Genomic DNA, 72,089 nt, shown 5'->3' with positions numbered 1-72,089 from the left:
AGGAGGCAAAACCCGCTGCATGGCAGAGCTATTCACTCACTGCCCCTCTCCTAACCAGGTTCTATATTCAGCTATATTCTATATCAGGGAGCAGCAACCTTTGGCACGCAGCTTGCCAAAGGTGATAAGCACCCTGGCGGGCAGGGCCAATTTGTTTAACCTGCAGCGTCCGCAGGTTCGGCCAATCACGGTTCGCCACTCCAGGCCAATGGGGGCTATGGGAAGTGGTGCGGGATGAGGGATATGCTGACCGCCACTTCCCACAGCCCCCATTGGCCTGGAGCGGTGAACCGCGGCCAGTGGGAGCTGCGATCGGCCGAACCTGCAGTTGTGGCAGGTAAACAAACCAGCCCGGCCCGCCAGGGTGCTTACCCTGGCGAGCCGTGTGCCAAAGGTTGCCGATCACTGTTCTATATTCAACTTTAACAGAGGGCCAGATTCTGTCTAGAGCCTGCACAGATGTGTAAGGAACTTCCACTCCCACCTCCTTTGTATTGTTGCACAGAGTCTGACCAGAATCCTGATGGGGAACACAGTCTCTGCTTTGCAAGACCTAGAAAGTAGAAATAAGGGCAGAGCCAGCACTTTGCCTGTGCCTTCTACACACCAGCCAGCAATGTTGGCCAGGTGGAGAGAGAGACATATGTTGTAATCTCTTCAATAGCAATAGAGCAGATGGGCCAACATGTGCTACCTGGAAGATCACAGAAGATAATTCAGTTATTTAAGCCAAAATGCCTGTTGGGGGCTCTGGATGCTGTGCTTCCCCTTAGCGCTCCTTCTAATACACAGGATGGTGCCTAAAGGATAAATATAACCCAGAGTTTGTGCCTGTACCTTCTATTTCTCCTCAGGTTACTGGAAATTATTCCTTCACAAATCATCTGGTGGCAGAATTTCAGGAGAGTTTGGAGCTAATTCTCCTTTTGCTTTTATTAGTGTATATCAGGAGGAACTCTACTGAATTCAACAGAAGTTATCCGTTTAAAAGCAGTGTAAGTGAAAGGAGATTCGGGCCTCTTATCTGTACGCAGCCAGCAGATTTGATTGCACAGTTTTACTATACATATGCTCAGATACAGCTTGCAGTATCTATTATTGTTCCAGCACTTTCATCCACTACCAAGCCAAGAAACTATGTTAATCATTAACATGGGCATTCCACTATACATGGGGTAAGAGACACTGGGAGAAAATCAATTGTAGAAGGAGCATATGTGGGACCAAGTACAGTAAACAAATAGTGCAGTTTTGGTCTAGATGCATTTTAGTTTATTTTAATATGGGCTGCAAAAATCCACATCAAGTAGAAAAAAGTGTCATTTCCAAAACTTGTATCGGTCTCAAAAGAAAGGGCTGTGTGCTGTTTACTGTTGACAAGCAACATTTGCACTCAACAACCTTTCCCCAGTGAACTGGGATATTTTCCCAAGTAAAACTGATATACAACCGCTTTTAGAGGAGAATTTGTACCTTTATAAAATTCAAATGTAAAATTACAGAGTGTGACACAGTCCCCAGGAGAGAGACACACTAATTTGTATGCAGATTATCTGATGATCACACAGTCATGTACCCACAGGATAGTTGCCATTTGGAGATTTCTTGTCACAGTGAGCTGTTCCTATATGATAACACCTGCAAAAATCACACAGTGTATAAATAGGTTTGGAAGTATTCGATTTTTATCCATAAATGTCAATTTCATGTACATAGAGACCAATGAAAAATATTTCTATTGCTAATCATAATTTATATATAGGCAAAGTAAGAAAAATATGATGGAGAAATTATTAGGAAGGCTACGATTTAGTCATGGGTATTTTTAATAAAAGTCATGGACAGGTCATGGGCAATAAACAAAAATTCATGGACTGTGACCTGTCCATGACTTGTAATATAAATACCCCTGATTAAATCTTAGCTGGGGCGGGGCGCTGCATGGGAGGCCCCCAGAGGGAACCGCTGCTGCTGGGGGGGAGTGCTGCGGGGGTGGGGGGACTGGAGGAGCCAATGCTGGGGAGCCTGGGAGGCCTTTGCTCAGGCAGGGCCTGGGGCCAACAGCACAAGCTGCCAGGGGTCGTTGAGCAGCGGCTGCTCCAGCCACCCCTAGGACCATTGCTGGCGGCTGCCAAGCTGTGGCTGCACCGGCCACCCCTAAGACCACTGCTCAGGCGATCCTCGGGGCCAGCCGCTCCCGCGGCTGTTCAGTCGGTCCCTGGGACCAGTTGCCCGGGGTCGCCTGAGCAGTAGCCAGAGTGGCTGTTCCCAGGGCAGCTCCAGCAGCGGCCGGTGCAGCTGGGTGCAGTGCCACCCAAGCGGCTGGCTGCGAAGCCACTCCAGCAGCTGCCAGTGTGGCTGGCCCTGGGGCCGCCTGAGCAGCTAACTCTGGGGCCAATGGCTTGGATGGCCCTGGGGTCACCACACTGGCCACTGCAGAAGTCCCGGAGGTTGCAGAAAGTCACGGAATCCCTGACTTCCACGACCTCCATGACAGACATGGAGCCCTAGTTATTAGAGTTTGATTTAAGGATATTTTCTTTGTATATTTTGCCATGTGATGTTAACAATGTGTGTCTTAACAGTTATAAGGCTTTAAATTTTTTAATCTTAATGTGTGCTGCCATGGAATAAATATTGTCCGGCCCCCTCCAATAATAATCCACAACTGACAAAATGTAAATTGATAAAAATTGAAAAATGCTTACAGATAAACATTGAAACTATCCATTGAAAAGATAAAATAAATATGCCATTTTGCCAAGCCTATGTATAAAGAAACAGTACTGTCTTTTGGATGAGATAGAGCATAACATGCCTGGGGCTTGTCTACATGGTGCATTATTCCCCACAAGAGGGGTGTACATTTTAGTCTGCTCCAGTGTTTTGTGCACTAACTAGCCCAGTGGATCCTGCTGGTGTGCACTAAAAGTTCCCCCGTGTACATTAATGTAGTCCTGTTTCAAATGTAGTCCCTAATGAGCAGTAGGGAACTTTTAGTGCATGGCAAGAGGCTCCCCATGGGCCAGTTACTGTGTGGCAGACTAAAATTTATACCCCTCTTGGTGTAGACTAATGTACTGTGTGGACACGCCCCTGGTCACTAATGGTCCCACACCACTTTCTACATTACAACACAGAAAATTGGAATCTGCCTCATAACTCCCCTCGTGGGTGCCATTGGAGAAATTATACTTCACTGCTCTCCTAAAACTTCCTTGAAAATGATTAGGTCAAATAAACTCAGTGCTGATTGACACTTTGTACAATTACACCTGAAAGGGATTGTGCAGAATGTTAGTGCTGGATTTCTCCAAAGTCTGCAAAAAGAGGCCAACAGATCAAATTCTTCTACTCTGACTTCCACTGATAGAATCCCAAGGAAGTTAACTGAGTGGAACTGAGAGAAGGATTTGGCCTTAGGAGTGTATTGTTCAGGAAGAGAAGTGGATCTATTATTATTAGCCACACAATGTTAAATATTGAACTGTAAGATTACAAAGCATGGATGTTTTATTTTAGCCAGGAATGTTTTTGAAATACCAAGAGCAGCAACCCTAATCCATTTTATACACACAAAAATGATGTTCTTCAAAGTTTATCAGTTGGCAAGATAATTCCTCTTAAAAGCAGAAGTTCAGCATGAATGTGACAGTGCAACAAGCTATGCAGCAATAACAGTCAACCCAAATATTTGTTACTGTGTACGCTGCTGTGAAATAGGGCTATATACACTGGAAGTAGTACTAACATTATCAAACCAGCCTCAACCAGTCAAAGGCCTAATGAAGTGCAGGGTCTGAATGATGTAGAGTGAATGAACTAAATGAAAATACATTAATAACTGTGGAACTGCAGTTATTATCTGGGATTTTTCCCCCTTGCAATATTGAATCTGAATTTCACAAAGCAACATTTCTTAAACCAGCAGGGTGAAATAATATGAGATTTGTTTGGAATAAAAGGTACAGCTTATGTGAATTGAACGTATGGAATAAAATAAAACACAGACCACATTTGACCTTCAGGCAAAACAAAAGGGATGAATGTAAATAGGGGAAGAATTTCAATTAAGATGGGATCATTACCTGCAATTTTATGTAGCTGAACCTCTTCTGAGACAAACACGTGCCACATGTCACTTAAGAGGTGGTTTCAAATGGATCCATATTTCTAGCCCCCCTCAGAGTTGTGTTTGGCAGTGTGTCAGTTTGTATTTTATACAAAATATGTGGTACTGCATTGAGTATAGTGTATGGGCAATTACGATAGTAATATCAGCAGTGTTTGTACTATAAGAGACATAGACAGAATTTATACTGGACTAAAAATTATCTCTTGGCACAAATCTGTAAACTATTTTGGTAGCTGAGCTCTCTTTTAAAGGGGTGGGAGGAATATTCTAATCTTCCTCTGGGATCAGGGGCCTCTTTTACTGTCCTCACACACTAAAATGTTGCTAGGTTTCAGTGGTAGCTGTGTTAGTCTGTATCAGCAAAAAAAACGAGGAGTCCTTGTGGCACCTTTGAGCTTAACAAATTTACTTGGGCATAAGCTTTCATGGTCTAGAACCCACTTCAGATGTATGAAGTAAAATAATACAGGAGCAGGTATAAATACATGAAAGGATGGGGGTGTCTTACCAAGTGTTAGGTCAGTCTAATGAGATAAATTAATTTAACAGCAGGAAACCAAGAGAGGAAAAATAACTTTTGAAATGGAAAGAGAGTGGCTCATTACAGACAGTTGACAAGAAGGTGTGAGTAACAGTAGGGAGAAATTAGTATTGGGGAAATTAAGTTTAGGTTTTGTAATGACCCAACCACTCCCAGTCTGTTATTGAGTGACCAGAGAGATTGAAGTGTTCTCCTACTGGTTTTTGAATGTTATGATTCCTGATGTCAGATTTGTGTCCATTTATTCTTTTGCATAGAGACTGTCTAGTTTGGCCAATGTACCTGGCAGAGGGGCATTGCTGGCACATGATGGCATATATCACATTGGTAGATGTGCAGGTGAACGAGCCCTGGATGGTGCGGCTGATGTGGTTAGGTCCTATGGTGTCATCCCTTGTGAAGGTATTCCCCCTTTCCCTCCTGACAGGCATCACAATACTGGGCTCCAGCTCCCATTCTTTTCCTCAGCAGCAAGGATTGTCTTGGTGAGGGAGTCATTTGGGAGAATTCTCTTTTCTCACTCTTCATCCCTTCCCTACTGTCATCCAGTGTGTTTGGATTTTTTAATTTTATTCAGCCATGGCTCCTTCCCACACCATTCCTGGCCTGTCCTCCTTTCTCCTCCCTCCCTGTTGCTGCCCACTATCACTATCCTACATCCCACTTGCTCCCTCTCAACCCCTGCTCTCCCTATCCTTCATCTTGCTCATGCTCTCACACCATTTGTTCAGCCCAAAGCTTTTTTATTATTATTTCTATTGATTTACAGAGGCCATCTCAGGTCACCACCTCCTATGTTCATCCACAAGTTTCCCCTCCCCCCTGCTCCATTTGAGTGCAGGTCTCCACAAGTCCCACAAGGCCCTCCTGAGTGAAGGGAGGCAGCCAGAAATCCAGACTCTTATAAGCGAGCCCAGAAATATTTGCCCTTGCAAGTTCAAATCTCTGGAGAATACCTCGTTGAACTTCTGAAGTTTAGTTTTGCATGGAATTTGTAATAACAGGAAAGAGAAATATACAGCCTTTCAGTGCTTGGAATGGCAAAGTGTCATGTGGTTAGGAAAGGTATGTCTGGGATTATCGTATAGCTGTTACTCAACCTAGACACAGAGGAGCTTTGTGCGGTGAGTTGAGGCATCTTTAGCAACGCAGACCAAAATACAGACATACGGCTGAGGCTGAACTGGTTTAGACTGACACAGACAAGTTACAATCCTGAGCACAAGACATTAACATTTTTTCTGTTAGAAAAATAAAATCCCAGTGTTGGCCGTCTTCAGACTAAACTTTTAGCACAGGGCAGAGCTTCTATTCCTCAGGACCTCAATTTGGAGAGTCAAGGAGGAAATCTGTGGATCATCACCACTAGGCAGAGGTCAGTTGCTCTTTGTAGAGCTAGAAAGAAGGAAAGGCTGCTTGTTTTTCCTATAAAGTTTCCATCCCAAGCTATTACATTATTATCTGAAGTTTTATTCATTTTCTAGCCATAAAATAAAGAAAGCAGAGAGGGGACCTTAAAAACCAGATATTCTGCTCATGTTTCCAAACACTGGCATTGAGACAGAATTATTGTGAACAGTATAGAAAGATGTTCTTATACAGAAAGTAGAGTAGGGCTTTCTATTCCTGGGTACCTACTTCCCATTAACTTAATGATATCAGAGAGAGAAAGTGAGTCATAGAAACCTGACTGGAGTAGGAAAAAAATCCCTAATATAATAAGAACAACGAAAAGAAGTTTTCTGCAGAGATGTGCCTGTGTAATAAAATTTGTGCAATACTTGTAGTGAAAAGAAGGGTTGGAAAAATCCCTATTGTAATTTAGGAATTTAAACAAGGTTTTTTAAAAAGCTATCCTGAAACCTTCTAAGCATTTTCAAAGCCAGCTTGGAGATGAAGGTCCAGATTTTTAAAGGTATATAGGTACTGCTGTTCTCAGCATTGCAAAAGTGTCCAAATCACTTTTCAACATGAGAATTAGGCTCTTAAATCCATTAGGCTTTGCCACACTGATCGCAGGACTACCTCAATACCTTTAAAAATCTGGACCATATTGCTTATTTGGTGAAAATTATGCTGGCAGAAAATGGCACTCAAAAAGAAAAGAAACTGGCCAATTTCTTATTTCCATATGGTACAGAACTGACGCACACTTCTGCCCCCAGGATGCATTTGGCTTATATTTTATGCAAAACCTTTCTCAACTGGAACCCTTAATACCAGACCTTCGAGGATTAGTTTATAAGGAGCGTGTAAATCATATTATTGTCAATAGGCAAAACACCATTGTACATAAATTTTATGTAGGCCAAAGAGTTCAGGCAAGAGATTTCCATGGAGACCATTAAAGCACACTAGGAAATGTTCAGTTTGTGCCAGCAGGGTCTACACAGACCAGTTAGTTATGTCCTGTGTCATACACAGGGAAGGTCAAAGATGATCAAATCTAGCACAGACACAGATCAGTTGCATATGGCAGAGCCATCACCAAATTCTTGCCAACTTGTGACAGAGACTTCATTATTACCATCAGCAGCACCAGTAACTGTATTACACCAGAGAACTCTAGTATTTCTACAGATTCACATATATGTGAGGAAGTAGAGGAACTAACTACAATTATCTACAGATACCACATTTCAGCAGGTTCAAGAAAGTGACCATGGGAAACCAAGAAAAAGATAATCAAGGGACTTTTTCACACCAGTCCTACTCAACTAGAGACAGACATTTACTTACCTATCCTAACAATTCCTTGTTAGTTAACTAAACTTGACTGTATTTTTAGTGCAATTTATTCTGTACAACAATAAATTTTCATGTCTGTGAAGTAATATATTGGTTCCTAAAACAACAATTGGAATTTATCTCTCCGCTCCTAATAATTATTCTTCCTTGTTTTCTTCACAGACTGATGAAAGTTCTAATCACCCGTTCCACCTGTTCAGAGGCCTTCATCTAGTCACAGGCTCCATTACACCACCACCATAAACTGCAGTTACTCTTCCCCCTCTCCTTTTGCTTCCGACAACAAAGTAGAAACAGGACAACCCCTTTCCATCATCATGTTCTTCAAGGTGGCTTAGCTGCCAAATTGTAATGGCCAGTGCTCCACGTCTGGGCTCTGGTAAATTGAGAAATATGTAAAATATTGAAAACTACATGCACTGTTAATTTGCTAGGAAACCTCTTCCCCCCCCCCCCTCAATGTTTAAAAGAATGTTTTATGAAACTAAAGGGCCAATTAATTGAGCCCTAGTGTAAGCAGAGGAAACAACTGTGTAAAAGTCAAAGGTTCTGATGTCAAAATTCACACACACAGTATTCTGTACAATTAGCCCCAAATATTACAACAGGTTACAGTTTTGAGAAGGTTACTACTGGCTTCTAAAGTATTGTGTATTTCTAAGGGCAGAGGAAGCAATTTCTCCATGAGACTCGATTAAATGTTACTTTAATAACACAGAAGTAGAGTTCTCCACTGACAGATGATATGGAATATTTTCTTAAGAGCATTTGCAAACTACCCATTCAGTAGTTTCTCTGGAGAAATTGGCCTATAAAAGACAATCATAACAGACAACATCTTAGAAATGTGGGGCCAGAGCCTCAGTTCATGTAAATAGCCATAACTCTGCTGAAGTCATTAGAACGACACTAATTTACACTGAGGATCTGTCTTGTATTCTTTTTATAAAAAAAATGGGGGGTATGGGGTGGGGACTTTTAAAGGGGGATGCGGGGCCCATAAAAGATAGCTAACTGACAACCCTAGAAGCTGAAGTCCTTTAGTTACCCACACACAAGGCACAGCACAGGCAGTGCCAGCTTCCACCACACTTCTTGCCAGTGTGCCTCAACCCTGAACTTGGGAAATCACCTCTAGAGTAAGGGATTAGGTCAGATTCCTTTCTTGTTCAGTCCTTGGCCTCTGCGGAGACTGCCAACAACACTGCCAATTAGTGTCAGTTATGCTGATGGCTTTCTGAGTGGTCCAACGGAAACTGGACTGAGGTCACCAGCTAATTTTATGTTGGCCACTGAACAGCCATGACATACAACAAATTTTGAACACAAGGGCTTTGAACTGGTATCTAAGAAGTAAAAAGCACAGTATTGGGTTTATATGTTTTAAAGTGTGTTTTTAGCTGAGCTTGATGGATCAATTGTATTGCCTATGAAACCCTGCTCTTTATCTTTATTATTGATGTTTCCATATGTTCTTTAATTATTCTATTGACTCCTTCCGTTTTCAAATTTATAGAAGAAACTCAACATAATATTTAAATCACACAAACACATTCCTAGAGATTTTATCTCTAAGTTATTATAAACATTTTCAGCAAAGTAGCTTAGTCATAGAGGAAGAAACGTTATAACACATTAAAAGAGAAACCCATAAAAATCTCTGTAGTTTAATTCCTGTGAAAAAAAATGTTCTTATAATTATTGCAGTTTACTGCAACTCTACAGCTCCATCTAATGAGTGTTCAGTCTATAGAATGGCAATATACAAAAACCTGTAGGAGAACACTTCAACCTCCCTGGACACACAATAGCAAATTTAAAGGTAGCCATTCTGCAGCAAAAAAACTTCAGGACCAGATTTCAAAGAGAAACTGCTGAGCTACAGTTCATCTGCAAATTTGACACCACCAGCTCAGGATTAAACAAAGACTGTGAATGGCTAGCCAACTACAAAAGCAGTTTCTCCTCCCTTGGTGTTCACACCTCAACTGCTAGAAGAGGGCCTCATCCCCCCTGATTGAGCTAACCTTGTTATCTCTAGCCTTACTCACTCTTGCTTGCATATTTATACCTGCCCCTGGAAATTTCCACTACATGCATCCGAAGAAGTGGGTATTCACCCACGAAAGCTCATGCTCCTATACGTCTGTTAGTCTATAAGGTGCCACAGGACTCTTTGCTGCTTTTACAGTCTATAGAAAGTCATAATTGTCCTTGTCCTGACTGCCTTTGGGCTCATGTGATGATTCTAATTCATAATGTGGTGGTATCATTTTTTTAAGTATAAAAGTATATATATTTTTGCAACAAGGTACACTGATAAAACTTTTAGCCCACAACAGACTTCTACACCTGTTCAATGGTGAAAATTCATTTTTTCTATCTCAAGTCTGAGTAACTGGGCTTTATGCAAGTGAACTGGAGAGGAGCAGGCACTGGGGAGCTGAAAAACAATATCTAACTCAGGGCCAAGGAGGATACAAGTTATAAAAGTGTTGGGGGGGGGGGGGGAAACTGTCTGCTTAAATTCCAGCAACATTTTTGTGATTCTCTTCACTTACTGTGTCAGCCACGGCACAACCAAACAAGGAGAAGTCACTAAGAGTTCATCTTGCAGGAGCTGAAGGCCTGCAGACACAGCAGATGCAAGTTTCGTTGTCTGAAACAAGTTTTCTGGGAGACCCTATTTCTCATAAGCCACACAGTAGCAGTGAGGGGAGCTGGGGAAGCTCTTGCTGTCACCTCCCAGGGCTGAACTCTCCGGAACCACTGGCAGGACACCTTCAGCTGGGGGTCCTGTTCTCTAGGATCTGCTTCCCTGGTGGTCCAACACAGAGTCCATCAAGCTCCAGGATACAATTAGTTTACTGGGTTTATTACCTGTTTTGTTTCATTTTATTGTTTGTTGATTTTGATCATGTTGCTCCTCAGAATGATAGAGTTAACATTATTAGGAGCAGCAGTAGTTCTTTAATGCTATCTATCCCTGGTAGTTATGTAAGATATATATTTTTAGTTGCACAATAAGCGCTAGTGGCAAAGGCTATACTCACTCGGTAAAATTAGAAAAATTAAAAATGATTTAATTGAAGAAGACAGTGCTAATGCTGGAATACTGAGTGGCAAGAATAGGAGATGCTGGAAGGACATTAGTGTCAATGGGACGAGTAAAAGCTACAGTGTGTGCAGCAGACAGTGTGCAGGAGGAAGTTGTTTGTGAGGCAAAATTAACTATTGTTCAGGGCCACGACAAAAGTAACTCCTGCTATGCCCTCTCCAGCTTTGTGAATACCACTCTGACTGATAAAATCACAGCTCTTGTAAGTCAGTCGTTTTTAAATTGTTGAAAACATTGTGTCAGACTCAGCCATGTTGCAAGCAGGTGCTATGCCATGTTAGTTGATGGAGCGGTGCCAGTTTACATAGGGTTACCATATTTAGCAAAGAAAAAAAAGAGGACCCTCCACGGGCTCTGGCCCCGCCCATTTCCCCACCCCCAACCCCAACCCCACCCCAACTCCGCCCCTTCCTGCCCCAACCCCGCCCCAACTCCGCCCCCTCCTCCCTCCCACTCCCAGCCACGCGAAAAGGGCTGCCCGAGCGCTGCCGGCTTCACGGTTTGCCGGGCAGCCCCCAGACCCTGCGCCCCCGGCCGGCGCTTCCCCAGCGCAGCTGGAGCCCGGGAGGGGAAGCGCCCAGCCGGGGTCGCAGGGTCTGGAGGCTGCCCGGCAAACGGTGAAGCCAGTAGCGCTTGGGCTTCTGGCAGCCCCCATGCCTCCGGACCCTGCGCCCCCAGCCAGGCACTTCCCCTCCCGGGCTCCGGCGGCGCAGGATCCGGAGGCATGGGGGCTGCCCGAAGCCCGTAGCGCTCGGCTCTTAAACAGAGCCGAAGAGTCAGGGGAGGAGCAGAGCCACCACGGCCGGAGGCTCTGCTCCTCCCCTGACTCTTCGGCTCTGTTTAAGAGCCAAGCTGCCCGAGCGCTACCAGCTTCGGGCAGCCCCCATGCCTCCGGACCCTGCGCCGGCAGAGCAGAGCAGCTGGAGCCTGGGAGGGGAAGTGCCCGGCCGGCAGCTGGGGTCCGGAGGCAAGGGGGCTGCCTGAAGCCCATAGCGCTCAGGCAGCTCGGCTCTTAAACAGAGCCGAAGAGTCCAGGGAGGAGCAGAGCCGCCACGGGAGGGGAAGTGCCCGGCCAGCATTTTCCCGGATATGTTCGGCTTTTTGGCAATTCCCCCCGGACGGGGGTTTGATTGCCGAAAAGACGGACATGTCTGGGAAAAAACGGACGTATGGTAACCCTAGTTTACATGCTGGTTAAATTTAATCCATGGGCCTAAAAGGCCACTGGGACAATTGAACCTCAAAGACGGCATTTTCCCCCTCTCTCCCTTTTTTCAGTCTGCTTGTTATCGTGCACAGAGAATCATTTCCACTAGCATACCTCCAACTAGTCAGGCTGAGATCAGAGAAAGGCACTTTCTTAGTTCGCTATGTGGAGCTTCTGTCTACCAATTACAATCTTGAATTTCACATCAGATAATATGCATGATATATGCACAAAGCAAATCCACTACCTGAGAGAAACTCAGCTAATTTGTTAAGGCAAATCAAATGTCTGGCCACCAGTCACCAGGTAAAACATTGTCACTTTAGAAATTAACCACAGAAAGGTACAGAAATGCTGCCATGTCTCCTTGGACCAGTGCAGCAAATTGTTATGATGTGATTAGGTCTTATGTACGGCACCAAGAGATTGATCCAAAGTCCACTAAGTCAATAGAAAGAGTGCCTTTGGCTTTGAATAAGGTCTTTAAACTGCAGGTAGAATTACTGAAAGTGCACACACACAACCAGCTGAATGTATAATGTGATAATACAGAGGTAACTAGGCAAAATTTAATGGCCTGTGACCCACAGGTCAAAGGAGATGATCTAATGGCCCCCTCTGGCCCGAAACTTTATGAATCTATTAACTGGTCCTTTGCTCGTTGAATTAATGCAATTGCATTGTCAGTTATGGGAAATGTGTGAGCAAATTAGATGCACAAATAACCATGCAATTTACATGAACATTGTAGCAAATGGGCCACTGTGATATTATTACCTTTATTTTTGTCTGGCTATCCTGGAAAAAGGACAGGAGACACTGGATATAGTTTAATTAGGCCACAATGTTATTCTTCAATGTCCAGGAGTACCTAGCAGATAAAAGTGTACAATGCAATTCCATAAATCATTTCAATATATACCCAGAGTGCTTCCATCAGTCCTCCCCCTTACCCATCATGCTGGGACTTCACCATTCCCCCTCTTGAATAAGGGTTAAGTAGGGGGGCTCCCTGTGATACCAGTCATAGGCAACCCAAGCCCTCCATTTCTGAGCCTTTAAAGAATACCTCCTTTAAATCCTTGACCAATCAATTTTATCTGATCACCGTATCCCTTCCCTACAGAGTACCTGCACTGGACATCTGCCCCATGTTGACATAAGGAGTTGTGATGTCATACCTTAAGTCCCATTTCATATTCACCCCAACTAAGCCTCCCATCCCCCACTTTGCCTTGGCCAATCTGGCAGTCCCCCCCCCAAAAAAAAAATCCACTGTGGGGAAGGCAAAAAAACCCAAAATATTTTGCCCTGGCTAATCTGAGGGCAAGGGAAAAATTCCTTTCCAGCTCCCCAAGAAAGGAGCGATTAGCACAGTGCCCACAGCAGATCCTGACAAAACCTGGTATTTCAGCATGTCCACATGTAGGTGCTGCTTTGCCTGGTCCAGGTAAAAGAGGACTTTCCTTGCTCTGGCATGGACCTATATAGTCCCCTTTCTCTTCCAGTGACCTTGGGAGGGATGGATCAGTGTTCCCACACTGACCTGGTCTACAGCAAAAAGTAACTCCCTGGCTCCCTGGCTCTCCATCCCTTAAAGGTGCACATACCTTTTCCAACAAGCCAGACAACAGCCCCCAGTGCTTAATGTGCAGTGAGGTCATTTTAAAGTGCTTAGTGGGATAGCCTCTAGAGGATTATTTCTGAGATGTTTCCAAGGAATGCATCTGTCATCAAATCCATTTGATGATAAATATATTTAATGACATATCTGAAACAGAACCAGAGCATAGCTCTGAAAAACGTTTACATTTACAATGCTCAGTATCAATAAGATGTATTATAACATGTACAACAGTGTAGTCAAAACTGTACATATATCTAGAATATATTTTACAAAGTTCTCCAATAAAACTTCTCTGAATGGCCAAAAACATGAAGATTTTTTTATTATAAAAAACACCCCGCAATCTGAATTTCAAAAATAATTCTATGAGACAGTTACAGTGTCATTCTAGTGTACAGTGATGTTAGCACTCCTGGAAGTGTCCGCTTAACCCAGGTAACCCCAACCATAGATTGAGATGGGCATGGCCAGTGACTTTGTAGCCATACGTTTGGTCTTGACTCAGGACCGGTGCTTAGTGGTCAGTTTGCAGTGTTTGCAGCAGAGATACCTAGAAACCTAACCCACTGTCTCCACCATGGGGGTGAAGGGAGTGTACAGTAGCCTTGTAAAATGGAAGTGGACATTAGGGAAATAGTTCAATTCCAGGAACTCCAGGAGCCTAGATACCATTTGCAGGCAACTACTCCACTAAATTGGTCTCCAATCTGGAGCCTTGTCCTCAATTCATGTGGCACATAGCCACTTGGAGTAATTATTGGTGTCTCCTTGGACCCAGGAACTCTCTGGATGGAGGAATTTCAAGCCCTGGAACTCAGGAGTGGAGGGGAAAAAAAGGAGTGAAACTGAACCAAGCTGAGTAGTGGAGAGGGGGCACTTCCGAATCTGGCTTCCTCCTGTCTCTCCCTGAATGCATGGATCTGTATGGTATGCCGTCCCATGAGTCTCCCTGTAACACACAAGTGGGTAATAATCCAGACCCAACACAATGTGACACAACTTGCCAGTAGGACTATAGTGGGGACCACAGTTGCCAACTTTCATGCAGTAAATAAGCACCCCGACTTTCACAATAATCCAAAAATCAAGCTAATCCCATTTCAAAACAAGACCAAAACAAGTCAATTCCTAAAAACCCCAGCACTATGTGACCAGATCCCCCTGGCGTGCAGTCAGGGACTGTGGTGGGTCCGCTATGCACCCCTGACTCTCTCCCTCCCTTGCCCCTGCTTGCCCCCTGTCAGGGTTCCCTCTCCACTCTGAGGTACAGATGTGGGGACCTGCATGAAAGACCCCCTAAGCTTATTTCTACCAGTTTAGGTTAAAAACTTCACCAAGGCACAAATCCTTTCCTTGTTCTTGGATGGTATTGCTGCCACCACCAAGTGATTTAAACAAAGATTCAGGAAAAAGGACCACTTGGAGTTCCTATTTCCCCAAAATATCCCCCCAAGCCCATTCACCCACTTTCCTGGGGAGGCTTGAGAATAATATACCAACCAATTGCCTTTAATAAAAGTACAGACCAGACCCTATATCTTTAGGATGCTAAAAATCAATCAGGTTCTTAAAAGAAGAACTTTATTATAAAGAAAAAAGTAAAAGAATCTCCTCTGTAAAATCAGGATGGAAGGTAATTTTACAGGGTAATGAAATGATTTAAAACACAGAGGATTCCCCTCTAGGCTCAACTTCAAAGTTACAAAAACAGGAATAAACCTCCCTCTTAGCATAGGGAAAATTCACAAGCTAAAACAAAAGATACTCTAATGTATTTCCTTGCCTTTACTTACAATTTCTGTAATTTTAGATGTATTATTTCAGGTATCTTTGTAGGAGTTGGTTTACCTACTTGGTCTCTCTCTTTGTCCCGAGAGGGAACCAACAAAGAGAGCACAAACAAAACCTTCCCCCTTCCACCACCCCAGATTTGAAAGCATCTTCTTTCCTCATTGGTCCTTCTGGTCAGGTGCCAGCTAGGTTAATTGAACTGATTAACCCCTTACAGGTAAGGTGATTCTGTACCTCTGGCCAAGAGGGATTTTATGTTACTGTATATATAAAAGTTGTTACCCTTTCCTTTATATTTATGACACACACCCCTTGCCTGTGCTTGCCAGGAGCTGATCAAAAAAAGAAGCAACAAGCTACAACAAGCAACAAGTCAAAAATTAGCCAACAAGTAACTCACAAGCCAATTAAGCCAAAAACAAGCCCAATTTCTGCGATTTTTGTGGGTTTGGCATGTCTGGTGGGGACCAATTTGAAAATCATCCCAATCTAAAGCTGCACACACTAGGGAACATATAAAAAAATACATTTAGATTAAATAGATTACCACCATCTTTGTTTAATTTTATACACCTCTACCCCGAAATAACGTTCTCCTCGGGAGCCAAAAAATCTTACCGCGTTATAGGTGAAACCGCATTATATATATACCGGAGTGGGCAGCCCCCCCCCCCTCCCCCGGAGCACTGCCTTACCGCGTTATATCCAAATTCGTGTTATATTGGGTTGCGTTATATCAGGGTAGAAGTGTATTTACAATTTTTTTAGATATAACGTTTTAAAAATGCATATACATAAGCTCAGCACCCTGACAATATTAAATAATGGTAACAAAACCACCTAGCAGCATAAATGCTAATATGCAAATAAATTAACCTGTCAAAATTCTCAGAGAAAATTCTTCTTCTCATGCCCTATTTTAGTATTCCACTTTGCAAAGAAATTGGTTACTCCAATCAGAAGTTGGAGGGAGATAGAAGATAGGAGGTAAAATAGAAATCAAGACTCAACTTCCATTAGATAGACATAGCCTCAACAATAAAATAGCTAATAACTAGGGAGGGGACCTGGTGGGAGTTAACACAGCTCCAAGCTATATTAACCCCCAACTGGAATTTGGAATCAGCAAGAGATAATGCCAGGGAAAACAGCTAGGTCCTTAAAGAAAAGTGCCACAGAAGTTAAGAGAGAGTGATAATCTTTCTGGAGGTTTCTTCTTAATCATCCTATAGAATTTAATAGAAAACTAGATCCCTGACGTGATTCTATAGGATGGTTTATTAAAAAAAACCTATATAACTAAGATCATTCTCTATTAAATTCTATAGCTTTTTAGAGCAATTTTAGAGAATCCTATTGTGTTTCTTTAGAGCCTCATTGGTTTTATTCCTAACCAATTCATGGCACTTCTCTATGAGGATTCCCTCACTCTGCTACTTCCCAACAACAATGCATTTCCCAGCCACTCCACAAAGATCAACCACATGAAGGGCTGATCTAGCCTCTGAGTAATGACTTCAAGATTTGACTAATTGTTGTTTTAAAGTTATATTATTTTGTGTTACACACAAGCCTTCCTCTTGTCATTAACTTTGGCTTGGGCACTTTAAAATTGATGCTTAGAATACTTACAGTATAATTTACTGGCCAAAAAATAGATTTTAGTAAAAAATAATTGCCCAGTTTGGAGGCTTTTATTATGAAAAAGTGAGCAATAAAAATGAACAGTAAACATAACTAAAGCAACTAAATATAACTAAACTAATGCAAGGTCCACCCAAGGAAAGATTAACCCTCTCTCCGAACAGAGCAGTGTATTATAAAGCATTGAGGTATAAGGAATTACACTACAGGTTAACTATGGCTGTATAATGACCACATAGATTATTCTATAGTAGTGGTAACTTTTTATTACATCATATTTCATTCCCTTTTTTGCTGGCCATTTACCTTCATGTCTCCTAGAATCCTTTAAATAATATTGCTTGCAAAGCCAGCCAAAAAGCTACTCTTGATTCCAAGAATTTATAAGCTATTTACCTTCCTATCCCTGGAACCACTGACAGTGGAAGTAAAATCTAGACATTTGCAACTCAACACGAGGTATGGCAGGCTAATTTCATCAGTAATGTCAAGGTTTGAGCCAGTGACCTCAGAAGCAAGACATCTGACAGATGCCATACCACAATTGCGAACGCCATTTCACTGTATTATGAAAAGTTCTTTCAGAGTTTTGTTTTCATATGTGTTGCCACCCTGGCATACAGCTCAAAGAGAGCCATGCACATTCATAGTCCAGACTGAAATTCTTTCTCCCCACCAAGACTCTGGCAGGCATAAATTTAGACTAGTGCTGGGCAACCATCAAAAGAGTCAGAGGTTTGCTTCAGACAATCTGAATTCAAAAGTTTCTATATTGATCTGAACCTTTTATCTGCAAAACTCATCTGAATATCTCCACATGAGATTTCTGGAACTTTGATCCATTCACTCTGAAACTCATGTGGAAATTATTTGTCATGAGTATTTCGATCTGGAAGTGGAAGTACTGAGGCAGGAAATGCAGAGGCACAGTAAAATGAAAAAATAATTTCAATCAATAGTCCTCCAAATATTTTTAAACCCGGTGAAGGTTAAGGTCAATTTGATCCCACTTGGTTTGCCTACTCCTTGTTCAGCTGCTGCACATGATTTATATTTTACTAGCTAAAATGCATGGATTCCAAGCAGAACATGAATGGTTTTTCAACATCATTGTTAATATCACTGTCAGGTCTCTGGCCTATGAGCTGTCAATGCTACTGCTTCCTATATCTGATAGAGCAAAAAGAGAAAAGATCAGCATAATCCTTGCAGAAATAGAGCAATAGATCCTTCTCACCAGAGCACAGCATGGGAGAGATATTTTTGGTCAAAAGACTAATGGATTTATGAGATGAAATTCTGGCACCACTGGCAAACCTCCCATTGACTTTGATAGGGCCAAGATTTCATTTATGGTGAACACAGAACTATAGGCTTATTACAGGGAGTCAGGCAGGCTTTTAGGTTGACCAGCAGCTTTTAAGGCTGACCCCATGCCCTAATGATTCTGGACCCAAGTTGTTTATTGAAAGAAATTCAGGACCGGCTCCAGGGTTTTCGCCACCCCAAGCGGCTGGGGGCGGGAGCAAGCCGCGATTGCAATTGCGATCGGCGACACTCCAGCAGCAGCTCCACCGCACTGCTTTCTTCTTCAGCGGGAATTTGGCGGCAGGTGCTTCCCTCCAAGAGGGACCTGCTGCCAATTTGCCGCCGAACACCCCGAAGTGCCGCCCCTTCCCCTTGGCCGCCCCAAGCACCTGCTTGCTGGGCTGGTGCCTGGAGCCAGCCCTGAAGAAATGTAACTCAGTATCAGCTGAGCCCACAAAGAAAGCTGATCTTACGGTTTACTTGGAAAGCAGTAAAGATTCATACCAAGGGACATGATTTTGATGCACAGAGAAACAATTTGGCCGATCATTTAGTAAAAGAAGGAGCCCCTGCTGGGATTCCATGGCAGTGGAAGTATCCAGAGAAAACACAATTATCTGAGGTCCATGTAATTATTAGGCAGAAAGCATACCAGGAATGATCAGAACCAGAGATGCAAACTTAGTTTATACCTGTGCGTGTCTTGGAAAAATAAGCAACCAGCTTTAGACTAGTAGCAGCTCAAGCCAGAGATGATGCTCTTCAGAAAAGGGTTCAAAAGGATGCAGAAGCACATCCCATTAGCACTGAATACTCAAATTCCAATAAACAGTTGAGAGCTAAGAGTAACCAAAAGACAAGGTTCAAGTTGACTAAGGGTCCGTTGTTTTATGTTCATGACAGAGATCAGACACTCGGATTGGTGGTCCCTCTTGAGTATTGAGGGATCATGTTTCAGCATGTTCACAATGAGCATGGGCTGGACAGTGCAAAGATAAGGCTAATTATCAGACTCTTTAAGAAATAGGATATTGGCTTTATATGTATCAAGATTACACTTACAGTGGTCTGGCCTGTGGTATGTTCTGTCCATTACAGCCTAACCAGCAGGCACCCATGCAGAAGACAATTAATTTTTACCTTGGAAGCATCTTCAGATGGATTAGATAAACTTACTAGGGAAATCTAGAAAAGAAATACTTCCTCTCTATAACCTGTTTGTTTACCAGAGGGTTACAGTGTCTCCCAGCATCTGATGAAAGTGCAGGAACAGTTGCCCTTTTTTGCTGTAAAAGTTCCCTCAGTGCCTATGTTTCTGCCCCAGCCATGCTCATTGCTGCCTCAGGCAGGAGCTCGGATGTCTGTCTCCCACCTAAGCTCCAGAATGAGCCTGAAGCCAGATGGCATTGTCCCCAGCTAACTTGCCTGTGGGGCCCAATCCAGAGCTCAGAGCACCTCTAATTCCACACAAAATGTCGGGGGGGGGAGGGGGAGATGGAGATAGCCTCTCTTATAACCTTTAGCCCAGTGGTTGGGGTACACACCCAGGATGTGGGAGAGCCTTTCAATTCCCCCCCGCCTGATTTGAACAGGGATCTCCCATCTCTCAGGTGACTTCCCCAACCCCATGGACTAAATGTTATAAGGGAGACCTCCTCCTCCTGCCTCCAGCCACCTCATGTGGAGTTCAGCAGGGCCTAAGCCACTCTCTCAAGAAATGGCTTAGGCACATAAGGCATCTGACTGTAGGAGAGGGGTTCCCAGCTGTGGTTAACAAGCAGAAACAGGCACCTCTCTGAAGTCCAGAATTAGGTGCGGCACTCCATGAGAGGGCAGGGCTTAGGACATACCCCTCAGCAGCATCTCCTATTGGCTAGCTTAGGCAGCTAAGCCAAGCATGCTGGCTTTTATGGATCACTTCTTAGGTGCCTCTCTATCCCCATTCATTGTACGGAGAGCCATGGTATCTAACTTGGGCTCCATGGATTCATGATTTTCAAGGCACGTAAAAGTTAGGCATTGCACTAGATTGTTAGCCCAAATTGCAATGGATTTTTTTAACTGATGTTGGATAAACTGAGCAGCTCACAGGATGGAAATGTAACACTAGATCTTATTCCACCAAGAAAATTATAACTTAGGGCATTGATCTGGCAAACACTTAAGCACATGAATAACTTCTGTGAGAATCAAAAATGAATTGGAAAGAGCAGATTAACTGGTTATTATCTACCCAGGTCCTTAAAGCAGAGATTCATGGACCACCAGTGGTCTGCGAGCGCCATTCAGGTGGTCCGTGATAGTTCCCTCTAAGGTGCGCGCCTGGGCAGCCGTACACAAGAGAATGAAGGGCCACCCACCTAATTAGTGGAGCCACGCTTGCGAAGCTCCACTAATTAGATGCCTTGACCCTGGAGAAGATGAACATGTAAGGTGAGGTGGTAGCCTTGGGAGGGAATAGGAGGTAGATGGGAGGGGGCAGTGGGGTGAGAAGAGGGAGTGGGGGAAATTTGGGATGCGCAGGGCTGCGGGCAGCCAGAGAAAGAGGTGACTTTCCCCGGCTCCAGGGCTGTGGCTGCTGGGGAGAGACGGCCCTCCTTCCCAGCCTCAGGTCTGTGGCTGGGGAGAGAGGGCACATCCATCGCATTAGAGAGGCAAGACTACTGATATTAAAATATGAGTTGTGTGCTTTTATTTGTAGAACAAAAAATTTTAATTATTATTAAGGTTTTTTATATAGTACTTTTATCCAAAGTGTTTTGCAATAGTTAGCCAACAGTACAAACAACATTTGGAAAGACCATTAAGTGGTCCACCGAGACCCTCAGCAATTTTCAAGTGGTCCACACAAAAAAAGTTTGAGAACCACTGTCTTAAAGGCTCTGGACCCACATTGCTTGTTGAAAGAAATGCAATTCGGTATCTTATTTTATTAAAACATTTAAACAAACAAATATAAAATCAAGGAAACATCCCCAAAGCTAAATTATTATTAAACTATACATTAAAATAAAAACAAGCAATACAACGACCAAAATATCAAAACAAATTAGCTATTTGAATTGGAGTTAAATCATAAAATGAATTAAATCATCCAAATAGTTGTAAAAATAATCAACCCTTATAAGTTCCAAAGAGGATTCTAAGAAGGTGGCTGTTCATTTGCTTATAAACCCCTCCTAGAAAGTTAGATCACCTCAATCAGATGTATGACTTAGAATTGGTTAGAAGCTCAGTACTGAAACAAAAATTATCTAACATCTGGACCTTACAGCAAATTAAGCTTCTTCCTTAGAATTCTGCTCTTACATGGTAGTGTAATGGCGCAATGACTCACCCTGCGGCGCCTCCTGCTGGTCGTCCAGGGAATTAGCTTTCCAGCCTCCAGAGTGCCCTCTGCAGGCTGGTGTCTCGCCTTGCTGCTGGCCCCTGTGTCCCTCCTGGACCCCAGTGCCCCTCTACGTCAGGGTTTCTGCCCCTGCAGTACCCCAAAATCTCTCTGGGTCTCCCCTCCCCGGGGAACCCCCAACCCCCTATCACCACCTCACCTTAGTATATGGCTACTGCCACTGTCTAGCCCCCGGTCACTGGGGCAGACTGCAGTGTACACACCATTCATCACTGGCAAAGGGAGGTTTGGACCTGCTGCCTTCGCCTACCCCAGGCTACCCCTCTGTAGCCCCAGTACCTGTCCTGGCCTTTATCAAGACCTGCAGCCTGGGGGTTCTCCAGCCTTTCCCCAGCCCTGTTCCACTCTAGGTACCTTCCTCAGCTTCTAGGCAGCCAGGACCTTCTCCCTCAGAAGCTAGAAGGACAGTCCTCCTTAGCTCCTGGCTTCCCTGGTGAACCCTTTCTTTGTCCCTTAACTCCCGTCCTCTCTGTGACGGGTTCGGTCCTTGGGACTGTCACCTGATGTGCTGGAATTACCTCTAAGCCCATTTTCCCTGCTAGTATGCAACTCCAGAACCCTGCCTTGTTGAGCCAGATATGTTAGCCTGCTGCAACACAGACCCAGGTCTGGTCCACACCCCCAAAGCTGCAGACTTTAACCAAAAACTGCTCAGCAGGTCACCTATCTCCAGCACCCAGACACCCAGTTTCCAATGAGATCCAAACCCCAAATAAATCCGTTTTACTCTGTATAAAGCTGTATAAAGCTCATAAATTGTCCGCCCTCTATAACACTGATAGAGAGATATGCACAGCTGTTTGCTCCCCCAGGTATTAATCACTTACTCTGAGTTAATTAATAAACAAACGTGATTTTATTAAGTATAAAAAGTAGGATTTAAGTGGTTTCAAGTAATAACAGACAGACCAAAGTAAGTTACCAAGCAAAATAAAACAAAACATGCAAGTCTAAGCCTAATACATTAAGAAACTGAATACAGGTAAATCTCACCCTCAGAGACGTTCCAATAAGCTTCTTTCACAGACTAGACGCCTTCCTAGTCTGGGTCCAATCCTTTCCCCAGTATAGTCCTTGTAAGTTCCAGCAGGCATCTTAGGTGAAAAGCAGGGGCTCTCTCATGACTGGGACGCCCCTTTGCCTCTTCCACCCCCTTTTATAGCTTTGGCACAAGGCGGGAATCTTTTGTCTCTCTGGATCTCCACCCGTCCTTCTAAATGGAGAAGTACCAGGTTTAAGATGGATTCCACCATTCTTCCTGGGCTGGCTTACAGGAACACAGGAAGGCTTGCAAGTAAACAGAGCCATTTACAACCAACTGTCCTAATCAATGGGAGCCATCAAGATTCTAAACCATCATCAATGGCCCACACTTTGCATAATTACAATGGTACCTCAGAGTTATACTTTATATTTCTAGCTTCAGATACAAGAATGATACATACATACATACAAATAGGATGAACACACTCAGTAGATTATAAGCTTTGTAATGATACCTTACAAAAGACCTTTTGCATAAATCATACGAGTGTAAATATGATGTAACTGGAATAAGCATATTTCCATAAAACATTATGGAGTGCAACATCACACTTGCCCCCCCCCCATCCATCCCACAGAGATATTACAATCAACTTTAAACAAAACACTTTTGATAAGCAGAAGTTTGACAATCTGAGAATTTCTAGTTTCTCAGAACCTTTAAACCCAGAACACACTTTCATGAGTATCTTAACAAGGCAACGTTTAGGGCTATTTAAACCTGAGGAACTTATTTTTGGCACCTTCCTAGTGTGGACTTTACAGGCTCTGCCATTGCCATGGGCCCTCACACACACGCACTTTCACTCCCTAAAATTAAACAATATAAAAAGGCTGGGATGAGCTAATAAAAAAAAAAAAAAGACAAAAATAGAGGACAATTAAGACACTTACAATAACAAGGGGGAAACAGGCCAGCAGCCCTACACTTAGGAACAATGCTATATCTTTTTGAGCCCCACCTATTGGCACCATATCTGTTAGCTATTTATACACACAAAGACATCTCCTGTAACAGGCATAGAACTTTCCAAACAAATAAAATGGTCAGGTCTCTACCTCAAAGAGTTTACAATCTAAAGCCTCAATCCTGCAAAGACAGACACAAACGGATTATATTATGCACATATCATATTTATGCACTATTTCAAAACTGGGGCCTAAATTAGACACAACACAGTAGGGAACGACAATACACAAAGATTGATAGTGGAGGATGGTGTGACAAAGTGGGGATTTTCCATGGTTATGTTGTATGTGAGTTTTACTGTTTTGCATGAATACTGTGTGTGCCTCGGTTTCCCTGTGTGCTGCACCAATACCTCAATGGTAGGACTAGGGGTGTGGGACTTTGGCTGAGACCTATGGGACAGGTGAGGCTGCTCCAGATGCCTGCACATATGCTATGACCTGTGCCCTTTGTAATCTGAGACCCGGGAGGGGGATGCAACCATGTGATGACCAGGTGACTCTTTGCCCGGGAAGCAAGACAAAGACAAGGAGGAGGAGTAAAGTGGGTGTCGGAGGTCTGGTTGCTGGAAGCTGGGCAGTCTGCTTGGGGGGACTGGCCCAGGACTTCCCAAGATGGAGTTGGCTGAAAGACACTGATTTCTGTGATAGCAAGCTCTGTTCTACGCTGTGTTCCTGTCAACTAATAAACCCTTCTGTTCTACATGCTGGCTGTAGAGAGAATCACTGCTGACTGAGGAGTTGGGGTGCATGGCCCTCTGGCTTCCCCAGGAGCCCCGCCTGGGTGGACTCACTGCAGGAAGTGCACGGTGTGGAAGGGGATGCTGAATGCTCCGAGGTCAGACCCAGGAAGGCCGAAGCTGTGTACGCTTCTTGCCCTGGAGACAGAATGCTCAGAGAGAGGAGGCAGCATGCTCCCCCAGAGTCCTGACTGGCTTCGTATGGAGTAGTTCCAGAGTGTTGGCCCGGTGACACCGTGACAGATGGAATGAGGATTATAATACTGAACCACCAGGAGACAGGCTTATTTTTACTTAAATATGGTGTTGGTTTCTCCTTCTTTTGTTAGTTGATTTCCAAAATCACAGAAAGCTCAGCAATGTCATTTTCAATGAAAAACAGCTTATACATGGTAAGAAGGTTTTCCTGCTACATACACTCCCAGACCACTGTTAGATGTTGACAATATAACAGACTAGTACTGTGGTTGCTTAAAATGGCTATCTTTCTGTTAACTATAGTGCTCAACCTATCCATCTCATACCACGGGATTAATATGTAATCAACGTTATGCAATCCCTTCTACTAGGGTTATTATTGCTACAACTTGCCTGCATAACACTACAAAAAATAAATGGAACTGTTCTGTTTTTGTTATGAATGTCAAACTCATATGCTGTGATAGTTCCAAGCAAGAACAATGTATCCAAGAAAAACACAAAATGCAATGGGGATACACAGCAGGTACACCTGCCTGGGAGTTCCAGCAGCAGTGCAGGGAGGCTGTAATTCAGTTCCAAGTTTTATAGAATAGGGTTGGGTTGTTTTTTGGAAAATGTACAGTGATGATTTCAGAGCATTAATATAAGTATATAATATCCTCCTAATCAGACAAGACAAGAATAATCTCTGTTCTTCTACTTGTAAAGAGTTTTAAGGAAAGCCTGGCTGGGGATGATAGAAGGATAGTCAGTGACAGAAATTGAAGTTGGCTATTTATTCGTAGGGCACACTGTGTACAAGCAGCTGCAGCGCAAGCTTTCTCCCACTGTCCTGCCAATTACTTTAGCCATGCTCCCCCGAGAGAATGACTAATCTTAGTGTACTCCTCTTCATACAATCGTCAAGTATAGGACAAAATTCAACACTTTTAAAAAAAATGAAAATACTAAAGATGAGCTTGCATGAAACCCCCAGAACTGAACCTGAAGTTTGGATATGGATCCACATCCAGATCTCTGCAGCATGAGCCCCAATCTAGTAAATATCCTATAAACAATTTCAAAGTTTCCATGGTAGATTGAGGGTTATGGTTCTATAACTTACAAAATAGCTGCTCTCTCTCCCAGGAATCACCATACATAGTTTAAGGGCTAAGGAGATCAAGGGCAGCCAGACAGAGTAGAGCAATGAAACAGGTCTCTAGGAATAGTTAGATAATTGTATATGTTGGTTTTAAAAGAGCCCTATTATGCATAGCTGAAAAGGATATCCTTTTGAATCTAATCTTGGCAAGGTAACATTAAGTCTTCAAACAGACAAAACTCAACTTCTCATCAAGCTTATAAAATCATGATTGGTTTGGGCAGACTCCAGGTTAAAATGCTCTTAATATCCACAAAACGGATGTGTACACTGATCTTTTTGGCTACTAGTAGACTATAGGTTCAAACATGCTAAAGGCTATATATTGCCCTCTATTTATGTGCCAAGTTCCTGTTGATGTCAGCTCCCATCACAGGAGTTCTGCACACAGTTCAAGGGCAGTACATGGCTGTAAGAAAGAGAAACAAACACTCAAACTCATCTAACATGAAAATTTAACTAAACAACGTAACCGAATATAAACATTCAGTATATGGAACAAAACCACGATTCAGCCATTGAAAAAAGGTGTTACATGCACAGAGACCTTAGAGAATACATCAAAATGAAAAAGAGCTCAAAGTCTTTCATGAAGAAAGGTGGGTGTAATAGTACAAAGCAACTGAAAAAGCTGCTTCCTGATCTGAGCAAAAATGATAAAAAAAAATTGTATTTATCACATATCATCACACTAAGAATGCCTCTCTATTCTAGAACTTCTGGCTGATAGTAAATGAAATCTCAACAGAAGAGTTAGAAATACTTTAAGTGTCTTAAATATATATTATTAGTCAGAAGAGGCTAGTTATGTGATTGATATTTAAAATATATTTGCTAAGGTTTAACAATTATGTAATTCATTAACTGTCAATCATTTATTTAACAATATTGTACTTAGATCTGTGGACTAACAGTCTTATCTCCTTAGTTCTATTCCAGTCTCTACTAGATACTTGCTATGTACCCTTGAAATGAGGGCTATTCTCTATGGGCCTCAGTAAATCCAACTGTAAAACCGGGAATTATAGTACTTGACTATCTCAGAAGAATGGCGAGAGTCTCAATATATGCTTATAAAGTGTTCTGAAATCTTTAGAAAAGAGCTGAGAGTAGAGATAAATACATTAGAGACTGTGAGGCACTCAGATATTATGGTAACAGGGCCACAAAAAGAATTTAAGATAGAGTTGTTTAATAAATGCCAAGTGTTCTCTTCATTTACATGTTAAATATCAGATAGCTGTATATGTTCTCTTTTTAACTCACCACAGAACTGAATAGACAATAGAAATGGGGGATAAAAGCGGACCAAAAAAAAAAAATCACTATTTTAGGCTTCCTTCTATCCTGTAACTTACTTACTTGCAAATGAGGATATGTACATATGTAAAGCCCTGCAAGCCAATAGATAATCATGCACAGGCAACAATACCTAAACTAAATTTTTATACAATCACACAGATGATGCAACATGCAATAAAACAGAAGTCCAAAGATTTCATTGCTCTAGACTTGGATTCATAGGGGCTGATTCGAAGTTCACTGTAACCAGTGGGTATCAGGCTCTTATTTAGAGCTGAGTGGGAAACAGTTCTCTCAACCCAGGAGCATTTTCTAGATTTCAAAAGTTTTTCCCATCTGGAATTGGCATAAAAAACTGAAAAACTGAAATTTTTTTAACAAATAAATAATCCAAAGAAAACATTGGGTTAATCAAAATGTTTTGTTTAGATAATTTCAAACTGTTTTGTTTTGATCTCAACTTTTTCAAACTTTATTTTTTAGTATAAATTAAACTAAAATTTTGAAAACAAAGTCATTACAAACTGAAAAAATGAAACTGTTTCAAAAGTATCAAAAAGGAACATCTCAACACCTCGGGCTACAGGGCTATTTAATTGTGGTGTAGACGTTCAGTCTCAAACTGGAGCCCAAGCCTGACTGTCTACATCACAAGTGACCAGCCCCATAGCCTGAGCCCCACAAGCGTGAGTCAGCTGACATGGTCCAGCCACGGGTGTTTAATTGCAGTATATTCATACCCTTTGATAACATTCTGTTGATTATGTAAGCCAGCATAAATTCCAGCTGTGTTGGCTCTTCAGTGTTTACAGTGAAAATTTCTTATCTTAATTGCTAACATAAGTAGAGATAAATAGAATACTTGTGCTCATTTACGTGCCATGGCTTACAGAACACATACTTTTTCAAGTTCCCAAACGCTTGAAAAGACGGTTCTGGTGCTGAGGTTTTGAGGACAAACAAATGGTTTATAGTACCTTTATGTCCACCAACTTTTTTTCCATAATGTGTTTTGCAACCTACAGATATTGAGGGACTTCACTACTTTAAGTGTCTATTACTTAAAAAACTTAAACCAACAAATTTTATTATTTTGAAAATGACACGCCTTCCAGACAGTTCATTTAGAGACAAATGCTGAAGTCCTTATTCAGTTCTTACATAGGAAAAACTTACTGAAATCAATGGGAGTCTTGCTAAGCAAAGACTTCAGTGTTTGGTCCTTGGAGTAGATGAAATAACACGTTTAATTACTGAAGCAGCAGAAAAAAAAAAAAAAAAAAAAAAAAGCAGTGACAGAGTCATCCAACATAATTACTTCCTTCAAAGTCTGCCATTCAACCAAGCAGTTCTACTAGGTCTTTTATATTGGGAGGTAGTGGCCTTCAAAGGACAGTTGGATAACCCACAAAAACCATTTAGGCACATTCGATTTCAGCACGGATCTCACACCAAACTAAAAAAATTAAATTATTTAGGATTTCCAGTGGATAAAAGGGAAAGGAAAAATAAAGTGAAAAAAACAAAAAGTAAAATAAAAGTTTTCTGTAGAAGGGAAAAATAATCAAGGAGCATATACATAAAGCAGCAGTAGTTCTCTTGCAGACTTGCCCTCATTCCTTTTCCTTTTAAAGTGGAGGACACTGCCTTTTCATTTTCTTTCTAAACTGCCTCCTAATTTGCTCTCCAGAATTCTTTTAATCTTGCTCCTTTTTCATTTTCTATTGCTTTCACCTCTGTGAAGAGAGGAGATATTGAGATGGATGCTCAGTGCATATGGAGAAATGATAACATCCTTAAGGGTACATCCATACTTCAAGCTGAAATGTACACCTCCTGCTTGAATGTAGGCATGATCTAAGATTTTTCTCCTGCTACCATGCAGCCATCTCAAGAGGCTGAAGGAAAGCCTAAGACTTGCCAAACAGGATCTGGACTCCAACAGCGGTCAGTTACAAGATGCATCAGAGGAAAGCACAAGAATCCCCATACTGGAAAAACCTACTCAGAGGACGTTTCTTCCTTACCTTTGTCAGTCAGTGGCTGGCTTACACTGCCTGATACTACTACTTCTGCTCCAGCTCATTGTAATGAGTCTTGCTGCCATCTATTTGTTCTGTGTTTGTCCAGCATCTAGCAAAAAAGGATGCTAATCCATGACTGGGGCTCCTACCACAATACAAACACAGACCAAAAGAGCAACAGTGGCATAATACCAGTACTAATTCAAAGCTCCAACATGATGCATTATAAAAGCTCCTGGCCACATAGCCATGGTTTTATTTTTAAAGAAACAGAGCACATGAGTCATGCTTTGGGATCCTCCTGGATACTCTAGTAATAATACTTAGAAGGAGATCCCTGATGAAAAGTGCTAAGTAGTGCACTAGGTATAGCCTAGAGTAGAAAAAAAGGATATATTTTTTAAAACTGCTTTAGCTAATTCAATTTGAAACACCACTTAGCACCTCACATAGACAATTTAACATCTTTAAAACCATGTTAACTATAAATGGAAGGCTCCGGGGAGCCTAGGTCCTTGATTTAGCAAGACCAGCTAACGTTTTTAAAGGTGTTAAATTCTGCTAAGTTTCAACTTGTGTTAGCTAACAACATTTTTAAAGACATTTTTACCTACTCTAGACAAGGTTTTAAATGTCAAATCCTGAGTCCATTGAACTTAACAGGAGTTTACCGTTGACTTCAGTGGATCCAGAATTTTCCCAAGTGACTAGAAGAAGGTAATGAAGAAACAGTTCTAACCTAAGGAATGATCAAGGGGGCTGAAATCCAGACAACTTGTGTTCTAGACTTGATTTTGCCAGTGACTTGTATGACCTTGGATAACAGGCCATGCCTCAGTTTCTGTAAAATGGGGATAATGGTACTTACGCATCTATGAAGCCTTTTACAGTCTATGGGTGCAAACAGATGCTCAAATAATAATTCATCTATTTCTTTAACATAATACACATATCAAGTTACTTTTCAGTGGTTCATAAGCATCATTAGCCACATTTTACAGATGTGGAACTGAGGTACAAAAAGGTTAAGTGACTTGCTCAAAGTCAGACAGTAAGTCACTGGGAATAGGACACAGACATCCTGATTCCTAGTCCAGGCTCTTTTTCCTGGATTTTCCTGCCTTCCATTTCAAGAGGCTGAGAGAAAGCTTAAGACTTACCAAACAGGATCAGGCAAGTGATCTATCTAGCCTAGAAGATGTTTCAGCTCATTTCAATATGTGTAGGGATAGGCAATATTTCCCTTTGGTTCCTTTGCAAATATTATTTATAAAACATGAAAATATTTACAAATTGTGTAAGTGTTGCAAAATAATAAAAACAAATTCCAGGAGCCAAAATTGTTACCTAAATCCAATGAAATTTTTGAAAATGTGTTGATGTTCATGGTGTCTTGGTAATTATAGGTATGCTTACATTTTTAAAAATATTAATACACCAAGAGCAGTGCACACACACATATATATGAAGCATTAGAGGTCAATTTCATCATCCAGGGTTTATTTTGCAGCATGCATGTCTTTAGATCTTTTTCTAGAAGGTAGCAGCACAATGAGAGGGTTCACTTACAAAACATTTAAGTATCAAAGAAAGCTGTTATATCAAAGTATAGCACTACTTTCCAACACATTAATACAAGATAAAATCTGGATAAGTCAAGATAAAATACAAGATAAAATCTGGATAAGTCATTTAAGGAGGTGACACTGGTTAGGGGAAGCTAGGGCTCTAAAGACAAAGTCCTCGTGCCTGGACACCTGTTTATTATTCAAATGGTATATCACCAAGATTGTATCTGCTACAAAATGCTGGGCAAAGCAACCGTCTTCTATGGTGACCCTTGTGCACAAGGTGTCGCTTCAGATGTTCTTGGCACAAGTAGGAGCACTCCGTTTGGGATATGTATTTGTTCTCTGATAAATTAGTGTAATTATTTCAATGTGTTTTATAAAATAAATGTGTTCCTGTTGAGGGTTTGCTCTCAAAGATATATTGTGCTTGGAATTCTTCCCTCTTTCAGTTGCAATATCAGCCAGGAGGAAACATAGAAAAACAGAGTTCTTTCATTTAGACAGCCAATGGGCAGTTGGCTAAACCCAAAGCAGTAATGTAACTACTTACGATTTTTTTGGCAGCTGTGCTTATTTAATAGATTTGACAGTATTTCACCACTATGTATAAATCTGGATATTAAATGGCCATGCTGGTGCATTATCTCATAAGCATTGACAAGACTCAGTTTGCTGAGATTCCTGTGCTCAAGAAACCTACCAGTGGAAGACCACTGATTTCAAGTAGACTTAGGTTTGGGTAATAGATGCTGTAGCTTGTCTAGGAAGGGTACATAAGTTATAGGGCACGCATTGGCTTAGACTGCTTCCTGAAATGAATTTTTCAGAACAGTCAGACTTTGTCTGCTATCACTACAATTTTTAATCCATATTAAGAAAAGAAGTACAGTTTAAAAGTGATTAATGTGATTTGTGTCCACACTAAAATAATTGAAGGAAACAAATCCTTTTGTGATAGGCCCAATCTTGAGTGCAGAAAAAGCGTTACCCATATAAGTGGTTTAGTTTAAAGCATGGCTTAGCTATACTACGAACAAGCCCTGACAGGCTTTTCTGCAGAAGGATGATAGTCTGTTCTCCAGGTAACCCCACATTGCACAATGCTAATGAAATAAGACCCTGATCATGCAATGATCACAAGTGGGCCCTTGCACCTGGAAACCCAAAGCTGCTCTAAACTATGTCAGAGACAGGAATGCTGTAAAACCAACTGCATGGCCTCTTTAGCTGCATCTTGTGTTTACTGCTATAACTGAGGATTGAGCACAAAACCCTCTTTTTTTCCCCAGAACCAATACAAAGAAACTTTGAATCCATACAACCCCTTAAATGGCCAAGTGGGGATCCACCCCCTGCTTAGGAGCTTGGCTCACAGGGCCTTAAGATGCCATTGCAACTGCTGAAAAAGTGGGGGAAATCTCTTTTCTGTCTGTCACGTTATTAACAAAACTCTGCAGTGATTCCCTAACTGCTGATTTTGGGGCACAAACTGTAACACAGAGAGGGTGGCTGTATAAAAATTAGATGGAATTGAATGAAGAATTTTTAACAAATATTTTGTGCATTGATAATTCACAAACAGAAAGCCATAAACCAGGATTTTCTTGACTGTATTAATTGTTTGAAATTATTCACTGAAAAATTTCTCGCAATTCTCAATATGTTGTGAACATTCAATATTAGACAAATTTTGTTGGTTAGTTTTGATTGGATGTGTAGGTCACATAACTGCCTGATTGGATGAGCAGAGACATGAGGTTGGCGAGGGAATATCTTTTATTAGACTGACTCCTGCTGGTGAAAGAGAGAAGGTTTGGAGCTCCACAGAGCTCTTCTTGGATGAGTGTAACCCTTAGAATAAGGTTCACATACTTGTGACTGAAAGTGAATTTTGAGTTTGCAACTAATATTCACCAGTACTCATGTCAATAATCTTATTTGCTAAAATACAACGGGTATGCAAACGGGCAAAGCAAATTAATTTTTAAAATGTGAATATTCAGACAGAAATATGGAGTACTTCCTACGTCTAAAATTAAAGTTGAGCACAAGCTGAACAGTTCAGCTACAGATCATTATTTGGAACATTCCAAAGTTTGAGCACTTTTGGATCAAGAGTCTTGATATGGCTCATTAGAGAGGTAGGCTCAGTCATGAAATTTCAGTCTGGATCTGGATTCTGGGCCCTTTCCTCAAAGCCTGAAAGTGTTCAGATCCGGTGTTTTGATTTGGTCTCCATCTCTAGTGAAAATGGTACTTACTGGATTTTATGCAACTATCTGCTCCCTTTGCATTTTGAGACATTTTCTGACAGTGCTTTACTGAAAAAAAAGTTGTATACTTGTTAGCCATGCAAAGCCAATGCAGCTATGGGACAGCGAGCTGGATACTATTCTGACTCACACATCATCAACAGAACTCTCAGCCTATGCACAATATTTATAATTAATGACATGGTGAGATACAGAAAGAACACAGTTTCAGTCCCTACCTGAGTTTGTAGGACAGTCAATCAGAAAAGTCAGTTTTTGCCCTGTAAACAGTAAAGGATCTGGAAGTAATTGAAAGAGTAAATATGGACTCCATGCTGTCAAATTTACAGGTGATTATTGAACTTTAAGGCCAACTATATGTTTACATCATCCTCTAGAGAGGAGACAGTTGATGCAAAAACATATGGTCTGTACAATGAGACACCCTCTTCTAACCACTGCTGGGATAGATTTATTTACAGCTGGAATGGTAATTACATATATGGTTCGTTTTAGCTGGAAAATGGTTCCTCCTTTTCCCTTTAAAAACCTTTAAAAAGGGTGATCATACCAAGTCTGTTATTACCAGTGGTGTTCTCTTTTTCTCAATACACATGTGGGGCTGCCAGCTCAGCAGAAAGGTTTTCTTTCCTGCCATTTCACAAAACAAGTGCTGAAAATTTGAGACTACACTGCAAGAGGAATTTTGAAAAGGATTATTTTAAATTAAATTCCAAACAGGTAAGCGTAGGGTAGAAGATCAATATCCAACAATTAGCAGTAGAACTGGGCATTACTCTTGGCACATGCTACTTGGCATTCATACACTGCATGGAATCCTGCACGCTTAAAATCAACAATTTCGCTTGGAAACATTGTAACACTCTGGAGTAACTTGGGTAAACAGGTCAGAAGAGAAACAATTCTATGTGAGTAACAATGTCTGGATTTCGCAGAGCTTTGGAGGCCTGATTAGAATTGCAAACCGAACTGATCAGACAGATTGTGCATTGGTACACAGAAGAGAGGACTCAAGGAGTCTGTTTCCACATCCTTGCCCCAGACTCTTTGTACTCCCAAATACACAGCATTAGGACTCCAGAGTGAAAACACCTCCGCGGATGTCAACCTCTCCCAGAAGGATGGACAGGTTCTTAACCATACATTGTTCAGCACAGGCACAGATGGGATTGAACACTGCACCTTCTCTAAGAGTGCAACAGTGGCTGCACTCCCATGTGCCTGCCACAGTTCCATGAGATATTGTGCCTGCCTCACAGGAAAGGGGCACTCTTGTACTCCCGCAGAACAGGGCTGTGGCTAAATGCTACAGCAGCATTCTGTCTGCCTCAATATGCAAAGCTGAGTTGTATTCCACAGGTGAATGTAGGTCACTTTTTTTTTTAAATATTGTCCAATACATTTTTAAACAGAGCACAGAACTCAGGTAGTTCTGTGTAATTACCACCGTCAACTTCTAAAAGTATGGTCAGAGCCCTATGTGACCCAGAGAACACCCAAGCATTAGTTAGCTCCTAAGCCCACCCAAAAAATCCCTTATGGAAAAACAAATCTTAGAATTTAACAATGATTACACCAGTATGATTCTACAATAACTACTCTAAAAACCTATAGAATGATCTCCTTTTAGAAGATTTTTTGGCTCACTCAAATATTATAGAAGGATTTTTTTTAAATTCTATAAGAGGATTCAGAATGACTATAGTTTCTCTATAGGTTTCTAATAAGTTATATAGGACTTTTCTGTAGGAGATAAAATAGAACTAAACATGCACAAACAGAGCCAACAAAACACCAGCTAGAATATTTGACCTGATGGTGGAAGCCTGACTTCAAGATGAACCTTCAGTAATTGGCTTTCCAACAACTATCATAGTATTACATTTTCATACATTAATAGCAGGCCCGTTAATATAAACCAGAAATGGTTTCCATGTGTTTTCAAATGTCTTTATTCCTGTAGCATAAACTGCTCTCAAGAAATGTAATCTGAGACCCTGATCCAGCAAAGCACTTAAGTACATGCTTAACTTTATGTACATCAATAGTCTCATTGACAAAGGCCTAAATAATGTAGTCTTGCATTCTGCCTATGCTGGGGTCTTTCCACTGTGGCATAGATTTAGTTTGACCTCTATATTTAGAGGAGGGGGCAGCTCCCGTCAGGCCAATGGGACCGTGTGGAGGGGACAAATTCCACACCTGCCTGAGACTTGCAGTTTGGAGGGCGCAATGCCCCCAACCCTCCCAAACTACACCCATGCCAGTGCCTTGAGGTGATACAAATCTGTGACACACACACAAACAACAGCAGAAGGCCCTTTCCACCATTTTGTAGGGATGGATGGGGGGACCAGCAGCAGAGTATCTTGCAGTGCACCCTGGCCACGCCCTACACACCATTGGAAGTGTTTCTGCCCAGGGCCCAGATAGCCTGAGATGGAAAGCTAAGAGGCGGTGGGCCAGAAAGGCTGCAAGATCCACATTTACACAGATCCAGTGGATCAATCAAATGCACCACACAAATGTCCCAGCAGGTAAATGGTAGATATTACTCTTCTGTACTCTACCCAGACAGGGCTCTATTACTTAAGTTTTATGTGGGTGGAATAGGTTGCATCTTTTACCACCATTAATCCCATCTGAATCCATGTGCTTTAATGAAATGTCCTTCAGCTCAACCATATCAGGTAATACACCTGGACTGAGCTTAACCATTAAGTCCACATTCAAAGGGGTGATATACTATTCTGTCATGTGAGAGCAGCCAAAATGGGAACTAAATTGAATCCACCTACCTCCCCTTGTTACTGCCTTTCCTTTCCCAGTCTTTTGTCCTCTCTTCCTTTATCTTCCCATTTTCTTTTGCCTTAACTTGTCCAATATACATTTCTTGAATAATTTGTTTATTTTCCTCTCCTATTCCTTTTAGCTTCCTTTCTTCCACTTCTTTCTAGTGTTCCCTTTTCTTCTGTTATTTCCCCTTCCATTTTCTTAACCTTTTCACTCTCATATGTGCAGTAATCTCTCCTTTCCAGCCTCTCTTTGATTTTCCTGTCCTTCCAAGAGTGTGGATATTATTACAACTACTGTTTGTGAAAGCAGGTTGCACTCTGCTAGTTTGTCCATCCAGAGGTAATCTTTCCCTTCAATATATGACAGCTGACTACTTCTGGTGATGGTGACTCAGTAGGGAAAAGGCAAAAAAAACCCTGAATTTAAAAATGTTCATATGCACACACACTGTAGTTACCATATAAGGTAAATCATATACATACAGGATAAGCAAAATTAAATACTCTACAGTACAGAATTTCTTCCACTTCAAGCAGAAACCACTGAGGGCACAGCTTGTACTCTCAGATTTGGTTCTTCTATCCTTACTGTAGCCCTGAAAATATTTCCATTTTGGTAGAACAAGCTTATCCAGTTCTCTGAGTCCAAGGTACTTTACAAAGTGAGTCCATGGGTCACTTTGCAGTCGTCTACTTGTATGAAAAACACAAGTTTGAAAGCCAACCTACTTTTAGGTTTCAGAAAAAGTGCTTCAGTACTCATGTTTTTCAGTACAAAAACTGCCACAGAAGAAATAAAACAAAACCTCTCCCTACAGCAGGATTGACTTGAGATAATCATAGGGTACTGATTTGATACTGGCACTGAAGTATCAGCCATCATAAACACAGTGGGACACACGACTTTTCACATTCTCAGCCAAATCTAAATAATCCTTTGCAGTCCGAAACCATCTTAAATAGAAAACATCCCACAAATGCTGGCATATCCAGACAAGCCAGGCTGTGTCAACTACTTTGTATGACTGGATATTTCAAAGCATGGATGTCCTCACTTCTAGGGCACCTCCTTGGGCTTGGGCACAGTGTCGCAGGGGATTTAGCCTCTTGCTCTGGCCTGGTGGCCATTTCCTGGGCCCCACATGGCCAGTCCCAGCCAGCATCTTCTCCTGACTCTCTGTTTGGGTCTTCTACTATTCAGCCCTCCAGCCAAGTCAAGTAACAGTTGACTCTCCTTTGGGGGGGATAAGTGAAGGTCCAACATGAAGTTCACAGAAAATGTCCATATTTATAGTTCTTCTGCCCTCTCAGGCTTGACTGAAATCCTCTCCTTTCTGGCCCCTTCAGAGATTCTCTTAAACAGTTTCTTCCCCAGCAGGATTCCCCCACTGCTTCCCATTGCCAGGGACTGAAGCAGTTTACCTCGGAGGATCTCCCTGCTCTTTGTAGGCCCTATCTTAGTGCTCTCCACTCAGAAACCTACTCTACTCCCTGTGGGTATCTCACCTGGACCTTGGCAGACTCTTCCCAGCGGGGAACTCCCCTTGTTCCTCTCTCTCTCTCTCTCTCTCTCTCAGGTCTTCCTTCATCTAGTCCATTCCAAGCTCTGTTTAAGAAGGGCTCTCCCTCCTTCACAAACATAACTGGAAGTAGTGCTGGAACTAGGGTGCTGCCACAGCCCCTGGTTTGAAGTAGTAATAACAAAAACCAAATACATAGTTTCCATCATTAGCATTCCCACTATAAAAATTATTTCAGCACCCCTAAAAGCTGGGGTCAGTCTTTCTAATAAAGCCCCATTACACCCAGCTAGAGTCACTAATTAGCCCTTATGTTGCCAGCTTATCAATGAGGCTGAAGGATCTCTGCTAATTCAAGGGGAAGGCTGAGCTCAGCTTGCCTCAAAGCCACCCCCAGGGGGGGAGAGACAACTGAGAAAAAGAAAGGACCACAAAATGCCAAGTTTTAACTGTTCTGGAGTCACTGTTTAGGCACTTGAATAGAATTGTACGGCTGAACTGGTTAGCTGTGATCTGCTGGAATCTTTGGTGGAAAAACCAAAGGCACTACGATTAATGCCATTCTGAGACGGGAACCATCATGAAGTGGAAGCACCTGTCAAGAAGGAAATCTCAGTGGGCAGCAGGGAAGGGAAGGATTAGACTTCTTTTTCTAGATAATGAGAGGTCTGTCTGAGCAACAGGCTGTGCTCATTTTAAAACTTCCAAGGACCACATGACTATTCAGAAGTGACTACTGTTGAAACCTAGTCCACTCACAGCCATATATGCAATGAGTGAAGCAAGCTCTGATTTGCCCTGCTAAAGAAGGACGACATTGAGCTAACACTAAAGCTATGAGACAACCTTATAAACCTAGTAAACAGAGTTGAGAGATGTTCTATCCCACACCATTGTAGCAAATTACTTGAGATTCCAGGCCTCTTGAATTATATATAATACACATTGCTATTGTACTGGGTGACCTATGTTACCCTATCTGAAAGGATAACTTCCCTTCTCTCTCCAAGCTGGATGTCTACAGACCATAAACCACTGGAACTAACACAAAATACTGTGTAATAGCTAGATAATATCTTAAGAATACATATCAGAGGGGTAGCCGTGTTAGTCTGGATCTGTAAAAAGCAACAGAGAGTCCTGTGGCACCTTTAAGACTAACAGAAGTATTGGAGCATAAGCTTTTATGAGTGGGTATTCACTCACGAAAGCTTATGCTCCAATACTTCTGTTAGTCTTAAAGGTGCCACAGGACTCTCTGTTGCTTTTTAAGAATACATAGGCTCACACACCAGGGATATGTAGTAGGCAACAACTCTTTCCAATCTGCTGCTCAGAAATTTCAACTGCATGAAATGTACTGCAGCTATCTCTCTTGTGGGACTCTGTGATCATCACTACGGCCATGTGTGTCACAGTTAAATTCTGTCACTTGGTGTGCCTGAAATGTGTGGTGGAGGCTGCCAAGACACTAGCCAAAACAGTGAAAGAAAAAAAAATGTATCTTTCCATTACAAAAAAAGAGAGAGAGATCCAAAATTGTAAAAAGCTTATTAACATCCACATTCTGGCCAATGCCATTTGGTTATAGGAGCTTTCATTATTTAATAGTGGGAGAAATATGAACAGCTATGTAGTTAAAATGAAATGTAGTTGCCTTGGAAAAAAACTTCTTTAAAAAAATCAAATAAAAGTTGCTGATTTAAAGTTATGAATGTTCCAAACTACCAAAAGGATTTTCCACAAACATGGCTTGTTTTATAGATCTCACTGAGATGTACAAGTTTAGTCAAGCCTAAAGACTGTGGCCCTGTTCTTGGGTTGCACCATAGAACCACAAGGGAGCCATGAAGTCACCTCTGTGCTCCTTAGATCCCGGGCCAGTCCCTCAGTGTAAATTATAACAGTTTGAGGGCTGCTCTAATTTACATCAGCTGCCAATAGTCCAAAGAGACTGCTTTGGCAACCAGAAATCACCAAGGCTTAGGGAAGTCTCTACGCTGCCCCCAAACTTATCTTCATCAGACTCAAATAGCATGGTTTCCTTTTATAACTGTCTGTTTTGAATTTTAGATCATGTTTATGAAAATAAAATGAAACTGTTCTTTTAACAAAAGTTTTACCAGGGCTGTCAACAATCAACTGAGTCACTAAGCACCCATCTAAAACACTACATTTTATGGAAGTCTGGTCAGTCCTTAGTCCTTTATAAAACTCTTTGTAGCAACTAATTATCTCACATTAAACTTTCAAAAAGTTTGGCCATACCTCCAGCCATCTTAGGAGTAATATTGACAGGTTCCAAAGTAGTCAAAAGAGCCAACCTCCAAAGCATCCACTCCTGCTTGACTGAAAGAATTTGTAGTTAGAAGAAGCACTCAAGATAGATGCGACTGAAATAAGAGGAATCTTAGGGTATGTCTACAGTGCAAATAGACACCCGTGGCTGGTCTGTGCCAGCTGACTCGGCCTCGTGGGTCTCAGCCTGCAGAGCTGTTTAACTGCAGTGTAGACTTCCAGGGTTGGGCGGGAGCCTGGGCTCTAGGACCCTGCATGGTGGGAGGATCCCAGAGCTCGGCCTGCAAGCTGAGCCTGAAAGTATTCACTGCAATTAAACAGCCCCGCAGCTCGAGCCTGAGTCAGATGGCATGGACCAGCCGCAGGTTTTTAATTGCAGTGTAGACATACCCTTAGGGGTAATTCAAATATATTAAAGTAGGACCCTTCCCATCCAACAGGGGAAAAAAGCAGAATACACGGACAAGGGTGAAAGCTGGGTTTGCTTTGGAAAGAGAGAGAGGGTGGTGGTGGTTGTTTTTTATTTCAGCGACAGAGTTAGGTAACTGGGTCTGCATGGATACATTCCTTCATCTGTGCAGAGTCAGTGGCAAGGTAGAGAGTCTTAATCTCTCCAATTTCCTTTTCTTCAGTTTCTTGCAGCGACCACAATGCTTTTTGTTTTCTCTGATGACATTTTAAATTAACAGAGTAATGTCATTAACAGATTAGTATTGGCATAGTTTTGTACCATTTTTGTCACTTTCTTCTAATTCCAGGTGTGCTTCGAACACTCAATTTTATCACCCAAATGTTCTATTTCAAACTATAAGGAATTTGGAGGTGAGAAGTGTTATTTTGTAGTTTCAGGAATACACATGTGCCGGTTTTATGTGGGGTGGAGGAATATTTCAGCTCATAAAGGTTAAGGAACTGACAGAAGTGGAAATTTAAGTCCAGGAAAAGGTGGGTAGCTGCCAATGACATAAACACTGATCTAGAGAGAGTGCATCATTGTAGGGGCTAGAAATGAGGATGGGTGTACGGATTTGGATAAAACTAGAAACCCCACCCACGCATTCTCTTGATCTTTGGCCAAACCAAATCAAGCCTTCTCTTGAAGTTGATTGCGCTATTTGCTTGTTTAACAATATAATATATTCCATGTAGAGACTGACATGTAGAATTTTCCTTGTATACACAGCAAGATATTGAGCAAATCAAGACTGCTCTCAAATTATAACCTTCGTACACTGAAGTTTATATTAAAATTCAGTTTGATCTCCTACTAGTTGTCCCTCTTGATTATCAGAGGAACTGAGATCCCTCAACTCCCACTATAGTCACTGAGGTTATATCTACACTACAGTCTATGTCGACAACATTTATGTCGCTCAGGGGTGTGAATATTCCACCCTTTTAAGCGATATAAATTACCCGATATAAGCACTCGTGTGCACAGCGCTATGTCGGTGGGAGACCTTCTCCTGCCAATATAGCGTCTTCCACTCGCAGAGGTGGGTTTTTTATGTTGATGGGAGAACTCTGCAGTGCTCTATTATAAACATGACCCGACTGAGGTTCTGGTTTCTGTAGCAATTGAGGATGCTTAGCATCTTTTGTGGTCAGGCTATTTGAATGTATCTATACTACAGTACTGGTACTGAAATAAAATGCAGAATAAATGGAAGATTAAGCTATCTGAAGAGATACAAGAATAGCCCAGTCCAGAAGCTAATAGGAACCAAGCAAGTCATAAATAGTCTGATCCTCTAAATGACAAAGCACATCTCCTGGGAGGTACAAGTGCTCTCAATACCTATTGGTTGCAGCAGAAGTTCAGAGCACGCAGCACCTCTGAGGAGGCACTTAGCACTTTACAGGATCAGGTCTAATGATAATATTAATAAGGGGTGGGACAGAAAATGGAAACAAATAATTTTGAGAACTCACTCGGTGATTGGAGAATACCCCCTACCAAATCCACTGCATAACACTGAAATAGGCATGAGCAAGCCTAAGGAATGTCAGGTGTTACCAACAAAGTTCAGTAAATCCAAACTCCTCCCCATGCTCTGGAAATGCATCCCTAAGACTGCATGATGAAGTCCTGAATCATGGGCTTTTCTGAGGCTAACACACAGGGAAGCATCCCGTCCATCTCATTGACTCTGATGCCATAAAGCCCACCCAAACTGACACTGTTAGTGCTGTGCTCTGTAGAAACAACTGCTGCTCACTTGAGCAGGTCTTGATTTCCATTCCACTCAAACTATCTACCTGGCCCTACATTGAAATTTATCCAAGGGCCAAATATAGAAGTTCTAAGAGCTAGGTGGTATTACAATTACTACACCATCTTTACTCAGGCAAAGCTCCCGTCCAGTATCTGGAGTCAAGATCTCAGTGTATTGAAATATTTATTTATTTTAAACTCAGTTAAATTAATAGCTCTTGTTTAAAATCAACTGTGAGCTGATAGAAAATATGGTAATAAAAATCATACTTTCGAATAGCCAATGAAGATTGCTTGAAAAATTAAGTTATTCAATGCTTCTTTATACTTCAGGACATTAATAATGTAAAAAACACCAGAAATACAGTATCCATGGTAACAAACTAGTAATTAATGAAATATACTAATTGCCATGGAAACAGGACTGAGCCAAGCGAAAATTGTGTATAATGTCATAAACCTAAACCTATCTCCTAACTATCCCTCATTACAGCAGACAACCTTGGAGTTTAGATCCGTTCATTCCATTTAGACAATGTCCTACTTTGTGAGACTCTAATTTATTACCACCTACCACAGTCTGCTTCTATAGCACTTTTCATTTAGAGCATCACAAGGAAAACAAACCAGCAGATAAAAATAACATTGGAGTGCAGGGCTCTAGCACCAAAACCATTAAATGCTTAGAGCTAAGTTAAAAAAATAAGAAGTTTTCAACCTCGATTTTTGTTTTAAATCAGGGGAGAGAGGAATAACAGTCTGAACCCCACATAATTCCATTTTAAGGGAATTCCATAAATGAGGAGCATATGGTTTGATAGACTTTGTCCCACCAAATCTGTGGGCAGTTAAAGGTTTTCTTCAGGAACTCTCCAAGCACAGTCTAGAGTGTAAGGGAACCTGTCACACCAATGTCTTGTGTTCATATACTAAACAGTATCACTGTTCTCCATTCTCATGGACATAGGGTCCCAGGTTTGTCTACTAAACACAAAGACATACTATAATTTGTTTGTAGATATTCCACTTCAGCCAGTTATAGCCACATTCTGAGGATATGAGAAAACACACACACACACACAACACACTACAATGTTGCCACCCTATTTTCTTTCAGGTATGAAAGCAAGTGTACTGTATTCCCCCTGCCCCCCACAAGCTGCAAAGAATCTGGTTTCATTTCCAAGGTTTGTGTAGTACATCAACCAAAGGTAAACCAGACTGTAAAATCAGTGGTTCAACCTTTGTAATAGATTCTGTTCAGGCTACAGGGCCAAAAAATCAGAGACTATGGTATCTACTGGAAGGAAACCAAAATAACATGAATGTCCTTCTTTGGGTTTCCAACACTAGATTAGCCAATATACTTGGTGCCATGCATTTAATTTAACTATGCATGCATAGCACTGTATGAAATCTTTAAATCTCAATAAATAGTGGAATCCATAGTAGAGAAAGCATTTCCCACCTTTTATTACTCTGCTTTTTTTAATAAACTTGACTTGAAACAGGGGCCATTCCATTTTCCACTTACTCATAAAGGCAGAGAAATTACCACATGAACAATACTTGTGGGTCTTCATGCATACACTTTGGGCTGAGCCATGACTAGGCAAGGAAACAAATATAATGAAGAGGGGAAAACCCACAAAAGAGAAAGTTAGCTTCCTGATACTTTGTTCTGCATGTTCTGTAACATTAAACCAATTTAAATATAATGAACTATACTGTTGCCAGAGTAGCCTTTGCGGACTTCAAAGATAGCAGCCCCCATATGCACACACACGTATATTGCCTTCTACCTCTCGCTAAATGTCAAGGTTAATCTCTCCTTTCACTTAAAAAACAAAACTATCTCTGTTTGTTGCAAACAGAACATCTGACATGGTGATTTTTTCAGGTTAGTCAAGGTGCCTCTACATGATACCCACTGCTGGCCTTTAGGGCCCACACAATCCAGACCTATGAATTACTCCATTTTGGGATGTAATCGCAGAACAATCAGTAGTTTGAGAGAAGAGGGGAGAAAATTGCTATTCAAGCATCTTCTGATGATACAAGGCCTTCTGCAAGCTCCCTCCTGCCAACAGGTGTCAGCCTTCCAACATGCCAACTCCTCTACTGAGCTATTCGTGTAATTTCTGGATGGTGGAAGAGGCAGCATGGTCTAATGGACTAAGAGGTAGGGCTCCTGTATTCTCTCCCTGGCCAACATCTACCCAGTGCTCTTAGTCAAGCCTTTCTGGCTTAATTTTCCTATCTAGTGGGAGTAATAATACTCAGCTGTTCCTTTGTGCTGATTAATTAGTGTTGCTAAAGTGCTAATTGTGATGGAAAAGATAGGAAGAACTATGGAGAGGCAACGAAATACAAGCAGGAATAAGTGATGAGATAAAGATGATGGTGTGGGCAGAAATAAGAGAAGGGGAGCAACAGGTAAAGGACAACATAAAATAGAAGAGATCGAAGGCAATAATAGGATGGAGTGAATATAAATTAGAAAGAATGAGGAGGAAGACGACATTGCTCTTCAAAGAAAAAAGGAATGAATAGAAGAAAACAGTAAAAAAAAATAAAAAATGAAAATACAGATTAACAGACTGGGTCAGATATGGAAGAACAGAAAATGGGAATAAAGGAATTAAAGAAGAAGACAGACACAATTTATAAGTTAAGTGATTTAAATCTATTTATGTTCTTTTATTTTATAGTACTTCCCTGGCACAATTCCATTAAGTGTGGGAGAAAGTGTGGGTATTTTGAGAGCTTGTGTTATATTACACTGGATCCTATACAGTAGTTAGATAACTGGAGAAAAAAGACTGAGAAATAATTTTAAATTCACAGTATGCACTAAAAGTCCTCCAGCAGAGGAGCTCCCACATCATTTGAAGAAGACCTTCCCCTTGACAGAGTTGTTTAAATGTTGGTAACATAAGCAGATGGGCTCACTTCTGCAGCAGAGAAGGCTGCTGGTGGACCCAATAATCCCATTTTAAATTTATATAAAACAAGTTAATTACTTCTGGGGAGCCCCAGCAAGGAGCTGCCTGACCCTCTCCAGAATGCTGTGACTACTCATAAGTCTAGTGGTATAACTACAATTGGTATATCCATAAGCAGAGTGTTTCCACTAATATTTTCATTATAATTGCATATATGTGTAATATCATTATCTAACATTGCAATAGCACTTTGTCCATTCAAAGTGCTATGTAAATGCTAAGCACTATTTCCACTTACCAAAAGCTACCATAATTCTACTTCCATCTTCAGACTGAGAAAGCATGTGTTCCTGGAAATATTTTACTTGTATTTCAACATTGAGAGTCTTACTTCTCAAAACAAGGGAGGAAAAGCCATTCCCTGCTTTTGCATCACTACAATATCAGTCTCAACAGCTGCTTTTCCACTGCACGTGTACAGTTAAGCAAAAATGATCACAGAAAAAAATAAACCTGGCCCCTTTCCCTTCCTCCACCTCTTGCTTCTAAAATGTCTCGTCTTTTACATAATTGATTAGCTTTATTTAGCTGAATGTGTTTGCACAGCTTTGGCAAGCAAATGTGTATTTTTTCTGCTCGAGCAGTAACAGTTTATGTCAAGAGTTAAACAGCCGCAGAGACCCTTGAGATGGTCTACATCCGATAGCTGTGGTATGTGCTCTGCTACACCTTAAAATGGTACGCTATGCAGCAGGCCCCTCTGAGGATATGGCTATGTAAACTATCTTACAGAATCTTTTCCTACCTGAACTAAAGGCTGAGTGTCTCCAGGCTTAGTACCAGCAATTCCTGTAACTGGAAAAATTGCTGCTAGAAAAGATCAGCAACAGGAAAGTATTGAAATGAGTAGGTAATCCAAACATATGCCTGAAATTCCATAGTTAATAGTGTAATTAGCAAAAATAATCTTGACAATGCTTTACTGTTAGTTGCCTGTACTGTTGTTTATGTTGTTGTGATGCTCAGGTTAATATGTACATAATCATGCCTTAAATCCTGAAAGTTTATGGAATAATGAAGTCCATCCTCTGTTACACTTCCCTGTTTATTTTACCACCTTTTACAAAAGGAGCAGGAGCCAATGACAACCACATAAATTCCATATGAGCGGTAGTCCTGGCATCATTATAGATTTCTTTTGAGACCTAGGAATTTCAAGGTAAGATAAAAAGTGATGAAGTAAACTGTACTTGGCCAAATCCTTCCCTAAGCCACCCTAGTGCAGCACCATGAATTTGGTCTTACAGTTCTGATCTCCCCAATGTAACCATAATAAGACTACAGGGTTGTTATCTTATGCACAGGACAGATACAGTCATAGAAGGTACATCCTCAGAACAAATATTATATTCACCAAAAAAGTCATTCAAAACTTGATGGAAAAATCAGTTTCAATAGAATTATTTCTTCCTCTGAGAGATTAAAAATCAGTAATAAACATTTGTGCTCTTCCTCCCAGGTGGTTTTAATGTGGGATTGTGCAGGATTCAGTCTTGTCAGCTCCCGTACCCAGTGTGTATGAACCATCATTAGGACAGCGATGTTTTCAGCTAGTGTCTAGTTTCAGCACATTTCTAATCTGTATCACATATTTTTAATCTTAGTATTAGGGTGAGTTAACTCATTTGCTAAACACATCTCTTTATAATCTGATAAATTACCAGTTTGATTATTCTCTGCTTCTTAATTTAAAAGCTAGATCACATTTCATGACCATATTGCATTCCAGGAAGCTTTTTACATACTTTTAGAGGACTGTAAGGTAATGTGCCACCAGCTTTGTCTAGACATCCAAAATACTGAATATATTTTAAAAATCCCAAATGTCTTTTTAATAGCAAATCTGCTGCTTGTTATTCTACATTCTGATATTTTATTAGGTTGTGTACTGGGCTATTACAGCACTGCATCAGACAGAGGAGAAAAGGGAAATGAATAAGAGAGGGTGGGAAGAACTAGTCAGCATTAGGATATATAGTGCATAATATAAACCCATTCATAATCTGACTTTACAAAATCCAGTCCTCATTGTACCATCCTTGCTCTGGCAAAATTCCCAATGTGGTTACTGAGGAGAGGGCTCTGTGCATCAGTTAAAAAAGAATTTTACTGTAAGCTGAACAAAAGAAGTCATAGAAAGGAAATAGCCTAGCACCTATATCAATAGACCAAAAGGAGACAAATTCAGCCCTTCAAAAAGTAACTTAGAAATAAATTATTTATACTACTACTCTCAAAACAGTGATTGTAACTTGATGCTCAAAAACAAAACAAAAAACAACTAGCTCGCTCATACAGGGTCAAGCAACATGAAAACTTGCAATAGCAAATGGCCAGCACACATCATATGCACAACTATGAGTTTTAATTTAATCCATCACAAAAAGAAGAAAGATTTGCTACTTTGTCAAAATATTAGCTATTTTCCCTATGCTTCCCTATTGCTTTTCTTAGGTTCCTGTTTCATTGCAAGTAAAAAAACAACAGCTGATCACAGAATGTGATATACAAAGCTCTGTTCTAATTATTTTTCTATTGTAAAACACCATACTACCAACATGTAGCTAGTAGCACAATAATGGGAGAGTCCTCAGGTATAAAACTCCTCTAGAACCCTATATCTCTCTTAAGAGATCAAATCCTGCAGTTCTTGCTCAGACAAATCCCTTCCTGATTTCTGTTGGAGTTCAGCCTGTATTAGGTCTGCCCTAAAATTGCATGATTTGGCCCAAGGACTCTCTCTCATCTGTTGTTTTCAACTGCAGCAAGTGTGTCATGTAGATAGAGTTCAGCCAAATTCTCATGCTGTTTATCAGTCACTTCAGGTCATGTGTCCCCTCCTCTTGATCAAGACTTTCAAAAACACATTTGTTCTAGGCAGACTGACAACCACCAGATCTGGAGACCTATTTCCCTGTGAAAGTTGAATTTCAGAGATTGTCCACTACTGGTATTCTTCCAGAAAGTAAAGTCATTATACATGTTTCCAAAGATACCCTTCTGAAGCCAAAAACGTAAGATTATGGAACAGTGACTGTGAATACATGGGATTGTATTTTTGGAATATTGTTCCTGAGCGCGATGTGTCCAAACATATAGAAAGCGGCTACTTGAAGCACTTGCTTCATACTGTTTGTAATATAGTGGACCCTATTGCAAGAGACATTGCTATTAATGCTCTGTTTGTTATGGAGGGATAAGGTACTCTGAAGAGGAGTCCATCATGACTAGAGCTGTGCAAATACATTTTCAGTTAAAAAAAAAAAGTTGTTTCGGGTCAAATCTAAAACTAAGTTGTTGGCAAACCAAAAAGTCCCCAAAATTAAATGTTTCACTTTGATTTTAAAGAGGGTGGATTTTAAAGAACTGGAAGTAGTTTCTAAACAAGAAGTCCTTTCAAACAGAAAAGTCAAAATGTTTCATTTCAACTTTTTAGATTGTTTTTGTTGTATGGCTTTCCACATGAACAATTTAATGAAACTCACATAAAATGTTTCATTGTCACCAAACCTGTATTTTTTGCCAAAAAAAAGTTTTGAACGAATTTTTGAACAATTTTTTTTTCCCCAGCTCTGCTCATGACACAATGAAGGGGCAGAATTAAGGTTGTCTTGGCATGTTTTGTGGGAAGCATTACCTTAACTGTGCATTTCCTGGTTTTCTTAAATTTCTGTCTTGTTGTTTCTTTTAAAGCTAAAGTATTTTTTATAGAATATGTGGAAGCACCATAACTGAGCATTCCCTGATTTTCAAGTCTCACTTTCCAGAAGGGTTTGGGAGCAGAAGGCACTGCTGTGAGCAACCTTAATTCCACCTGTTTTTATAAGGGACTCTGTTTCTTTAACTTGTGTCTATACCAAAGCCTCTTTCTACAAATCAGAAAATTGTTCAAAGCTAATAGCCATTATTCAGTCTCTAAAGCAGCCAGAGTCAGATCAGCTGACCCATTGATTAAAAAAATATTCTACTACAATGCCAGCGCTAGAAAAAGAAAAAGGCCATTGGGCAATGGAAATCTACTACTGCTCACTGAACTGAAAAGGGGAAGAAATCAGCACTCTATAGTGTATAATGTCCATAGACATCGTATACTGAAACAAAAGCAATCTCTGATCACAATTTCATATATATAAAGTACTATATATATTAGCTCTGATGGTTGTAAATAAAACCTGTAGCACAGTATAAAACAAAGCAGTGCTGTCTTCCTGAATTTTTAGGCAGCGAAGCTGGTGCTAGATACCTTGTCTACAGATGAAGACAAGTCAAAACTTTTAATCACTTTTCATCTGTATGCTTTCCCGTTTACCATGTCCTCTTCTTACATATACATCTGATATTATATCAATGACCATCCCTTGGCCAGAACTGGTAACTCACAGCAATCTGAGGAGGATACACCTCTTCAAGATGAATGACTTTTACTCTTTCCTTGAAGTTTACTGTAACATGCTAATAAGAATTGCAGCAAAGGAAAAATGATGGTATTTAGTATTATACTAAAGTAATGACTTAGAGGCCAATTTTGAAAGAAAGCACTTCTGTGTCTACAGTATACAAAGATGAAACTTAAAAGTGTGTCACTTATATTCTGTGCTTAGACACTCTTTTGCAGAGAGAACTGGTAAAAGGAAACATAATGGCTGGATAATGGAGACAAAGATGTGTCCCCACACTCCTGTCTGTTGCTGAATGACTGCTATGCCAAAAATGATTATTTGTTTACATGCATATGCCTCCTTTTCTACTAGCTAAATGGATCTTCCTCCAAAATGAGCATTGTTTCTTCAATTTGCTGTAGGCTTGGACCTATGAGCTCTGCCAGGCTTGTGCAATATTTCTACTGAATAAAGGGGGAAAGAAGTAGGAATCAAAAGGACACTTTCTTCTAGGGCTTGATTTGTGAATTTTTTGTTGAAATCATTAGTTTCAATTGGGCAAATTCTGTACCTGTTGGAGTAAGACTCCCATAGATTTCACCAGGACCAAGAATTGGTTGAACCTCAATAATCTAGGAAGCAAAACTTTGGATGTTTCATCCAGCTCCGAATGGATGTAAATTTTCATCACAATATTCAGGATTTTTCAGCACCCATTTGATATTAATTCTTGTATTCCTCAATGAAAATTTACTTATCATCTAAGCATTTTGTTTTTGCCTTCTCCTTAACATTTCACTGCACAGTTCTCTGACTCATATGACTGATAAGACACAAGTAGCTCACTGCCTAATAAAAGTTAGTGCTGCAGAAACACTGGGAGGAACAGAGGGCTTTTAACAGATAACTGAAAAGAACACATGGAAGCATGGCAAGTAGCCAACACAAGGCCATTTTTAGAATGTATAGATACAGCACGCCAGGAAATTATAGACTAATTATTACAGTTTTGCATCGGTTGTGGGAAAAGTCTTGGAAATGGTTTTAAAAGATCAAATGGAGGAATGGTCGGAAAACCACAATTTGAATTAAGGATAGTCAACATGGTTTCAGGAAGGGAAGGTCATGCCTCACTTACTTGTTGGAATTGTTTGAGCATGCTACTGCCAGTACAAACATGGGGAATGCTGTGAACATTGTATACTTGGTTTTCAGAAAACACTTGACAAAATTCCTCATCAGAGATTACTGTCTACTGTGCAAAGCCATGGCTTAATTCAGAAACGGTGGAGAGGGCCTCATAGAAGCGAGGGGCTGTCTAACGGACAGGAAACAAAACAAGCTCTGTTAACCTTGGAAGACATTTCTACCATTAAGAATCTTTCTAATAATCCAAGATGAGCTTTGCAAGATGGAATGGATATGTGGTTTCATTTGGAGAGAACTCTAAGGAATTAATTACAATTCATTCTGATTCCACAGAAAGACTTCCATTGCGACTTATATCAATTACCTGGGCTAATGGATCAAAGCAGTTCATTTTAACAAAAGTACAACTCAACCCAAGATTAAAGAAACTCACCCTCTGAAACTCCTCCAAAAATGAGATAAAAATATGCTTGCAACATAGTTTCAAGAAGACAGCTCTTCTAAGAAAGGAGAGAAAAGTGTTGTTCACCTCTTTTCTCATTCAGCTAGAATAGATTCGGTACCATATAATAGGTAAGGTATTAGAATCTTTACAAAGATTACTTCACAGATATGTGGTCTAGTGGTTAACAATGCTCGTCTACCTAGCGGAAGAAGATATCCTGTTACAGTATCACTTTCTGACATGTGGACTTGTATTTACTATTTCCTCAGGGAATGTTTATCATAAATCATGGATGCATTTAATTTCAGTACCATGATTTGAAACACGAGTATGCTATACTTCAGCTTGTACTCCTGAGCTAAATCTTAGGCTATGATGACACTTGCCAACAATAGGATGAACTTTTTCTCCCCATCAGAGTAACAACAGACATTCTAAATATACTGCTGTAAGACAAATTGCTGAAATTGGTACTGTGTAGTGCAGCAGTACTTATGCAACAAAAAACAAAACAAAAGCAGTGCCTTCTTGGCAGTGATTTTAATAGTGATTTGGGTTGGGTTTGGGTTTTACAAAACCAAACCCAAAGCTGAGGTGGTTGTGGATTTAGGTTTCATTTAATTCAAACCACTGTGGCTTAGGGAAAGGTGAAGCAGTTGCTCAAAAACAATTCTGATTTTGGCTTATTTCATGTTATTGGCCATTCCAAATAAAGATGGGCAAAACCGAGTGTGGCTTTGGTTTACCAAACCTCGGTCTGGATTTTGTTTTGAAAAACCAGGGATTATTGCACATCTGGGTTCCATTTTATCTCAAACAAGTGATTGTTTTAGATAGAGTATCACACTCTTGGGTGGGCTTCCCTTTCTGAGGCCCACGAGTAGACCCTTTCAGGTCCCTGACTCCACTTCACTTTGGGGTGGGATCTAGCAATCCAACCACTCTCCGACTGGGTCTCTGGGCTACACTGCCCCTGGTTGCCAACCTCTTTGCTTAGCAGGCCCAATGGCCTTGGCACCCACAAGAGTTCTCATTCGGGAGCTTGTGGACAGGAACAATGCGCAGTGACCACAGAAGCAGCTTCCCCAAAACAAAGTATGAATTATTTTTCCAAAAGATATACAGAGCCAGAAAAGGACAGATCCTACTGTTTGAAGGAATGTTCCTTATCCAGACCATTGTTTAACCTTTCCTGCCTGATTTCTTTTAATTACCCTTTTGATCAAGCTAACCATTCAGGAGTGGTAATATCACAGAGATGTGCCCCTCAGTGTACCTCTGGGATATTACCCTCCCTGAATGGATAACTAAATCACGATAAGATAAATAATAAGAAGAAAGATTTAAAATACTGGAACACTTCTAGCTCCCATGCAATTGATGGTTTTCCACTTCTCTGTTAAAATGATATCACCTCTCCTTTCTAAATCCATGCAGTCTCATTAGGCATGATCTCCACTAGTCTCAGTTCTCAATATCATGGAAGAGAATGGCTACCTGCAGGACTCACAGTGGCAGTTTTGAGCCTAATGATAGAGACAAAAAAAGAGCAATTCTTTGGCAGACTGACTGTAGCTCTTATGTTCCATTTCACATCTCGAATTCTTAACCTGTTTTGACAGTGGCACTCACAGCTTTGGTCCTCAGTACAATTCTTCTTTTGAGTCTCCCATCTCACAAAAGTGGAAACACAGAAGGCAAAGGACAAGAGGTGATAATTACACTCAGGCTGCTGTTTTTTTATAAATCTGCCTGCTAAAATCCTGTTTTTGTTTTTTTTTAAATGTGCATACAGCATTAGGCAGGTTCCTCTGTCTTTCAAAATCATGAGTCACTCAGAGCACAAAGCAGCAGGTATTACAAGGAGAGTGTAAAGTTAAAATAAACATGAAATTGATGTTTAAAAGATTGGAAAAAATGGGGTGCGGTTCTTACATTTGTTAGGGTAAAACAGTGGGCACATTTTAAAGTCGGCACATTTTAAAAGGTCATTCCAGTATTAGAGGTATTACTGCTTTCCCCATTGAAGTACATGAAACATGGCTGGATACACCACAGGAACCAATACTATCTTTAAAGCCAGAATGAACTTTGAAGTGTGTCCACAGTATCTCAAACATGCAGTGCAGAAGCTGGGCTTGATCATTTGCTTTCATGCCTAAATTTTGGTTTGTTTGCAGTCTGGGCATGTATGTGTCTGTCATTCAGCTACCGATCTGAAACTCAGACCATTATAGCTGACCAACAATTACTCTCCTCATGTCTATATATGCAGTAGAAATTGGTCAAAGAGATAGTCTTCATAGCTGGCACCAGATTAGGCACAGACTATAATTTGGGGCTCAGGTTCAAGGCCAAGTCACAAATAATGTTTTGGACTCAGTTGTATTGAAATTTGGGATGTATCTGGTAAAAATGCTTTCTCTTTACATTGCAGGTGTGAGATAGGAAAGGGCACTAGAAAATATGCTATAAGAAACATTCTACACTGGAAGTGGGCTAGAATACAGGACTTAGCAGGTTTTTCCTTCTCTAAATGTTTTGTTTCTGAGAGTATTAAACGTAAGGCTCCCAGTAATCTGAAACACAAAACTCACTCACAAGTTGGTTGATAGAAGGTGGGATAGGCATAAAATGAATGAGTTAAGCCATTGCAGGGATTTCTTTCCAGAGAGGAGAATCAAACAGTTGCTTTGGTGCACTGAAGATATTTGCAAGTTTGAAAAGGGAAGGGTCCAAAAATTGAAAAGCTTTTACACAGTGAAATGAGGAACATTCTACAAATCCTTCTTTAAAAGCAATGTTAGCAACTTAAATTGGAAGCATAGGTCAAAAAGAGTTAGCTATGACATTATAAGCACTTTGGATTTCCCAGAGGTAGTCTGATGCCTTTGAACTGTAAACGTGGAGACATGCTCCTTAAAGACCAAATCCAGGGAACCAGCATCCCCAGCAACAGATCTGCTCCATGATGGCTACTTCGACCCAATAACCTGCATCTCTTCTGCCTTGAGCACTGCACATCCAACTGGCTTGTGCCTTGCCCCCCATCAGCCCCTTGTACACAGGGAGTGTTCAAAGACCTGGCTCGACACCATGCATTAATTACATAACCTCATGTCAAGCTTCCCAAATCTAATCATCTTTCCTTTGCATAATACAACTATACCAGCTACCAGCTCCACTGCTGGGGCAAAAAGAAGAGGAGGTAGGGGCTGAATCTGACTCTGACTCCTGATACTTGCAGTCCTTGCATACCCCAAACTTCCTCTGAAGTCAGTGGGACTGGGCCACACAAGGAACCATGTTGAGACACTAATTCCTTGTAGACAGAACTGTCATATTCAGTCAAGTACATTTGATTCCTCTTAGGATTAGTTAAGCCTCTCTATAAAAACAGATAATATAGTTAGAATTTTTAGTTGTAACACAATATTTCTCTGTTAAAAAACTGTTTTCCACTAAAATTGCTAACCAGATCCATGTATTATATTAAAAAAAAACAAACCATGAAACAGGAAGAGACTGTGAACAAGACTATAATCATATGAGGTTCTGGTGACAACAAAAAGACCTTGAACTTTGCTCTCGTAGCTAATTATGATGTCATTAGAACTCTCAATGTACAGTATATATAGGTCTTTGTACTTCAGGGTCTATCATTTATTCTATATGTTAACTTCTAAAACTACAAACACAATGTAACCTAGTTATTGGAAAAGGCCACAATCCCTGGCATGGCATGTATGGATGCCAATCCTGCTGCTTTTTGCGTCTGAGACACTCACAGAAAACAACTTGTTTTCACAGCAGTTCCATAAAATCAGTTCAAAAAGGAATGATGTTGACTGAAGGTGCCTTGGGGTAACAGTTCATTTTAGCTAGTAAAGTTCTGGTATATAGAACTTTACAGCCTCAAAAAGTCTGGGAAAGATTAATTAATACCAATCACAACACCCATGTGATAAAAGGAAGTCGGTCCTAATTAGAGTCAGATCTGTGCTACAAAGTTTAGATTCATCCCTAGAGCTTGGCGTATTCAGACATGACTCCAAGCCTACTTCTAGTATTAACATTCCAATATTGCACATGGAGAAACAGATACAGAGCACTTGATCACGATTCCAATTTCTCTAGTGTAAACCAGGAGTAACTCCACTGAAGTCATTAATAGAATTACAATGCTGTAAAGCAGGTGTAAAATCAGAAGCAAGACCAAATGACTTGCCCAATGTACGTAATGCAGCATCAAGAATCCAAATGTTCTTGACTCCAACTCCCTATATCAAATCACTAGATCTTGTTCCCTCTCCAACACCTCAGTAGTATACCTCCCCTGCGACTTGGGCACGTGACCCAAATCTTTGTCCCTACGTGTACACAGAGCAGAATCATATTCAGTCTCATGCAAGAGGACCCTCAGCATTTGTGGAGAAGGGGCAGAATTTATTCCCACCTTTTGGCATGTTTTTCAAAGCAAATGTACAATGTTGAGAGGGAAAAAATAGACTATCCCTTCCAATGCCCAGGTGATGTGAGTGCTACAATGCTTATATGTTCTGTGTCTCACACTTGCCTCCTTTTCAACACCACATTTTTCCCCCCATGGAAAGCTGTGACTTTATCTCATTGATTACAATTTATCCAGCAACCTCTGTCCAAAACAATCAGATAATTTGATTGACCGAGGATTTTAGCAACTCCCTGTGGAAGACAAAATTTCACATGCAGTCTAACAATTGCTAGTTTATAAGCTCCTCGAGGCCATATTTACTTACGTCTGCACAGCACATAGCACATTTTGGATGCTATTGAAATAACACTGTTGTGCAGGCAATTACATGGTTCGATAGGAATAAATCCATAAAATAAATACAAGCTTTGAGGTATTTAATGTAACTGTGAAAGGCAGCTCTCTTCATGATGGTATCTTTAAATTGTTAGCTTTGGTATGACAAGTGATGTTTAAAATGAATTTCATGTAGAGCTGGGAAAATATGCTGGCTCAACAGCCCTGGAGAAAGCCTCTGTCCACTAGTGGCAGTGAGAGATTCCCCATACCTAATAATGTGCTTCAACTTTACTCTGGAAGAACCATCACTATAACCAAGAGGATAGTTCAGTCTCTTGGCCAATTCAGTGACCAATATAATGGTGATGATTTTTGTATTGCACTAGTCCCAAAGAGGCCTTGCTCATGATCATGGCCCAATTACATGATCCTTTACAAACACTTTAATGTGTAAAGCTCACATGCTGTAAACATTAAAGATACTGCCCAGGCTCAGAAGAGCTTATAAACAAACACATAATGATGCTGGGAAAGTGGAACAAGCATTGACCTAGCTGCTGAGCCTACCAAAAACAAAGATGGTCTTACATGTAAGAAACAGGACTAGGTCTGAGATCTGTGTTGTATTCCTAGCTCTGGCACAGACTTCTTGTGGGGTGTATACAGACAGACATGATTATTTCTTTTAATCCTGAGCTAAGGATATGCAGGTATTTCAGTACCCAGTACTTATATATGTGCAATGCCCATTCAGTGTCCTATTGTGGTGCAATTCCCAGAAGTGCTAGATTCTAAGCCCACTCTCTTTAGATGCATTTGAAAAAGTTGTCATGATCTTCAATGAGAGCAGGATTGGCCCTTAGAACATCCAATGTAATATGTGCAGTTACATTAAATCTGGAAAAGTTCTCTCTCTCTCTCTGAGCAGAACTCTGGGAACGATAGCAAGAGATACACCATTGCTGACACTGTAAAGTGAAAGGGCTATTGCCAAATATCTCCATATTATTTTATTCATAGGCATTTCAAGGGACCTAATCATAGAAACAAATATTTGTTTTCTAAGTGGGCTTCTCCCCTGGGTCGGTCAAGTACATCCAAGTTTGGAGGTATCAATATTTTCATGGGGGTATCCCAGCATCTCAAATCCTGAGCCACATAGTCAGCATAAAATTTGTTACTGAAGTACTGCAAGTATAATGGAACTTCATCCAATTGCAAATTCAGTCTGGCTCTTGTAGCTTCTGGGTGTGCTTAGGAAACATTTTTAAAACTTAAATCGCAGGTTTCCTTGCCCCAAAAACCTCCAATGATCACACCTCAATTTTCTGGTATATTGCTAAAGAAAAATTGCTTTTAAAAAGAAAAAAATCATTTCAATAACAAGTTACATGTGGCTTTTAGCAGGGAGACAGGGTCTAATAATTGTATTTCAAATATTTGCATTTACATTTTTCAGAAGATTTTCTATTACTTTAGGGATTCATTTACACAGCAGAAACACAGATCTAGTGTTCCCATGGTATTTCAAATCCAAGATGGTGGAAATACCACAGATGACCAGTTCTCATTTTAAAAGCAAAATCCCTGAATCAAATAGCATTTCAAGGCCGTGAAATTAAAAGGCAAAGAAAAACAGTAAGCACTAATAGAAATACCAGCCATATTTAGCTTTAGATGAATACCATTACTTTTATTAATACATACTGATGTAAAAACATAGGAGCTGCACATAGAACTTCACAAGAAAAACAAATCCCTACTCCTGCCCCTTGGAACTTAAAATGGAATGATTTGATCCTGAACTCAATCAACTTCCATTAACATCAGTAAGAGCTAAGGGCTGATGGCCTCTCATAAGCTGATGTGCTTGGCACCTGCCAGGATCAGGCCATACGTCAGAGAAAGAACACAACAAAAAATGACAAAATCCCATAATGGGCAGGAGTAGATATGGTATAAAGGGAAGACATCTCTGAACCCATGGGAAAGTAGAAATGCTTTGGAGGGAGGAGACATGTTCCTGTAGTGAGCGGATTGATAAGCTGATTACTTAAATTTGTTTCTTGTTGGTTATTTGGGGGGCTGGATGAAAGGGAGAGTATTTTATGTTTATTTTATTAAATTAATATTTAGATTCTCATTTTAAATTACATTTGATTGATTTTCATTGGAAGATTTGAAAGAAGAAATATTTTCAAATTAATTCAGGTTCTTGTGCATTCTGAATGTACAGCCCAAGTCGTTTTTCCAGAGTTTGCCAACACCAGCCAACCTTAAACACTATTACCCAGGACAGACAATGGGGAGGGGAGGTGGGGGAATAGTTATTGACCTCAGCACAAACAATCTTCAGGCAGCAGCTCCAAAGTTAGAATCTTTGGACTTTCACTGGCACTGCTCACTGGAGTCCTAAACAAATAGTCTGCTTACTGGACTCTGTGTACTAAAGAACCCCTTATGAAAATACTGCTTCTAAAATGACCTATATTATATAGTAAAGTTCAGAGAATGTTTTTCTTTAATTTTAACTGTGTGTTGGTGCCACCTACTGGACAATGTTGGTACTAATGTCGGCATACATTCCCAGCTACACCTGTCTCAATTTTGTTGGCTATTTGAAGAATCAGAAAGCGACCCTTTCCTGGCAGAGGTGCAACTTCAAAAGTATTTGAAGGAGGAGCTATGGGGAGTGAAAATACAAGATTCCTTAAACCAGTCTGAAGTAGATATCAGTGGCCTAGTTAAAACTTCAAGGGAATATGTCCCCTCCTAGCCCCCTCCCATCCTTCCAGTGGTTGCTTCTTAGGGATAGGAATATAAGTAAAGAAAAGTAGGGAAAGTTTCAGAATACTAAAATAATTACAGAAGACTATTTCTCTGCTCCAAAAATGAGCAAAATTGGCAGCACTCCAAACTACCCATTGACTTAAAAACCATTTTTTTAAATTATTAATACCATTAAGTGGTATCACTCTCATTCTGACATCTGATAAGTAGCACTGACTTTATATCATAAAGATAGTAATATGTGATTACATCTTTGCAACAGCTTTATGAAAACATCTGCTAGTCATAGATATAAGAATTTACCCAGAGAAAGTGAGTGAATTTTCCTATTTTAGAGATCAGTATCATGAAGGAGATTAGCAGCCCTGTTGTTATACCTCACCTGTTAGACCAAGGAATTTAAGTAGCACAAATAACTCAGAAGTCTCAACTTTGTTATGTTTCGTTGATATAAGTAACTGGATAACTCAGCAAAAGGGCAACAGGGTACACAGTCTATCATTTCTTGGTCAATCCTGTCCAGGTAAGAAGTAACTGAAATTGTTACCATGCAAGGATTGTTTGAGCAATGAAGTTGACTAGGGACCACAACAGGGATTGGAAGTCTATTCCCAATTTTGCATAGATCCACTATATCACTTTAGGCAACTCACAATATATTTGCCTCTGCTCCCTCATCTATAAAAACATGCCATTGATAAAAACATGGTTAAGTGCTTTGAGATCCTTGGATAAAACAGTTATGAGAAATGAGTTTATGGTCTTAATGTAACTTCTAGTACACAGGTAGTCTCATACAATTAGCACCTTTGTTGGCAGTCTCGACAAAGAGACCAAGAAGACTGACTGAGCATAGGAAATGAACTCACCCCTAGAAATTGTCCATCTCAATAAGGGTTGAGGAGAAGGTAGAAGCTTGCATCGCTGATGTATGTACCTATATGTGGATAAACAGAATACCAGCCTCTAGTGCTTTTGATCTGGTACTATTTATTAGCCCTAAAGTCACTTTTTTTTTTAAAGGAATTAGTGCTTCTAACCAAAATAAACTGAAAGGTGGCATAAAAAAAAAAACACCCACCTCATATGCAGACTGGGAAAGCATGAGGATGTGTGAGTTATGGAGATCCAGATTCTTTCATTCACATTGAATTTTGGGTAAACAGTAAATTGAGCTGAGGATTAATATTAATGATTTTCAGCTGAAAGAAGTGGAAAATATTGCAGAAATGAATCGGATAAATGAGGTAGCTGAGCTGCAATTAAAAAAAAAAATCCCACCCCTCCGCAAGCTCCAAGAAAAGCTGAAGAGCCTTAGGTTCCTTACTTTATTTTCCTCTTGCTTTTCAAGTGCAAATATTTTAGCATGAATTTTACTGCCCAGGAAAAAAATATTATTTCATGAAGATTATATTGGAGATGAATCTCCTACCTCTAATAGCATGTTATTTCCTTAGGGGGAAAAGATCCAGCTGTTCTTCTCACTCAAAAAGGAATAAATCCATGTACTAATTACAGCTAAGACAACACTACACAAATCACTTCACTAAGACTACACAAGTCACTTCACTAAGATGTCTTCAAATCACCAGGGCCTGATGAAATGCATCCTAGAATACTCAAGGAGCTGACTGAGGGGATATCTGAGCCATTAGCAATTATCTTTGAAAAGTCATGGAAGATGGGAGACATTCCAGAAGACTGGAAAAGGGCAAATATAATGCCCATCTATAAAAAGGGAAATAAGGACAACCCGGGGAATTACAGACCAGTCAGCTTAACTTCTGTACCCGGAAAGATAATGGAGCAAATAATTAAGCAATCAATTTGCAAACACCTAGAAGATAATAAGGTGATAAATAACAGTCAGCATGGATTTGTCAAGAACAAATCGTGTCAAACCAACCTGATAGCTTTCTTTGACAGGGTAACAAGCCTTGTGAATAGGGGGGAAGCGGTAGATGCGGTATATCTTGACTTTAGTAAGGCTTTTGATACCGTCTCACATGACCTTCTCATAAACAAACTAGGGAAATACAACCTAGATGGAGCTACTATAAGGTGGGTGCATAACTGGTTGGAAAATCGTTCCCAGAGAGTAGTTATCAGTGGTTCACAGTCATGCTGGAAGGGCATAGCAAGTGAGGTCCCATGGGGACTGGTTCTGGGTCTGGTTCTGTTCAATATCTTCATCGATGATTTAGATAATGGCATAGAGAGTACACTTATAAAGTTTGCGGACAATACCAAGCTGGGAGGGGTTGCAAGTGCTTCGGAAGATAGGATTAAAATTAAAAATTATCTGGACAAACTGGAGAAATGGTCTGAAGTAAATAGGATGACATTCAATATGGACAAATGCAAAGTACTCCACATAGGAAGGAACAATCAGTTGCACACATACAAAATGGGAAATGACTGCCTAGGAAGGAGTACTGTGGAAAGGGATTTGGGGGTCATAGTGGATCACAAGCTAAATATGAGTCAACAGTGTAATGCTGTTGCAAAAAAAAGCAAACATCATTCTGGGATGTATTAGCAGGTGTACTGTAAGCAAGACACGAGAAGTAATTCTTCCGCTCTACTCTGCACTGATTAGGCCTCAACTGGAGTATTGTGTCCAGTTCTGGGTGCCACATTTCAGGAAAAATGTGGACAAATTGGAGAAAGTCTATAGAAGAGCAAGAAAAATTATTAAAGGTCTAGAAATACTTAGTCCTGCCTTGAGTGCAGGGGACTAGACTAGATGACCTCTCGAGCTCCCTTCGAGTTCTATGATTCTATGATTCAAAGACATAAGATAATACAGAGGGTAAAAACTAAGAGCCTAGACACATTTGAAGTGTTCATGAAATCATAAGGACAACACTGGCTCTGAAGGACCATCTAATAGGGAAATAAAGTGACTAATGGAAGGTGTGCCCTCATATAATCTATTTCCCTTTAGCAAAGATGAGCACAGCCTTCCAAAAATGGGTGCATCCCTTTGTTTCTCACTTTCTCCTCAGGTTTTGCAAGTGATGTAACTTCATTATTATACCATGAAAAAAACAATGGGCTGGACTTTCCATTGTCTTGAGTAATATGAAGGTCTAGTTTGTGTGGTCAGCACTACTATCTCCAATATCTGTCCCAGCCACTCTGTAGCCTGTTATTTTCTCACAACTAGGGCCTACTTCTTTAGCTCAGTGGACTTCAACTCGTTTTGTCAAAATTTTTGACAGACCTGAGCAGCAGAATGTTTGCCAACAGTCACCACTATTTATTTAAAACTTTTTCTGTGAGTGTAATAACTCATTTTAAAAGTGCTGATTTGTCAGAACCTGAAGAATGAAGGTGTCTATTTTTCCATAGATCAGATACAGCACAGGCAGCAGCAGTGAACACTCCTTCACATTGTTCCACTAATATACCTCATCCCTGGCCTAGAGGGATGAGGATGAGAAGATGAGAAGTTAGATGACAAGTTAGTTCGGTCTCCATGGTCCATTCAGTCCCAGGCTTCTCTGCTAAAACTGCTATCAAGTGTTAATTGCATAGAGAAGGGTGTTCAGGATAACAGTTGTCCACTTCTAACTGGATCAACAAACTCATTGCACAAAAGTCACCTGACAACTATTATGTGTTACTGCTGACCAGGATGGAATTTGAACTGGTAAATTAGACATGAAAGGCCACTGGTAACTAATAGAGCTACTCAGGGAATGTGTTTTTTTCCCCCACAGAAAAACAAAAATTGGAGATGAAGACTGGCTGAGGAACCCAACCTACAGAAAAGAATAGGGACCTGAGGCACCTGAACTACAACTCCCATGAGTCATTGCAGCAGCATTTCAAAATGTTTTTTTTTTCTTCGTTTGAGCTGAAAGCAGACACTTGGAAAGTTTTGTTTAGTCAAAAAACTACTATTCCATTGAAAAAAAAAGTTTTGATGGAAAATTTTCAGCCAGCTCCAGGAATTAATACACTGTAGACTATTTTTTCAAGTTTGAATTTTCTATTATATATATTTGGAGTCTAGTGTTCTCTCAATGAGTAAATGAGCACAAAGTTTGCATCTGAACTTCCCTAAGCTCAGAGGCATTTTGAGCTAGGCCAGACTTTGCTTAGTAATGAGTTAAAATTATGTGCACTCAGCAAGAAGAGAACATACCCCCTAGCTTGAATTAATATCTAACATGCATCCTATTTACTGGGGTTAATATGAAACTAGACAAAACTATTTCAAAATATCACTGTGCAAATGATTCTGTCAGACTGAGCTGTGGGAGGTTAGAATGAAATTCCTGTGCTCACAGTGAGCTCAGCTCACCAGCAGGAGAGAAAAAAATCACTGTTTAAGGGAGGGCCCCACAGCTTTGCACCTGCAGTTCAGTTTCTGCAATCCATCATTTACATTACCTTTGGAAATGGAGGGTTAGGAAAATCTTGTGGCAAATTTACAGTGAACTGTGAATGCTTCCTGTCCTGTCCTCCCTGCCTCAGCTACAGCTGGAATCTAATAACTCAAAATCAGTTATTTCCTGACAAAATAATATATTTCTGCTTACAATTATTCTTTCTGGGGAACTGAAATGGTACTATGGAGAGTGTTGGATGATGAGTCCTATAGGTTGTAAAATCTAAGTTCATTCTGATCCTACATTAAAACCAATATTTACCTTGCCTCTGAGGAATTTTAATCATTTCCTTTCCTGCAGCAATGATTCTTTAGAGATAGTTCTGGACCTGGAAAGGAAGAGGGGAAAAAATCAAGGAAAGATAGAGAACTTACATAACCAAGATCTTTGTACAGTACTACAACAGGTGTCTGGAGAAATCTTACACTGCAAATATCTAAAGTTGTCATTTAGGAGCCACAGCCTTTTCAGGCAGCTAGTGGGGTTTAAGGGAGATCACAGCCTCTCACTTCATGACTCCACAAATAGGACTATCTAATGACTTAAGGGGAGGGCAGATCATTTTTTATAGCCACATGGCATCTCAGTGCTTTCCCCGTTGTGTACCTGTACTGGTACTATGATGCATGTGAGGCTGATTTCCCAACCTGGAACATTCCATACCATTTTCAAAGGCAGAATAAGACAGAATGCATCAAATTTTTCAATACTGTTGTAGTTTACCAGTGTAGAAGCAGTGTTGTAGTTTACCAGGTAACAAGCATCAGTTGTCACATTTATTCACCCGTCCTGAAATTACTTTAGCTGATTTCAGCTTATGGGTGCAGGGCTACAAATATTACCATGGACAATCAAATCTGTCATCACTGTTTCCGTCTAACATACTCAAAATATAAAGTGGGGAGTGGAGAACTTGTTTTGTCAAGTTTAGGACCCTCTTAATAATAGAGAGTTCTATACTTAGAACTTGAAGTTAGGACAGAAAACAATCATTTGAGGTTTCAGTTCCACTCAGCTCATTCCATTCAGGATTTCAAGCGCAAATCCTGAGCTGCCACAGGTCTCTTTATTTCATGTCCCTGGTTAGTTCTATAGGCAAGGCAAAAATTACTTTTAGGCAAGAATCACTATTGTTTGCATAACACAAGATTCTGTTTAGCTACAAATACATGGGGTGAGGAAGCAATTACATTTTCCTTGAAAAACTGTGGTTTTATTTAAGAGAAAAAGTGTCTGGCAAAACTCAAAAGTTTAATGGAATCTGAAACTCAAAACTAAAACAAAAAAATCTAGAGGTTTTGCAAAGCCAAAACACCATGATGTTCTCTCATCCCTAGCAATTAATTATGCAACATTTAAAGACGTCTTGTGAGTAAACCCTTTTGCAAAAGATTGCATGCTATGGAAATAGAAAATAATAGTAATACTTATCAATTATATAGTGTTTTATATATTCAAAGAGTTGTACAAACAAACCAAGAAATTCATATTTTTCTGCAAAATCAATTCTGATCAATACCAAGTGAAAATTAGCAAAGAGAAAAAACAGAACCCTGGTTTCAAGCACTCAAGTTTTGCGAGTGTTAAAATCTGAACCTGGATTTGAATTTTCCAGTTAGTCCCGAACTTTATGAGATAAAATTCTGCAGAGTGAGCCCATATATAAGCATGTAAACAGTATCTGTGTGTAGGTTCTGTTTGTTTACATTCAGAGAAAACTAGACATGCTAGTTGTTTTTCTTACATGTACATTCAGTAGTTAGAAAAGTGGAAGTCAATATAAAGTACAGATGAAAACTACTGAACCAGCTCCAGCAAGCACTAACTCTTAATGGTACAAAACAACATCTAGTTGTGCTCAGATCCCCTTACTCAGGGGCGAGAAAAAATCTATGTAGGGAACAAGAAGTTCCATAAGTTTCCCTTGCAGTTTTTCCTCAGTATCATTCCCTCAGGGGGTATTCCACACACCCCACATAAACAGATATTCAGTTCTCAAAGCCACTGACCTTGGATTTCCACTCAGACCTAAGGTTGTGCAACACCAGCAAAGACCACATACTGCCACACTCTCTCCCAGCTCTCCATGCCCCTTCCCAACTCCCTGGCAGCCTGGATCCAGCATAACTTCTAAGTTGGCTGCTTTCCATGGACTCCTTCCTTAGTAGGTACTCCACATCAAGGAAGAGTGGACACCACATGCTTTTCTAGGGAGAACATGCAGAGAGTACCTGTCTCCCCTCCCCCACCCCGGCCCCAGTTCCAGGGTCACAACCTGCTCTTGCCCACAGTGAAGCTACCAGGGTTCTGGGTGGAAAGCAAAGCAATGCAGTTGAAGCAGCACTCCTACCTTCTGTACATTCAGACAGGGATCCACTGTGTTTTTATCCCTGCTTCTGCAAAAGGAATGACTTAGCCCCTGGCTAACATCTCTCTGGAATACTGGTTGCATGTGAAACATTATATAAATACTCCCTATCTGCAGTGCATCCACCACAGATAACTATGAACCATGATATGACTTCTGAAAACACCACCTCCAGATGATGGACAGTAACAGAAACTGCAAGGTTTCTACAGCACCAGAAGAATGTAGTATGGGGTTAGCAGCAATGCCATTGGCAGCCTATGGTGGAGGAAAGTTTGGTGCACAGGGATGAGGGATGAAGATTTTGACAAAGAATAAGAATAGAGCTTAAGGTACAATCTACAAAACCAGAACTTTAGCAAGTTTCTCAATTCTCCAGTGCATTCAGAGCATAATGATCAGAGTACCATTTAAAGGGCCAGTGGTAACAGGCAATTTCTGAGGCCTTCTTGGATAGAAGAGGTAGGCAGCAGAATATGTATCAGCATGAACGTATTTAGAAATGTTTATCTTGCCAAACACTGGGGATATCTGTGCTATTCAAAAAATTTATTCTTCAGTTTGTCCATCCTGAGTACAGCAGCAGTCTTAAGTTTAATGGGCCAGATTCTGTTCTCACTAACACTGCTGTACTCTGTTGATCTTAATAATATTGCTCTTGACTTACCCAGAGGTAAATGAGGGGAGAAATCAGCCTCTTTGTTTTTATAAACGACTGAAAAAGCCCTTTTATGAAGGTAACAGTATGAAGTCTAATGATATTCACAGATTGTTACATTGCAGTCAATTACCCTTCTACTGCTGGAGAACTAACTTTTTTAAAATGTATTTCAAAAAGAATCACCCTTCTCCTCCCCACTGTGGAAGTGAGAAAAAGTTTGGTTTTTATGCTCATTCATCTTCATTTCAGTTAAGAATGCTCTAGGACTGCCAATTTTACTAAATTTTGTGGGATTTTGGTAAGAAGAGAATGAGAGAAGAATTAGAAATCAATCCAAGGCCACCAGAATGCATTAACAAGATCCAGAAAGAATGGGGTTTTGGTTAGACTTGTTTTGTAGGGTTTATTTGGAAGAGGACCTCATAGGTTAAAGTAGAGAAACTTAACTCAAATTCCTTCTTTCTAGTTAGAAAGATAATTTCATATACAGACTTTAGCACTACCAACAGGAGACAGACTGGAAAGCTTCAGAAAACATGAATTAAGGATAGTCAATCGTAAAACCAAAATTTCTCAGCTCTTGCTGGTTTGTGATAAAACCTTAACACTATTTCAACTTAGAGGATTTGTATTTAATTTCCTTCCTTTCCACTCTTCCTCCCGCCCACCCCATCTTTAAAAAAAAAAGGCAATGGAAAGTTATAAGCTATGAATACTCTTTCCTGGAGAAAGTAGTCATTTGTGTCCAGGGAAGGGTAAAATGGTTTGGATAAAATAAGAACCAACCCAAACCACCCCACACATTCTTGAACTGAAGCTTCAGAATGTTTCACAAAGTCTTCTTCTTTCATTTTCTTGAGCTTTTGCATTTCCTAATTTAGCTATGCCCAAGAGTGGAAGCACTAAAACACACCAAGCAAGACTCCATTAGTGGTGAGATGGATGGACAGATCTGGATCATGACATCTCCAACATACGTGCAAACTATTCATTTACTGCCCTTGAGGATTCATTGTCATGTCCAATCTTGGGGGGGCTTCATCCACAATTCAAGTTTTAAATGCTGGGAATTTTTCCATTATGTCTCTATACCACAAACTGAAATTTGTTTAGTTATAAAAAGGTTTTTATGATATTCTGAGTATTTTTTCATGAACAGCAATAATTTCAAAAATGTTCTCAATTGTTTCATACTGTCTCACTCTCTTTTTAACTCTGTATATCAAACATTAATTTGTATTCTTTATTTTAAATTAACTAAACGCCTCTAGCACAGGGGTCTCAAACACACGGCCTGTGGAGTTATTTCCTGTGGCCTGCCATAGGCGCCAACTCCATGGGTGCTCCAGGGCTGGAGCACCCATGGGGAAAAATTAGTAGGTGCTGTGCACCCACCGGCAGCCAAGCTCCCTCCCGCCACCCGCCCCTCCCCCCGAGCGTGCCACGTCCCTGCTCCTCCACCTACCTCCCAGCACTTCCTGCCCAGCCACCGCCAAACAGCTGTTTGCATCTCCGGGAGGGAGAGGGGAGAAGCGGGAATGTGGCATGCTCAGGGGAAGAGGCGGGGCCAGGCGGGAATTTGGGGAAGGGATTGGAATAGGGCATCTGTACAACCTGCTGCGTAGCAGCTTTAACCACACAGTCCATTCCAGACAGGCCAATAGTTCAGTTCAGGTTACTTTCTTCTCTAGGCTGTAAGCAGAGTCAAAGTTCCAGATGGCCTCCGAAATCCAGTTATTCTCCTCCCTAGAGCAGTCCCTAGAAGCCATTTCAGATTGTCCCAGAAATCCAGGGCAGGATTTTCCCTACCTCAAGCCACATGAAGAAACAGGCTGCGAGAGTGCTCTGCCTCTCTTAACCCTAATTCGACACTTAGCCAACGAGCTTCCCGCAGGACAGTCAAAGGTAAATCCCAGCCTGGAGATTTGCAGGTTTCCCTGAAAGAGATTCGAGCTGCTCCCCCGCTTATCTATCTTTGCCATTCTGCTTAGATGTTTGCTGGTACACCCCCGCCTCCAGAGGGACTCTCCCCTTCTCCTTGATGGATCTGCTGCCAGTGGAAAAACCCTGCTTGGGGTAATTTTCATGTGAAGGGCCAGGCCCTCTTGGGGGATGCTTCCTCCTTTTCTGGATCAGTATTTAAGATTCCTTTAGCAAATGTACTGCTCTGATCTGTACTCTCGGCCATATTGGCTCAGCTCCCCGGGAGTTTCGGGTCGGGTTACTGCAAGAGCGATAGTAGCGCCGAAGGATAGAAATAGGGAGTAAAAGTCAGAGGAATACAATTAAACTAAAAACATGTATTCTCTAATCCCAGGGATGCAACAGGGGGAAGAGAAAAGCTGAAGAGGCTGAACATTCACCTACAGCACAATCCTAGCAGGATTTGTCTGTAGTCAAATTGCACCTCATATTCATTGTCACTGCCTAGCTGAAATCTTAATCCAGGCACAGCAGTGAGGGAAAGATTCGGAAGGAACACAAACGGCGCAGGGATTTTACCAGGGCTTCTAATCTTCCTTCACAGCCCTTAAGACTGGTTGATGCAAAACGCTGCCAGCTAAGTGGCCAAAAATGAAATGACCATCAAAATTAGCAATGACTTTTCACATTAGTTTTAAAAAATTAATACATTGACTTTTAATAGCATACTATATTACTCTTCATTTTTTACTATACTTTTGTATCGTTGTATGAAAAGGTTTCAGTGATGCGGCCCTCGGGCCAATGTACTAGTCCTCATGTGGCCCAGTTTGAGATCCCTGCTCTAGCACTTATTCTGGCCACTTTATATTTCTTTAGGCCTCACACAGTAATCACACTGAGAAAGGAATGACTGAAAATAACAGGAAACAGAAGGAAAAACAGACCCAGGGTAGGGCTCGGGGAAAACCCTCTTCTATTACATCAGTAATCCAAAGATTCAGGTCAAGTGCCAAACCCCATGCCAGGTACAGACCATTGTCAGTTCCAGAAAGCCAATAAAACCCATCCCAGTCGAGTTCTTCCCTAGGTTTTCCTTAGGGAGGAGTGAAGAATTTCTCCCATTCACCAGACTTTCAGTTTGTGAACACAGCTCGGGGGGAAGGGGGTGTGAAGCCCCCCGTACAATGAGTCCCCAGGATATGCTTTATCTTGGGGAAATCTAGCCAGTCTTTCCACTCACTAAGTGGATGAGCAGCCTGTGGCCTAAGCATCACCTAGGGAAGCCCCACTGCTCCTCCTCTCTTCTGAGCAGGTTATAGCTCTCAGGCCTGTAGAATCCTATTTTCTTCAGGGTTACAGAAAAAAAAGATCCTTTCCTTTAACAAGGCCCCCAACTTTCTAAAGGCTGCTTCCTCCCCTTTATCACTATTTCCCCTCCTGATTATTCCATCCAGGTGAAGGAGTCTCCTTCTATCCATGACATTTCTAACAGGAGCCAAATGCATTCCATCTTTGCAAGCTTGCCCATTAACCCCTTTGAGTCCTAGCCCTGTGTGGGCTTTGGAGACCCGATTACAAAACGTAGTTTCTTAATTAAACAATATAAGAAACACTGGTCTAGATTGAGAACAGCTTTTAGGTGCCTAGAAAATCACTGGGATTCGCCAAGCCTGAGTTCAGTGCCTAGGTGCCGAATATTATGAAAGGGGACAGAGAAGTGCCTCAGAATGGGATTCACAAAAGCCAGTACAATAAGTGGCACCTCACTTAAACTAGACAACGGGAGTTGTGTGTGTGTGGTCCTACCCTTCTCTTGGAGATAGGTACCTAAGTCCAGGCTCCAGTAAGCACCTCTCTCCTCTTGGAATTTTCAGCTGCAAACCCTCTCTTGATATTAGGTGCCTATGCCATTTTTAGCAAGCAGCTAATCCTTCTCTCTCGCCTGATGATTCTTTCATTATTTATCCACAGCAGAACAGCTTCAACATTACGCCAGAAAGAAAGAGACAGCAAGCACAAGAATAAATCCATAACTTAGTGGTTAGAGCACTCACCTGGGAGGTGGAAGACCCAGAATCTAATTCCCTGGCTCTCTGGGCAGTGGGTGAAGCTTCCCCCTGGGGAGGCTAGTCTCCTGCCTCGCCTCTTCCGGCCAAGGCCACGCCCCTGGTCACTGCTCTCAGCCGGCCCGTGACCTGGGATCAGAGCTTAGTCAGGGCAACGGAGGGGCGAGAGAGCTTGGCCCCAGCTGTGGTCAAGCTCTCAGCCCCCACTGGGACCATGGCACAGCTCTCGACCCTGGCAGAAGCTCCAAGCCCAGAGTCTCTCACCCATTCCTTTCCTTCCCCCACAGCCCCACCCCTTCCCCATGGCCCTGCCCCCACTTTCCCTTCCCCCCTTCCCCTGCCCCCCACTCGCTCCTTTCCGCTCCTCCCCCGCTGCAGCTCCTAGACCGGAAAAGCTCTGTGCCCATGCCATGGCTGTGGTAGGGAGCAAGAGCTCCTCCAGCCCCGGCGCTGTGCTGGGGGGAGATTTTTCAAGGGGCCCCCAATTGGCCGTGGCCCCTGGGCATAGGACCCATGGGCCCTTGTGGTAACCCACCTCTGCCCACCCGCCCCTGGCAGTGCAAGGTTGGGGAGGCTTAGCCTCCCCCAGCCTCCATTATGCTCTGCCCAGGCTTGGCTCCAAGGATTTTTTAAAATATTTAGCCACAGTGGAACAGCCTCAACAGGAGAGACTGAGGGAGCGCCTGACTTCAGTATATCCTACAGCCCAGTGTTTAGCGCACTCACCTGAGAGGTGATAGATCCCTGTTTAAATCTCTCCCTGACCCTTCCAGGCAAAGGAGGAGGAACAAAGGAGGAGGAAGTTGAACCAGAAGTCTCCTACATCACAGGTGAGTAGCCCTACCACCAGATTAGAATTTTGGAGGGAGTTCCTCCCACACTGGCTTTTGTGTAAGCTTCTGTATAGGGAACCAATATGGCAGGCAAGCTCTAAGCCTGCTTAACAAATCAAACCCCACAGGTGACTTAGGCCTATCTTCCCCTTGTTTATGCATCACTCAGTGTAGACTTCTGGGTTCATGCTGGAGCCCAGGCTCTAGGACCTTGCAAGGTGGGAGGGTCCCAGAGCTCGGGCTGCAACACAAACCCAGAAGTCTACACTGCAGTTAACAAGCCCCACAATCCCAAGTCAGCTGGCACAGGCCAGTCACGAGTTTTTAATTGCAGTGTAGAAATACCCTAAGAAGTGGGTTAAGTGATGGAATCTCAGAACACGTCACCACAACTAAAGGCAGCAAGGTGAGAAATGCAGATGCAGCAGCAGCAAAGCACCCTGTCGTCCAACAAATCCTAGAGCTGTGAGTACTAATACCTGGGATAGGTGATCGTGGCCCTGTAGGACCAGACTGGACCGGACCAAGACAAAGTAGAGTGGCAGAAGCAGCAGTGGCAGTGGTGAGTAGCAGTGGAGGCATTGCTTGTCCAACCCTTCCCCTTCCAGGATAGAGGTTAACCCCCTGGAACACATCCCTGGACTCTGGCAAGCCAGGAGTGGGGTACAGCATAGGGAAAGAGAGAGTGGCATGTTAAAAGGATATTCTCACAAGGTGTTAAACTGAGGCAAAGCTCTACTGCCCAAGATACTGTGGGGCAGGTGTTTTACTTATTGTTTGAATACTTGAGTCATTGTTGCAATGTTCTCCCAAATTACTGCTGTGTCCCATCTCCTCTTAATAAAAGTTTTATTTTGTTATACACTGACTCAGTGCTTCGGAGTGAGAAAGTTTTGCCTCTCAGGTGTGCCCCAGGGTGATGGTTAGTTTTCCCAGATTTTGAGCAACTCTCCCCACTATGCCCCATAGCAAATTATGTCCCTGCCACAAGAACAATTAAAGGATTGGAAAACAGGCTTTAAGTTTATAGTGATAAGCTAAATAGATTGAACTCCTTGAGTCTAACAAAGAGAAGGTTAAGGAGTGATTTGATCACAGTCCATAAGTACTACATGGGGAACAAATATTTGATCATAGGCTATTCAGTCTAGCAGAGAAAGGCATAAAAAGATTCAATGGCTGGAAGTGGAAGCTAGACAAATTTAGACTGGAATAAGGCTTTTAGAAAAATAAGACACACACACCAGTGAGGGTAATTAACCACTGAAGCAATTTACTAAGGGTTGTGGCAGATTCTCCATCATTGGCAACTTTTAGGGAATTATTTCGGGGATGTCCTATAGCCTGTGTTATACAGGAAGTGACTAGAGGATCATAGTAATCCCTTCTGGCCTTGGAGTCTATGAATCTATGACATCTGGTTACAGTTGCCAGGGATGTCAGCCAAATCAATTGCTAGAATTCAAAGAACCTATACAGCCTTCCCTTTGCTAATATCGTTTTACTTTCCTATTTAAAGATACTGCTTATGATGTAGGGAAAGGTTTACAGTCAAGAATTTGCAAGCCTGCAATTAATTTGCAATAGGAGATCATCTAGTTTTCTAGTCCCAAAAGATCTTAAAATAAAACAATAGTTATTCAGAGCTGGT

At 41.1% G+C, this 72,089-nt stretch overlaps 2 long non-coding RNA genes across 2 annotated transcripts in view; both read left to right on the top strand.

The window, feature by feature from the left end:
• Positions 1–8,348, top strand: part of LOC117877295 — a 15,066-nt gene extending 6,718 nt beyond the window's left edge. The window contains exons 2-3 of the long non-coding RNA XR_004645673.1: positions 855–995; positions 7,587–8,348. This is a non-coding gene — a long non-coding RNA (uncharacterized LOC117877295). The remainder of the gene's footprint in view (positions 1–854; positions 996–7,586) is intronic.
• A 39,153-nt stretch (positions 8,349–47,501) lies between these two features.
• Positions 47,502–62,856, top strand: LOC117876964. The gene is made up of 2 exons (XR_004645586.1): positions 47,502–47,665; positions 61,910–62,856. It is a non-coding gene; the product is annotated as an uncharacterized LOC117876964 (long non-coding RNA).
• Positions 62,857–72,089: the final 9,233 nt, after the last annotated feature.

This window comes from Trachemys scripta, chromosome 4 (genome assembly GCF_013100865.1).
Source record: "Trachemys scripta elegans isolate TJP31775 chromosome 4, CAS_Tse_1.0, whole genome shotgun sequence".
In the NCBI taxonomy this organism is placed as follows: Eukaryota; Metazoa; Chordata; order Testudines; family Emydidae; genus Trachemys; species Trachemys scripta.
This window is presented reverse-complemented; position numbering and strand designations above follow the sequence as displayed.